This window comes from Quercus robur, chromosome 2 (genome assembly GCF_932294415.1).
Source record: "Quercus robur chromosome 2, dhQueRobu3.1, whole genome shotgun sequence".
Taxonomy (NCBI): Eukaryota; Viridiplantae; Streptophyta; class Magnoliopsida; order Fagales; family Fagaceae; genus Quercus; species Quercus robur.
Genome location: NC_065535.1, coordinates 66,808,423 through 66,859,049, shown reverse-complemented (window position 1 = coordinate 66,859,049; position 50,627 = coordinate 66,808,423). Strand labels below are relative to the sequence as shown.

Sequence of the window (50,627 nt, the reverse complement as noted above, 5' to 3'; positions counted from 1 at the left end):
ACTTATGGGCTCATGTGTCCCTTTTGTCTTTCTCTTGGGCATCCTTGGCCCACTTGCTTTCTTTGGGTTTCCTTGGCCCTTTTACTAACTCTGCATTCCCATGAGTTTTTACTAACTTCATTGGGCTTCTCTGACCCAATTACCTTATTCTCATCCTTGGGGTTCATGGGCCTGCCATTAACCCCTTACTTTCTTTGTTTGCATTACTTTGGGCCTGCGGCAACCCTTTCTCACTTTTCTACATCATATACTGTCCATAGGTAAGCTATTTCTCTCTTTCCGGGCTTCTTTAAGCCCACTTGCCTCTTCAAGGCCCATTTGTTTATTTCATGGGTCTATGATCCATTATTCCTGCCGCTTGAGCCTAATGATTTTGCCATTTGCTTGCCAATTCTTTACTGCCCTTGTCATTGGGTTTTTCTTCTTTCTACTTGGATTCTTACAAATGACCCTCAACACCATGAAACCGCTAGCTTAGGGGTTCGAGCCCCCGCAATAACCAATTACCTAGCAAAAAAAAAAAATGCCCATGGTAGGCGGAGCTACTTCGGATGAGTCATGGCAAGCAGACATGATAATAATAATAATAAAATAAAGTACTTTTACCTTTAGACGAAGTGAATAAATAATCCCCAATTAGAATGATAATCACAATGATAAGAAAAGCCTTGTAAAGAAAATGGTGGAAATAAACAGATAACACATGAGTTAACAAAAGAAAGAAAAAGATTAATCTGTTATGCTAAGTTATGTCACAGGACCAAGACCAAGGAGGGAAACCGTTTTCCTCAATGCGAATAATCTCTGTTAAGGTACTTTTTTTTACACCTAACTTTATTTGAGTACCACCTATTTATATCACTATAAGTTATTAGGTTTTCCCAATATTTTTTGGTTCTATTATTATGTTAATCACAAATATTTCATATCTCATTATCTAAATTGGGTCATGATATAAACTATCACAAAAAGCCCAAAAAACTCCTATTTTATCCAATTTTATTATCATTATTTAGCTAAGCCCAAAACCGACCTTATGAACCCAATACACACATCTTATTCTATTTAAAGCCCAAAAATACTTATCCTTGGCAATATTTGAAGAGCCCATGATTCAAATCCATGGCAAAACAATTTTATCAATGGAATTCAAGTCCATGATCAAAACCCATGGTTTGAACCCATGGCGATTTATTTATCCAAAACTCAATTCTCATTGGTAACATTAAAACCCAATTCTCATTGGCAATATCAAAACCCAATTCCCATTGGCAACATCAAAACTCAATTCTCATCGGCAATAACAAAAGCCCAACTTACATTGGTACTATTAAAAGCCCAAGCTAACTACTTGGCACTATTTATCGAAAACCCAAGGTTATCAATACCTGGCAAAATACTATATCATAATTATTTCACTTAAAAGTCCAATAATGAACAATACTTTAGATCTTTAAACCTATTACCATAATATTACAAGTTCATGGAATTTATGAATTATCTACTCTCAAAACCCATGGCGATCATCTTATAAAAGTCCATGGAAAGATATGATTATTATTTATTTATTTCATATTATAAACTTAGGTTCACTATCCATCTTACATCACAACATTCATAATATTTATTACCAAAACTCATGGTAATTATTCATGTCCATTATGATTATCTATAGAGAAACTCATGAAAACATCACATTATTCCATTATAGTGATTGTTACCATATTTATTTAAAACCCATGATAAATATTATTCTCAAGAAAAATATTGGAGGCCATTATTTAAAAAAGCCCCAAGGAAAATATCATTTACAAAGTAATCCATTGTAAAAATTATGAGAAGTTATTTAAAACCCATGAGGAGTAAAAAACTCATGGCAAAACATGTCTTTAATGCCCATTTTGTAGGCCCAAGAATCTCGTGGAGAAGAGAGCAAGCCCAAGCAAAGAAGGGGTCATATAGCCCAACTAAAGGTGCTGAAATGAAGTAAAGATCCAATCCAAAAAGGTCTCAGCAAGAGGCTTGAAAGTTGGCAACCGGCTCTTGTTCATCCCTAACCAAAGAAACAACTAGAGCCCCCTACAAGAGGACCAAGCCTTTGAGGATGAACTAGGGGCTGTACCATCAATTTTTTGCCACCCTCTACCTGACGTGAACAGTGCCCAAGGGCTGTCATATCAGCTGAAGTTAAAAGGATGAAGGGACTCCATCATCTTTCTCAAGACTACACCTCCAGCGGAAGGGGAGCTGAAACCAAATTATCCAAACTTCAACAAATTAATGCTATAAATGTTAAAAAAAGTTCAAAACATGATTCATGTGCCAAGCCCATGAATCCTAAAGGGAAAAAAATTAGGAACATGTGGTTTGAAAGGCATAAAGGGATCTCCAGCGAAACCCTCTAAAGTGGGCTTAAACTTTAACACCTGGCTTGGGGTGTTGAATCCTACTTCCTAAGGTCCAAATCTCAGTTGCAGCACTAGGATTCTTCCTTAATACTTGCCTTAATCCCATTGGCTGAACACAATCTTAGCAATCTTAACATTTAATGCAAGATTACTCCAAAAACTACCTTGCCCAAAGAAACAAAACAACCCTAAAAGCAAATCTCCCATTTTTAGGCCAAATCCAGGTTATTAATTCAGCTGACCTGCTCCCCTGAATCAAACCTATGTTTTTTTTTTTGGATGCTTGTTAATTAATGTTTTTCTAAACTCCATTATAAAAACATAAGCACCTTAGCCCACAACGGGACAGCCACCCCCCTTTGAGACTTTGGGGTTCGTTTGCCAGTTTTTCTGGTGGTTTAGCTCTCCTTAAGCTCACCACTTCTCATTTTTAACTTACACTTATCTAATGCCAGATATTCTTCTCCCCCCTTTACACAATCACAGCTCAAAAATGTCCTCCAACTAGTCACAAACAGCCCATTACTCACAAAAAGCTTCAATCTCAATATTAATCCTATCTCACTCACTCGAAACAGCTCACATTCACCTCATTCATGTCTTATGCACACATACTTACCAAAATCTTAGTTTAAAAATTGCTGCACTGAGTTGGGGATCTTTCTCTCCCTTCATTCCATCCTATTTTTTCTCTTTTATTTGTAACTATGGAGCCTTTAATCCTTGTTTATTATTATTATGATGAAGGCCATAATGTTTTGGAAACTATGAAAGTTCTCCCTCATGTTGACTTAATAATAATAAGGAAAAAATATGATTTTTACCATATAAACACACTTATTAACCTGAAATTACCCTAATGCTGGAGATAATACCGTACCACTAGAGAACTGATTTGAATTATCGGACTAGGACCATTAATGTACTAATTAAGTATTGTAATGTGTTTTTCATTGGGCTTCTATTGTTGTTTTGTCATGTGCAGCCTTTGTTTCTTGCTTGGGTAGATTTCGTCATCACACCGAAAGCCTTTGGATGTCATCTCAAGAGCTCATAGTCGAGTTTCGGCTTGGCTTCCCAACATCTTAGATAGAGGCATCAATTTCTCCCTCGACAATCTCCTAGAGAAAATCCTGCCGTGGAAATTAATCACTTTGAGGAAAGCAGACCTGAATGACTTGTGCCCAAAAGAATCCTTTACTTTTTGTAGAGAGCAAGACTTTAAAGGGAGAGAGAGGATCAACCTATTGGTGCATGTTTGCCATTCTACCTCTCTGTTTTCTTTCCTTATTTCTAATTTTCCTTTTCTCTTTCTTTTTCTCTTATTTTCTCAGTGTTGTGATTTTCTCCTAGAGGTTACTATTATCGTGATTCTTTTTCTCTTTTCCCTTACTGTGCAAGGCAAGTGTCCTTTATATAATGCTTGCCATGACTAACTTTTACTATTTTAGCCTTTAACTACTTTTGTCTGGTCTGAGTGTCCTTGCCAACCACCATTGGTTTGTCAACCGCTCAGCCAGCACTACTTACTTGTGCTGGTCGTGCAACTCCCCATCACCAGACAAAGAAGACTATTTTGTTCTTTTATTTGTCGTTGCACTTTTACCTGCTACGTCGTGGGTGCTCTTTCTCTCTCCATCCCTTATGGCATGCACCTAGTGGTTCCAACTCATCCTTACTTCTTTTGGGCAATATGTCATCCCAGCAGGACATTTCCTCCAAAAAAGCCTGAGCAAGAACCTTAGAATAGGTTTTCCCCTCTCCCCACCGCCAGATCATACCCTCTCTTATCTTTGACCCATGACCCACCACCTCCTGTATTGGCTGGGTACAGGCTAGTGAAGTTTAGGCTTTGCACGTGCTTAACTTCTACGTGTGTCCAAAACTTACCCGCTGCGTTTGTCGTGGTCTGGAGGTTCCTCTGCACATTCTGCCGTCCATCCTTGACTTCTTATAGCATGAGTTGTTTCTGATTTCCCTTTCTTTATGGTTTGCTCCCCTTAAGGGCTGGGCTTTGTTTGATTGTGGGTTTTTCCTAACTCTGTGTTCCCATGAGTTTTTACTAACTCCTTTGGGCTTCCCTGGCCCAATTATCTTATCCTTCATCCTTGGGGCTCATGGGCTTACCATCAACCTCTTACTTTCTTTGCTTGCATTCCTTCAAGCTTGCTGTGGCCCATTCTCACTTTTCGACATCACATACTGCTCATGGGTTTGCTACTTCTCTCTCTTCGAGCTCTTTTAGGCCCATTTGTTTATTTCACGGGCTTGTGATTCATTATTCCTGTGGTTTGGGCTTAATAGTTTTTCTATATACTTACTAACTCTTTTCTTCCCATGTTGCTGGGCTTCTTCTTTCTACTGGGCTTCCCAAAATGAGCATCAACAATTTCTATAACTTTTGAAATGTAAAAAAACGTTTTTTTTTTCCCTTCAATTAAAACTCCTTTTTTTTCCTTTTTTATTTTTATTTTTATGACCTCTGAATCATAATAGACATAAATAAAGTATTTTTATTTCTATCTTTTAAAATGAAATTCAAGATATGATAGAAACAATAGTTTTTTAATTATATCAACAATAAATTTTCATCTACGGAAAATATAACAAAATTAAACAAGTTCATATGAAAATTTCATTCCTCGACTCTACCCTACCCATTGCTATCCATCTCTATTTTTTTATATCAATTGATACCCAAAGATTATCTAAGAAACAATAAATAAAAATGGCAAAGCTATAAGAGAAATGTAAAAGTTATATTTTTCTCAACTATTTTATTTATTTATTTTTGCCAACCCCTCCTTTGTTTTTTACTTTTCTTTTGACTAAATAATGTTTTATATTCTTTAATGTACAGAGGAGCATATTTCATTTGAATGTAATTATTCAGTATTTCAATAGTGCTTTTCATTTGAATAGTGTGTCTTACCATAAACTTAATTAGTTGGTCACAGAGCACTAAATAATGACTCTTCATTTTTTTTTTTTTTTTTTGGAGAAGGAATTACTCTTCATTTGATATAGAGAACCTACATAAAAATAAATAAAATAAAATTGCCCACCTTAATAATGCAGGGTGGTCATACTTAAGTGAGGTATTAAAATGTTTGAATAATGAATGTATGTCACTAACACACTACATTGAAAGTGTTAGTATGGAATGTGGTTACCTCATGTACGATTGTAAATGAATCAAGTTGTTCATAAGCAGCTCAGATTTGACTCATCAATAAAAAAAAGTCATTCATGTTTGTTTGTTTATGAACGAGTCAATCTTAAACCTTAATTTTAGACTTGTTTAATAAATTACCTAAGGCCAAATATATATATATATATATTAACAAGTTTGTGAACAATAAAGCTCAATGAAAAACAAGTCAAGCTCGGACTAGTTTATGGACATAGTAATAAGCTTGATTTGAGATTGAAGAATAAACTTTATCCCTCCAAACCTTAATTAATTTGGAGTCGGGATTACATGTCTAAACTAAATGGACTTGATAACGTCTTTGTATTGAATTTTGAGCTCAAGCTCAACTTGACTAATAAATCAAGTAGAGCCAAACCGAGCTTAAGCTTTTGGACTATATGATAGGCTCAAGCTCAAGCTCAAGTTCAAACATAATTTATAAGCTTAGATCGAGCTCAAACCAAACTTAGGACACTTTTCATATGTCGTCAAGGATTGGGATGAGGGATAACCCCCCATCCACCATGGGCCGGGGAAAAATACGTCTGTTTTTGGTGAATATTTCCTCACACTCACAATGGATGAGACCCACCAATTGTGAGTGAGAACAAATATACACTTAAATCAGAGTATACTTTCTCCATGGGTGGAGAGCGATGGGCTAAAATAAAACAATTATAAAGGAATATAAAATTTTGGGTTGTAAAAAAAAAACTAACAGCGCTGATGGGTTTTTTTAGTGTGTTCCACTCAGCTGAGTCAGCTATGAGATAATGCCCAAACAGTCTCGTCTCAAATCCAAAACATTCCAAAATTATGTACACGTCAGCCCACAATCTCACCAATTGCCACCTGTCGCTCGATCTTTACCGAGGTTTAAAAAAACACACACACACCAACAGGAAACAGCCTAACTTTAAATTGCTACAGTGACAACCAAATACCTCACAGACCATTTGTCACCGTATTTTTCACAGCAACAAAGCCACCCATTGGACTGTGACCGCGTAATATCACAGTCGTGATTGATCTGGTCTTGTATTTCATCCTCTCCCATTCTTTAGCTTTGTACAGACTACAGAGAACCCATTTTGGAGGCTTCGAGGGAAGGAAGAGCTAAGAAAAAATGCCGGGACTGGAAGGACCCTCGGATTACTCGAAAGAACCACCTCGTCATCCATGTCTTCAAATCAACGCTAAGGTAACCTTTTTAGTATCATTGTAATAATAATTGTAATTGGTTAATCGTTAATCAAGTTTTTTTTTTCCTATAAAGTTTGGTTCTTTCTATTGGGAATTGTATAAATCTTCAAAACTTACCTACATGGTCACAATTTTATGTATGTATACGTGAAAAAGTTATGGTCTGTGATTGAAAATGGATATAAACGCTTTTGCCTCATCCGGGTTCTTATTGTGATCGAATGTAACTTAATATGGATATCTAAGTTTCATTTTTTTTTTTGGTATCTGGTATAATTTTCCATGGTCCTATTGAGATGGTGAATTGTAATTTTGGGAATTGGTGGAACTGGGTTATCAATTTTCATGTTGGGCTCTAGCTTTCAAAAGTGGTCATTTTGCTGCAAAAGGTCTCTTTTGGGCTTGAGTTGTGTGTGCCAAAAATCTCTAATGAGATATCTTGTTTTATTGCATATTTGCATTTGGGAGTACATTTTGAGATTGGGGTCAAGGGATTTTTTATCATGTAACTTGGGTTGGTGCAGGAGAAATTAGGATTTCATTTTTGGGGGAGACAAAAGTATGAAGAAGAAAAATCACCAATTAAGAATGATAACTAATAAAAAAAGATTCAAGAATAAATTATATATGAAAAATGAAACTAGCCTATATTCGATGGCGGGATTATTATTTTGTTGGCACCAATGGCTTGGGAATCATACTTGAATACTTGGAATTTAATTCCAGGCTGCTTGATGTGGATTACTTGGTTGGAACGAAATTGTTGTTCCTTTGAGGACACTGGGAAGACGTTGGAAGAGTTAAAGGTTTTATGCTAGCGTAGTCTTTTTGAGTGGTCTCGTTGTTGAGGTTTTACTGATTGTTCCTCTCTCTCTGAGTTTATGTTTTCTCTTAGATTAGTTTCCTAATTTCCCTCTCTCTTTTTATTTTATTTTTTTGTAATTTGTTTTATCCTTTTCTTGTTGTTCATCATCATGAACAACTTGTATTTTTCCTTACTATTTTCTTTAATAATATATTTTTGATTACCTATCAAAAAAAAAAAAATGAATAATAGAAACTATACTTTGTCTTTTAACACATTTCAACTTGATCATCTATAAAAATATAACACAAATTTCTTTTAAAAAATCCTATAAGTCATCTGTGATTGATTCTATAATCTATACTAAATTTCACAACAATTTCTCTGGATTTTAAAGCCTGAGACTACCCTAAATTCTCTTATATAAACAAATTTATGATTTCATATCTTTCCTGGAAACTAATTCCAAACCAAACAATTTTTTTAGAAAAAAAAAAAAAAAAAAATCAGCTTTGAGAACAAAAAAATGATAATGAATTGATAACCATGACAATGAGAGAAAAATATAATTTTGAAAAAATGAAAATCCCAAACAATTTGAACAAAAATAACGCTTTCAATTTGACTGTATCAAAACTACTTAATAATATGTTTTATTCACCAGAACTACCAAAAAAAGGGGGATGATACATGCATAGTTAGCCCTCCACTTTCTTTATTTATTATTTTTATAATTCGATATTATATTTTTATAATTGAAATTAGTGAAATAACTAAGAAAAAATAAAGACAAGGAAATGAAAAGATATATTTTTCAACCCCAAAGTTTAAGCATTTTGCAGTAAAGAAAACAGAACCATTAATAAAATCATTCCATTTTTTTTTTCCGGAATCAATTCCAAAGACAAAGCGTGGAGGGATGGGAACACCTCAAGGTACTGGTGGTCCATGGACGAGTTTACAACACTTCTTGAGCTTGACAACTTCAATATAGTAGCACCACTTGAGTTTAAGGAATTCATTAACTAAGGACTAACTTATTAATTCTTGAAAAGGCGGGGGGGGGGAGTCGGTGCAACTCTGGAAGTCTAAACTTTTAATTTTAAATATGTACTATAATTTTTTTTAGTTACTATACAAAACTTTATCTATACACAGGGTAAAGAAATTTCAAGGGCCAGGGGGGCCACAGCCCCCCTTGGTCTAAATGTGGTTCTGTAATTAGGTACAAGCTGATTTATATATGTATAATGCAACTGCTACAGATGCTTACTGTCATAAGAAGATTAAGGGGAAAAACAAAATGAATGAAAAATATATAGTATGTTATTCAACTGAAGATATGGCTGATAGAGTGAATCAAGGCAAGTTATTCTTTTGGAAAATTGTTCATTGAACCAAAAGCAATTTCTAAATTGAGTACCATTTGCAATACTGTACTTTATGTATATGCTAATGTTTCTTTCCCCTGCTTTCAAATCCAATAGACTAAAAAATTTTATATTTATATATATATCAAAAAAAGAGTAAATATTATTTTCCTAACATCTCTGATACAGGAACCCTTCAATGCTGAGCCACCACGTTCACTCTTGGTTTCCTCTTATGTGACTCCCGTGGATTTGTTCTACAAGAGAAATCATGGTCCAATCCCAATAGTTGATGACTTGGAAAGGTTTCATTTGCTCTTTTAGTTCCTTCTCTCCAAACTATAAGATATTCAAAGTGTTTGATGTCAAGCAATTATAACTGATCATGAACCTGTGTGGCAGAACAGATATTGTTTTTCTATATCTGGGTTGATAAAGAATCCCAAGAAGCTGTTTATGAAGGATATTTGGTGAGTGCTGGGATAGGGGATCACATTTTCTGCATTCTGTACTAGAATGCCTATTATACATTTGGAACATAAAGCTAGGTTAATCTCTATTGTTATGTTGGTACAATTTGTTTGATTTCTTCTACAGAAATTGGCAATACTAGTATATTTGTTCACATGCAATACAACTGTACTTGACCAAGGAATTTACACTCTTGTTATCTGTTACAGGATGCTTCCAAAGTATAATGTTACTGCCACTTTACAGGTATTTCTGTTGTACATATGTTGTTGCCTTTGTTTTGTTTGGAGCCAAATGGAGCCTCTTGCATCAAGTTGTAGCACAGAGAAACTTGGCTATGTTCTTGGCTATGCTATGAACTAATTATTTGGCTTATATCATAGTGTGCAGGTAACAGAAGGACTGCTATGAGCAAAACCAGAAAAGTGAAGGGAGTGGGCTGGGATGTTTCTGCTTTAGGAAATGGTTTGTTTTCTCCGTTGTAGATTTACCATTTGTTTTGATATAGGTGTTAATCTGAAAGATATTCAACCAGGACAATAATTTGGAGTTAAGAATCTTTGCAGCGATGTTTTGGCATACTAGAGGATATGTTGACGCTGATGATGGATTAAATTTGATCCCATAGTGTTTTTTTTTTTTTTTTTTTTTTTTTTTTTTTTTTTGATGCTTTACTGATTTGTTGAAAATGTGGTTTCTTGTAGGCTACATTTATTACTTGAAAATTCACACAACTAAGTTTTCAATTTAGCTAATTGTTGTGATACAAATAACTGTAGAAACCCTACCTTTAAAATAAAAATAACAACAACCCTGTAGAAACCCATTTGGAAATATACTTTATAATCAATTGAAATTTAACATACTTAGTAGAAGGGAATCACATTTTGATTCAAGATTTGCCTTTTGGCTTTAAAGAGAATTAATTGAAGTCGTGTTATTCCTTCAATTAATTTCTTCTTGTTTTCTGATATGTAAAATTTTAGTCTGGACAGAGGGAAGACTCGAGTTGTATATAAGTTTCAGTCTAGCTAAAATCATATATTTTCTGAAGGATTTTTAGTAGTTATCATTCATATCTCTGAAGTATCTAAATCATATTGAGATATACAACAGCTACAGTCAAACATGTTTTACCTAATTAATTATAATTTCTTGTCATTCTTTGAGTTCTTTTCAGCTGTCTGGGGTGGAGCCAAGTTGGCTGATGTTCTTGAACTCGTTGGAATACCTTATTTGACAAGTACCACTCAATCAGGTGGAAAACATGTTGAATTTGTAAGCGTTGATAAATGTAAGGTAACAAACTCGGCCTTTCAAAATATTATTTTAAAACTTCTTCTGTTGTTTTCTGGCCCTTTCAGTATGATGAAATTTTTTTTGCATGTTAAGTTTTATGGAGGGACTTTACTGATGTAATGCTTTCTGAATAATTAAAACTTTAGGAAGAGAATGGTGGCCCCTACAAGGCATCTATTCCACTTAGTCAGGCCACAAATCCTGATGCAGATGTTTTACTTGCTTATGAGATGAATGGAGAGGTAAGTGAATTTTCCTTGAGGTCCTAAGAATGTAACTATTGTGCTTAGCTATTAATAAACTATGCCATCATTCTATACTTCACTTTGTATTGAACTAATTGTCTTCCTGGTTTCTTTTTACTCTTTCTTTATCTCTTAGTTTTGGTTTTAATAAATTTCTACTTTATGCTTCTTATGCTAATCCCAGCCAGAAAATTCTGTTTTTAGAGCTCAACACTAATTGCCAAGTGTTTTTGTTAGTTACTCCTACAGTCAAGTATAACTATTATAATTCCCTATGATAATTGCAATTTAACTGACAAGATGTATTTCAAAAGATTTTCCTGTGCATCTTGTAAAAGCATGTGTTGCATGTGGGTCTATCTCATGTTGCCAATGAGCTATAGCTCAGTTGGCACCCTCTCCTCCCATAATAATGGGATGGAGGGTGAGGTCATGGGTTCAAGACTCACCGGGTGCATTTGTAACTAACCAATAAAAAAATGTGGATCTATCTCATGTTTTTGAGGTATTCTTCATAGGCTTGTTTTTGTGTTACCTTTTTTTTTAATATATTATCTATTGTTCTCTTGTTGATTTACTTTCTTGTTATCATTCCAAAGACTCTTAACAGGGATCATGGGTATCCATTGCGTGTTGTTGTCCCTGGTATTATTGGTGCCCGTTCTGTTAAGTGGATTGATTCTATTAATATAATTGCAGAAGAATGCCAGGTTGGACATGCACTATTAATTTTGAATTTTTTTTAATGGTTCGTTTGCTACATTGTTTATGTAGTTGAATTTACACATGTTGCAGGGTTTCTTTATGCAAAAAGACTATAAAATGTTTCCCCCTTCAGTGGATTGGGATAACATTAATTGGGCAAGCAGGAGACCACAAATGGATTTCCCTGTTCAGGTAATTTCAATATGCTACTTCTTTTTGTTGTAATACCTAATGCTTCTGATTTTAAATATTAGGTTTTTCTAATTAGAGAAGCATTACTTTGATTTCTTAAATGCAAGTAGGATCTCAGATAAGCTGTTTTAATTGAATATTGGTTCATTCATACAGTTAATGTCAAGGTCGGTTACATGTAATTTACATCTTATTAACTTTTGATATATCATATAGAAGAAGGTTTCTTCTATGGTACCTCTAGTTTTTTTAGTAGTATTATACCCACCTTGGAGTTACTTCTCAATGTGAGGCAATTTACCAGCAAATGTGACGAAGTTAGTCATGTGGAACTTGTTACTTAGGGCTGTCCAACAACCCAGCGGATCTGATCCGACCAGCTGACCTGGTCTGTACTGGAGTTGCAGTAGTTGAAGTTGAGATATGGTTGCAGGAGTTGGAAGTCCAGATCTGACCGTGGAGTTTGAGATCTGGGCAAGGTAGTGCGACTATAGAGTCATCTCCTTCATCACCTTCAAACCATTGTTTTTTAAATTATGATCTCAAACTGAGGCCTGCCAAATCCGGTGACCCGCTTGCTCGACAACTTGTCACTGACCAGTTGGCATCGATTGGTCTCCTGCCCCAACCTGCTGTTATTGGATCGAGTGGCAGGTTCTAGGTAAACCCAAACCCGCCTAGCCCAGACAGCCCTATTTACTGTCTGTCTAAAGTGATAACCACTGAAAAAAAAAAAAAAGGAAGGAAGTTACCATGCAATTTTGCGGAATTTACCATTGGATTTGACATAAATACTATGTTGTCTAACCTTATTACTATTTGTCCAAAGTGACAAAAAAAAAAATCCTAGGTCACCTAGTGATATGGTGCAGTACCATCAGACTTGACATAGACATTGTCTTATGTGAGTTTGTCACAGTTTGTCGCAGAAAAAAGAAGAAGAAAAGAAGTTAGAATATCATAGAGTTACTATTCAATGTGACATGACTTACTGTCATGTGTTTTTGGAAGTTAATATCCTTAAAAAATCATAGTGGGTACCATAAAATTTCTCATAGAAAAAGCTTCTTTTTTGCTAAATTAAACTTCAGATATTATCTCTCATTTTTCCCCTTCCCTCTGTGTTTGTGCAATGATATCTACTAACATAAATGTGCTGATTGACAGAGTGTAATATGCTCTTTAGAAGATGTGAATGCAATTAAACCTGGAAAGGTTAGTTCTATTTGTAATTACATGTTTTACTCTACTTGTGTATGAAGTTATTTTTTACCATCTATCATGACATGCAGAAACATCTGATGAGTAGCATTACTAAGCTCAACTAGTTCTCCTGTGGCATGAATATTAAGGGTTCTGCTCAACTTTGTCATTAAGCATAGGATATCTAGTTAATTGTGTGGTTCATTAGCTTTTGAAATATCTACAAAAATAGAATGATCCAAATATCTGTGAGATGTTATTATCAATTGATGATAATGATGTATGATTTTTTTCAACTGTGTATGGCTGTACAACCCATCTTTACCTATCCAAACTTTTCTAGCATCAAAATTTATATTTGTATTGGAACATTTCTTGGTATATGGTCCGTAGGTGCTAAGGAGTTCTTTTCTATAATATGCTGGTGTGGCATTGTATTTATTTTTGATTTTTACTTACAAGTTACAATCACAACCAAGTCCTGGTCCCAAAACTTTGAGGTCAACTATGATTCCTCAACAACTAATCAGATCAGCCACATGTATTCTTTTCCACCTTTCTATTCAATTGGAAGTCATACTTTTGTGACTTAGATGACATGTCCTTTTTGAATTTTACTTAACCCACAACAAGTTCTGAATCTCTGTTGTAATTCCTGATTTTATGTCTAGCTGTTAAAGTTCTTATATTTTCTCTTTGTTCCCATTGGGGTGGCAAATGGGCGGGTTGGGTCATAAATGGGTTGGGTGTGTAATTACCTATTTCTTTATTTATGACCCGTTTATATATAAATAAATTATTCATTATTAACCCAACCCATTTAATTAGTAACCCACCCATTTAACCCAATGGGTGGAAGAAAAATTACAGAGACACACTGAGAATTTGGACAAAGAAAGCACCTTGCCTCTCTTCCCAAACCCTTTTCTCAACACTTCCCCTTTTTGATTCTGAAACTAATTTTCTCAGATCTCAAATTTTCCCAGAAAATCTTCGCAGGAGCCGTTTGCTAGGTGAGAAAATATGCTTCAATTGCGTCGGTCCTTGTTTGGTATCGCATTTACTGTTAATTATGTTATTTTTAAGCTAGCTCTGTTTGGATTTCAAAATCTTTCAAGCTTTATTAGACCCGTGTTAGTTTTAGTTTAGAAAGATACTTGAATTGGAGCTACGATAAGTGATTAGTTTTGAATTGGAGCTGATTCCGTCTTCGCTCACCTCGTTCACACTCCTGAAGACCTACCTCGGTGTAGTCTCTCTCACTCTCTCTGTTTTATCTATCTATGTATATGTATGTTGGTAGATACATGTTAGCCTCTATTTGGTGCGGAGAAAACTGAGAGAAAAAGAAAATCTGATTCTGCAAAATCTGATTTCTCTGCGATTTGTATTCTTTTTTTTTTTTTTTTTGGTGATTGAAATTGTTCATTGTTGGTGTAAAGGATGTTGATCACGAACACAAAAGACGGTGAGATCTCTAAAAATTTATTGAGTTTATTTCGCTGCTCTGGATTTTTCTCAGCATCCAAACAGAGCGTCAACGATATTATTATGTGATGTGAAAAATAATAATAATAATAATTATTTGACTGTCTAGTTTTAATTGGTTGATATTATTATTGTTGTTTATTGGTATTGATAATAGTAATAATTATAATAATTTTACGCACTTTCTTAGTAACCAAACAGGGAGAGATTCAGACTTTTTTTGTTGTTGGTGAAAGTAATTTTGTAATCTTTAGTTTAGCTTTTCTAGAAATTTGGAATTTTTGTTGTTTATTTAAATTTTAGATGGGTTTATTGGGTATTAGTGGGTTTATCTATTAAAACCCATATAATTAAATAACCTAATGGGTTGGGTTAAGACTTATCCAAATAAGGTGGATAATAGGTGGGTCCATGGATATGGATAAAAATTGTCACCTCTAGTTCCCAAGTTGGATGGTGGAGTTAGACAACCTTACAAACAAGTCTATTAGTCAAATAGCTTAGATCCTCCTGAAACATTTAATTTGCAGGTAAAAATTAGTGGATATGCGGTATCAGGAGGTGGCCGTGGCATTGAGAGAGTAGATGTGTCTATTGATGGTGGCAAAACCTGGATGGAAGCCTCCAGATACCAGAAAACTGGCGTCCCATACATCGCGGATGGTATAAAGAGTGACAAGTGGGCATGGGTGCTTTTTGAGGTCACCGTTGATGTCATGCAAAGCACTGAGATTGTTGCAAAAGCAGTATGTTTTTTCTTGTGATTATCATACTACTAATTGTGATTGTATCTTCACATCCTAGGAAGCTTATAGTCACCAATTAATATCTGAAGGGGACAGTTGCATATAGAAATGACATTAATATGTGTCAGCAAGTACATGACCCAATAAATATGATCTTATCCCCAATGAACCAGTGTGACATATTTATTGCTGTCAATGTCATTGTTGTCACTACTACCTGACTTGTGAAGTGCAAATCATTTCGTTGGGTGAAATCAACTAATAAATTATTATGGATAAAGAGATATGCACATGAAGTTTTTGTAACATAAAATATTGCTTTTGTTCTAGATGTCTTGGATATGTAACCACTTAAACGTGACTATTAATATATAACTTTTGGCATTTTAGATCTAAGTCCGGCCCATGTGTTTGAACTTTTGAACTTTCCCTCGTCTTGTTTACCTACCGTGTTTCCACATGGTTTGACTCACCATAGTTCACAGAAAATTGCATTCCATATTAGCTGCTGCAATTCTATGCTTGTATATTTCTTTTGGTTTGCACTTGACTATGTTTCTCCCTTTCATTGATTGGCAGGTGGATATAGCATCAAATGTCCAACCTGAAAAGGTTGAAGACATTTGGAACTTGAGAGGGATATTGAACACCTCATGGCATCGAGTTCAAGTTCGAGTTGGTCACTCAAATATGTAGACCAATGTCGAAACAGTATCAAATAAGTAGTTGAATGGCTCAACACCCTTTTCCTTATTTAACTCCTAGTTAAATTGACCCCCTTTGTTTTCCTTAATCTCATTTACAAAAACAATAATTTCAGCATGTTGGATACCATTTAGTGGGATTTTTTTTTTTTATAAATATTCTGTGGTGTGCAAGTGGCAGTTCAAAACTCTCATCAACCTTGTGTCTTATTTGCCAACAGTTATGACCTTTGCAGGCCCAAAGTTTGGCTTATTCCATGACCCCAGACAGTACGAAGATTTTTACTTGATGGATGTTAAAAGCTATCCTATCAGGGCTTATATGCATGGTCTCTAATCAGCCATGCTTTTATCAGGCAACTATGATCTTTGCAGGCCCAACGATAGGCTCTATTGTATGACCTTGGTTGCACCAGGTGTTTATTTTTTCCTTTAAGATTTTCCACATGTTATAATTCAATCCAATCAATGGTCAATTGAAGCCATTTTGGTCTGGTCATATCCAGCTGCCATTGTAGTACATCTCTCTCATTTCAAGTGAGGGTGGGCTCTATGTACAGGGATCCAGCTCATTCTTGTGTGAGAACCTGAGAGGAGGAGGATATAGTATATGTATACTCATGGATTGTTTCACACCATCTCAACCGTTAAATATTTGTCTTTAATGGTTAAGATTGGTTGAACTCCAAATAAGAAACTTAAAAAGGAAAGGAACGAGCTATGAAGACAAAAATATGTGGGATCCGCTAATAATGTGAGTCTTACTAGTTACAATCCAAAATAGCTGCTTGGTTCAATAGAAATTAAAGCTAAATGACAAAAATAAAAAAATTGAAGGGTATAAACTATAGTGTTTCTATTTCCTCTTTCCAATATTTTCCATGGTATAGAGTATAATATTAATATGAAAACTTCACTTGAGTGTGAGCCAGTGGAATCGTTTCCTAAAAAACAAAAGGTATATCATTATTTCTAATCCTTTTAACTAATCAATTATTTTTAACCATTCTTTTCTCCACCAAGCACCAATCCTTTCTTGAGTTTCCAAAAGCATCTGTAGATGAATTATTCTGGTGTCACTTTCCTAGGGTACTTTCAAACACCAATGCTTGTCTGCATGTGCCATGTTATGGCACATGCTAAGAAATGACCCACTTAATAAAACACCACCAAAAATTTTGCACTGTGGCTGAATAGTAATGTGGGTGACCTATTTTGGACCCTAGATTTGCACCCCTTTTCCACTAAACAAAAGGTTCATTATGAACCGTATATATATATATTGCTTTCTTCTGCTGCAGAGTATGAAAATGTTTTCCCAATTATAAAATTGCAACTACTTCGGAAAATTCTTAATTGTAGCCCCTCTCATCAAATCAGTTGTTAATTCATATATTCCAATCATTCACACTTAATTTCGGACCTATATTTTGAAGAAAAAAAAAGTTGACATAATTATAAGCCACAACTAGTGGTCCACACACCATACCCGTATGGGCCATTACATGTTTTTTTTTGCTTTTCTTTAATATTTCGGTGAATTTGGTCACATTTTGTTTAGGGACTAGGGCTCTCTCTCTCTCTCTCTCTCTCTCTCTCTCTCTCTCTCTCTCTATATATATATATATATATATGTGGTTGTGAGTTCCACTCAACTGGTAAAGTTTCTGATGATTGTATAAGAGATCTGGGGTTCAATCCCCGCCTACACCAAAACTAATTGGTGTCTTGGTCTGATAATAAAGAGTTATCATCAGGAGTGGACGTCATAGGTTGAAACTCTCTAAATATATATATATATATATATATATATATATATGTAGTTGGCTACAAGAAACATAAGAAAATTGACACAGCGGTGGAGATTATGATTGGGAGTTGGTCAGGCCTGTTTGATAGGTGTGTTTAAATAACAGTTTTTAATTTTTTTTAAAATACGTATAAATGAAAAAATATGTGTAATATTGTTTAAAATCTAAAAACATATGTTTGAATACATGTAATAAACAATCCCTCAAATTTTTAGGAACTCCTGTCATTCTAAAGGGGAAGTAGATCTGATTGAAAAGAGTGCATTTAATTTTAAGACCCTACTCTATTGTCCTTTGTAGGCTCAGGATAATAGGGTAGTTATTAGTCAAGCATTTCGGAACTTTGCCTATATAATCTATGAACCCCAGCCGTCGATTTGTTTTACTATTGCTCAATTTGTTCATATTAAGTTGTTATTATACATTTGTAGGAAAATTTGATAGGTCAAGGAAAAGAAATAGAGCGGTAGCGTCACCTAGACTATGGAGGCATTTCCATCACATGGCTTATTGGGTGCATTATATTAAAAGATAAAAGACATGATGGGCTGTTTGGAGGAGAAAGATTGCTGATCCCCACTCAGATATTTTTCTATTTTCAAGTATTATTGAGTCAGATTGGATTCCAGAAGAAGATAATGCCATTGTGTCAAGTTTATGGCTATCAGAAAAAGTTATATTCATCGTATCATCGATTATACATATGTGGATGGAGTGTGTCAAACATTGTCCACCAATTTTTGAGTAAGACAGTTTTAAAAAGGAAATATTGGATGAAGGAAAATGATGTTTTTAACATCTTTTTATATCTCTCATAAAAGTAATATCAAAATTTTCTTAAAATAGTACAAATGCTTTAAGAGCTCCATTAACTAGACTTATTTGGTTTCTAAGCTTTCTGAGTTTTAGCATTTTTCAAATAGTTATTGTAACTAAAGATGTGATGTTAGTGATAGGTCCATATTAGAACTAGTAAGAATTTGCCACATCAACAATTTGTAAAAATGTTGTAAAATAGTTTGTGTATGTAGCATTACTCATCTCCAAGAGTAATGTTACAAATACAAACAATTTTATAACATTTTTATAAACTGCTGATGTGACTTTAGCATTTTCCAAATAGTTATTGTAACTAAAAATGTGATGTTAGTGATAGGCCTATATTAGAACTAGTAAAAATTTGTTACATCAACAGTTTGTAAAAATGTTGTAAAATAGTTTGTGTATGTAACATTACTCTTATCTCCAAATAATAATAAATAAATAAATAATCCTAAATTTATCTCCTAAGATTATATTTGATATGAAGGATGAAAATGGAAGGAAATAAGGCGGATTGAATGAAGTTAACCTCGTCATGTTATTTAATAGGAAGAAAGAAAAAGAGAGAAAAAAAAAAAGGTCTAAGTATAAAAATAAAAAACTTTGTTCAACTTATCTAAACTTAAAGATCATTTTATTTTATTGCCTTAATAGTTAACACTTAACACTCCATCCCTTTCTCTCCTCAACTTTTTTTTTTTGGGGTCCGAGATACAATAAAAATAGACCAATTAACATTCATGGCAATAGATTGTCTTAAAGTATACATTGAAAGCTCTTGGAGGATTGATTTAGGCAGGCCAAAAGGGTTTTTCCTCCCACCTTTCTCTTCTCACTTTTTCCCTCTTTATCATGTAATTGTTAAACCTTAAAAGTTTGTATTTATTAATTTGTATTCAAAACTGTACATTGGATGCTTTATATAGACAATACAATATAAGACATACACGTATTTATATACTAAACCTAAATAATTAGGTCTTTTGTTTTTTGCTGAATAGATAATTAGGTCTTAGGCTTTAGAATCTTGGACCTAGAAAATTATTGTGTACTCCCGGAGTACCATAAATGCATACTCTCTCCTCTCACATGAATGGTGGGCCCCACCAAGTAAATTCATGGTAGAACCCACCATTCATGTGAGAGGGAGGACTACGCATTTATGTTACTCCGAGAGTACTTAATAATTTTCCTTTGGACCTACCATATGTAATTAGTCTTTGTTCATAAGTGTACATGGAGCGCCATTATATGGGCATTATGAATTAAGTAAAAATACAAAAGTATTACTAATACAAGGTATTGATTTAGGCAGGCCAAAATGGTTTTGCCTCCCACCTCTCTCTTCTCACTTTTTCCCTCTTTATCATGTAATTGTTAAACCCTAAAAGTTTGTATATATTAATTTGTATTCAGAATTATACATTGGATGTTTTATATAGACAATACAATATAAAGCAAATATGTATTTATATACTAAACTTAGATAATTAGGTCTTGGGCCTTAGACTCTGGGACCTACCATATGTATTATTAGTCTTTGTTCATATGTGTACATGGACTGCCTTTATATGGGCATTATGCATTAAGTAAAGATACAAAAGTTTTACTAATACAAGGTATTAATTAAGAGTTTTGTAACTCTATTAACAATTTCAGGTATTTTTAATAGAAACATTTAGGCTCCGCTTGAGAGTTTATAGTATTCTTCCTTTCTCTTGTTTGAGGGTTTTAATGGAAGGAATGGAAAGTTCATTCCCTTGTTTGGAAGTTTAAGTGAGAGGAAATAGAATAGGTAGGAGGGAACACTCATTCCTCTCTATTCCCTTAAAACCTCAAATTTTTATTCCCTTCGAAATTGGGAGGAATGGGAGGGAATGGAATTAGATTTAATGATTTTTTTACTAAAACTCCCAAAATACCCCTATGTATTCAACCCTTTATTTTAAAATAAGGGTCTAATAGTAATATTGTCATAAAATGATTCAATTCCATTCTCTCCATGTTGCTTCTAAATAAGATTACTTACATTCTATTCATTTTCATTTCTTTCTATTCCTTTATTTTCCAAGGTAGTACAATACTTCTCAATGTGTATTACAAAGGTAGTACAATGTACCAACACATTAAACCTAGACAATTAAGTCTTGGGCTTTGAACTCGTGGATCTACTTTTATTATATCATAATAACATTTCAAATAAATGGATTATATTTTATATCTTTCCTTCCCTCAAAACAAACATGGTATTATCTTTGCCATACCTCCCAACGATGTGCCGTTGCCGAAAGAATTATCACTCTATGCGTCGTACTAAAATCTCTCCTACGGTAGTCAAAGCCCTTGGCACAAGGGTAAGGTTATTTGTATGACAAGCGCTCAAATTAAGAATTTAATTAATTTTTTTTTTATATATAGAAACAGAATTTAAAAAGATAAATAAGCATCTTTTGGAGAATATGAATTGTTTAAACCGAATACTTCAGCATTTTCTAAAACTAACCGTTGAAGGCAAAACAAATAGAAAAATGGGCTCTCATATATAAGCATCGACTAGTATCAACTGCACATATCATTGTAGGTATTATTCTTATTTCTTTAAGCACAACTGCTCACAGTCACGTTTAATTATGAATACACATTAAAATACAAAAGCTTGATTAGAAAAAATAATTAATTAAATTAATCAAAAAGAATATGTTATTAGCAAAAGTGACTGTTTGTTTGTACTTTCCTCTGGTAAAAAGCGCTTTTTGAAACCCAAAAGATAATATTTGCGTTTGGTAAGGTTTTAAACACAGCTTTTTCTAAAAAACTGTGTTTTGAAATGTGAAGGCCAATGCGCGTTTTCTACGTTTTGGCACGATAGCTTTGAGCTGCAATTGCAAAATCCACAAACGCATTTTCTCAAAACAAAAATATTACCATTGGTGGGTTTCTCTTTTTCCTAAATTGCCCATGGTTTTTTCTGCTCCTCTATGCTGCTATGCTGCGGCTTCTCCTCCTCCTCTTCTTCTTCTTCTTCTTCTTCTTCTTCTTCTTCTTTTACAGTGTTACTTCTTCTTCTTCTCTTCTCTATTTTTTTATTTATTTACGTCTTACATCTCTAATCTCAAAAAAAACATTTCAAATTTGGTAGAGTTTTTGATAAATGGAAAATATGGAGTAGAGAGAGAGAGAGAGAGAAACTTGTGTATGTGTGTGTGGGGCTTTGTTTGGGAGGAACGTAAAAGAAAAGGAAAATAAGAAGATGAGGAAGAAGTGAACTAGTGGATGAGAAAAAAGTGAAAGAAAAAAAAAGGGAGTTTTTGGGTTTGGGTAAAGCAACGTGGAAGAAAATATAGGGAGTAAGAACACAGATTATTCCACAACTTCTTTTTCATAACTGTGATGTTATAGAGTATGTGGTGGGGAAAAAATTGTAGGTGCATGTATAATCCTAGAACAACTCATTTAAAAAATAAGTGTTAATAAAATTTTATTTTACAAATATTAATTTTAAATTAGTATTGTGAAAATATTGTGACATTTTATTATATTTCTAAACTTTTTAAACTAGTACTATTTTTCTTTAGAAAAAAATAGTAATATTGACAGAATATTTTTATAACAATTTCATAATAAAGTTTACATAGTAAGTTGTTTTTAGTTCTCATCTAGACCTACTAGTGACATTTTTTTTCCCTACCATTAACAACTTATCATATAGACTTTATTGTGAAATTTTTGTGAAAATATTGTGTCCATAACTTGCATTAAGAGAGGTAATTAAAACAAAGAATTCTATTTATATATACATTGTCATTTTTGGTAATTTATTTCTCAAACTGCTACTTTTATAAGTGCTAACCAAATACTCAGCTTTTTCAAAAAATACTTTTTAACAGCTTTTACAAAAAACCCAATTTCATACAGCACTTTTTAAAACCCTCACTTTTTTAAAAAACACAATATCAAAAAGCTGAACCTAACTCACTCAAAGACTCACTTGCAACTTTGCAAGGTCCAAAAAGCATAAATAGGCTTCCCTTATAGACCTCATTGCAGTTATTTCCATGCTAAGATGGGAGTCTTCATGTCTCTTGCTACACTGAAGCCCCTAACGTTTATGTTGTTTCCTATTCTTCTCTATTTATTGTTTCACGTAATTTTATGTGAACTCCGGCGGGTTCGAAAGCTTTCCAGCCATGGACCGCCAACCTACCCTGTCATTGGATGCTTGATTTCCTTCTACAGGAATCGTGTGCGTCTGTTGGATTGGTATACTGAGCTCCTCACGGAGTCAGCAACCAACACAATCGTGGTGAACCGTTTTGGTGCACCACGGACCATAGTCACCGCAAATCCAGAAAACGTAGAGTACATGCTCAAGACAAACTTTAACAACTTCCCCAAAGGCAAGCCCTTCACTGAAATCCTTGGGGATTTTCTTGGCTGTGGTATATTCAACGTAGATGGAGAGCTTTGGCACACTCAGCGCAAGCTGGCCAGCCACGAGTTCCGCGCCAAGTCCCTCAGAGAATTTCTGATGAATGCATTGAAGGAAGAAGTGGAAAACCAATTGTTTCCAGTACTAGAGTCACTGGCTACCTCCAATGGAGTTGTTGACTTGCAGGAGTTGCTAAGACGACTTGCATTCAATATGATTTGTAAGGTCTCATTGGGGATTGATCGGTGTAGCCTAGATCCTTCGCAACCCATTTCGCCACTTGCAAAAGCTTTTGACATGGCATCAGGGGTATGTGCAAGGCGTGGAGCTGCACCTCTTTTCATTGTTTGGAAGGCTAAAAGATGGCTTGGAGTAGGATCCGAACGGAAGCTAAAGGATGCTGTTGAAAAAGTTCATGCCTATATCACTGGTATAATTCACAATAGGAAGAAGAAGATTAATCAAGGTGAGGTTTGCAGTGAAGATCTCCTATCTCGGTTAATTTCAGCCGGTCATGAAGATGAGGTTATAAGAGACATGATGATAAGCTTCATCATGGCAGGGAGGGACACAACTTCGGCAGCAATGACATGGCTCTTTTGGTTGCTCTCTTCCCATCCCAATATAGAGCAAGAGGTGGTTAAAGAGACAGAATTTGTGGAAGGGGAAATGTTGAATTATGAATCACTAAGGGAAATGAGATTGTTGAAGGCTTGTCTTTGTGAGTCCATGAGGCTCTACCCACCCGTGGCTTGGGACTCCAAGCATGCTATAGTCGATGACTTGTTGCCGGATGGCACTTTTGTGAGGGCAGGAGATAGGTTGACTTACTTTCCTTACGGGATGGGGAGAATGGAAGCATTGTGGGGGAAGGACCGGCTTGAGTTCAAACCGGATCGATGGTTTCTTGAACCGGACAAGGAGGGAGGAGCACTGAAGAATGTGTGCCCCTACAAGTTTCCAATCTTTCACGCCGGTCCAAGGGTGTGTCTCGGTAAGGAGATGGCTTTCATTCAAATGAAGTATGTTGTGGCTTCCATTCTGAAGCGGTTCGAACTTAGACCAATTGGTCCAGACCGGCCAGTTTTTGTACCACTCCTTACAGCTCACATGGCTGGCGGGCTAAAGGTTTTAGTTCGCAAGAGAGGGGCTGAGGTAAAGTTATAAATTTCAGTATATTATTCATACCAAAATAAATAAGTATATTAGTCAAGGTCAATGCTTCTGACGTACGATCTGTTGGGCTGTAACATGCCAATGTCTTGGTTTTGTAATATAAACACAAGGGAGATGATTATATACAACAAATTATACATTAATCTTTGTATAGACCTTCACCAGCCACGCATATTATAGTCAATCATCATAATCAATCATGGGTATCCAATATAATCCAGAATTACGTGCCATTGAATTAGAGAACATGTGCTTGTGAAGACAGGACCGGTGTTTAATTTATTCAAGATGTGGTCAGAATATTGCACATGCGTGTTTGGAACGATTGCTTCACATGTTCATTCAGGTTTCTTTTATAATTAGGAAGAAAGGGGTGGGCTGGGGGAGAGTAGGCATAATATAATAGTATTAGGAGTAGGCCAAACATTGTCTTTCTTGATAAAGTAAATTGACTTGAAAAACTTTAGCTAAACTAATTTTCCAACGGTTGGTCGTGCGTAAAATTTCTACCGTCATGCGTTCAAGTAAATTTCCATGTGAATTGCTCACATCTTAGTATACAAGTCAATGAATATTGATTAACATCACCAACTACTGCTTAGAACCTATTGATTTCTTTTCCCCTTGCATTAATCAAACTTATTCCTAGAGTGATAGGCTTCCAAATTGCTTGTTCCATTCATCATATGTGCCTAGTTCATTCAAGGAAACTGAGGGCCTCACCTCTTGCAATGCATTTTCAAAGTCCTGTATGAAATGAGCAAAACAATCTCAAACAAGCTGAGGAGACATACTAAACGTTTTCTTGATATGCACGGTGCTTTCTCTTACCTGAAGAGTTACAGGCCGCATATCCTCCTTTTCTAGCTTTGTAATTTCTATGCCTTGTCTAAGAGCCTCTCTGAGTGGACCCATAGAAGCATCCTTCACTAGGTTTTTCATGTCTGATCCTGAATACCCTGTAAAAGAAAATTATCAAGCAAGGAAATTTACATACAAAATCCAAATAGAACTTCAAAGTTACAGTAGTACTGCAGAGATGCTAATGAACTTAGCCTGTACAGCATGTACACTAGATACCTTTAGTCAAATTGCAAATGGTCTCAATTTCCTCCTTTGACAGCTTGAATAGTCCGTCCTTGTCTAAGAGATTACGTATAATCCAAGCTCTTGCTTCTACATTGTCAAAATCAGCTGGTTAGCCATAAAATTATAGCATTGAAATTGTCAGTTAATTAACAGAATATTGTAAATTGCACCAGAGGAGGGCAGGGGTATATAAAGTCTCTTGGTAAGTCGCCTCCGTGCTGCTTCATCAAGTTCTTGGGGTCGATTTGTTGCTCCTGGAAAATGTAACCATTTGTAAAAGTTATAGTACAATTGCCACAAAAGAGATTTGAGTAGTAGACTGTTGAGAGTAGTTCATCCAAATTTAAAACACTTTTAAGAGTGGCATTGGATTTGAAGAGAAAGAAACAAAACTGATATCACATGGAACATAAACAGATATACTTAATTCCCACCAAATCGGAAATGGTACCAATTAAGCCCCAAAACATGGTATGATGGGGCTGGCTTATTAGCTTCTATAGTTTGCTTAGCTTAGTAATGACGATAGCAAAACGAAAATAAGTAGCAAGCTAATAAAATGTTGAATTGCTCAGAAAAATAAACTAAAACAAAACATTGAATTAAAGTTGAAGTTTCCAGAAACATAGTGTCTCTCAAACATAAACTACAGATTTTAAGAACCCTTCATTTAAACAATTTACCTATGAGTAGGATTTGCTCACTGCCACTGTCAAAACCTTCCATTTCAATGAGGAACTGTGTTTTTAGTCGTCTACTTGATTCATGTTCGCCTTCTGACTTACGCTGCAACCACACCAAATTTGCCAATGAAATGTAATTACAAGAAAGGAATAGCAACTAATGCAATCATAAACTTGTACTGGTCATTCAGGAAACCACAAAGTATAATCCTCAATTTTTTTTTTCTTTCTTTTCTATAAAAAAATACGTAAGTAAATAAATAAATAAATTGATAAGTAACGATATTTTATTGAAAAAAGGAACTTACTTACAAAAGAGTAACAAAGCAGTCCTAAAGAGACACAATAAGTGATAGCAATAATCTACAATGGAATATATCTCACTGTGATCCAAATCACAACACTAATCCAACAAAGTTCTTAGGAAAGATGATTCAGCTGAATAATGAAAGGCATCTACATTCTCAAAAGTATACCGGTTCCTTTCCTTCCACAAAGGCCATAAAAGACATAAACGAGCTAAGTTCTATCCAGAAAATAGTTCTACTACACTCTTGGGCATTACCCATTGTACTCCAAAAACTGAAAAGGTAAAAGTCCACATTTCATGAGCAATATCATAATGCAACAACAGATGATCAACATTCTCACCGCTACTTTTACCTGCAACATTGATTTATTAAACTAATCCCTCACTTAATAAGATGGTCGCCAATTGGAATCTTTCCCCAAGCTGCTGTCCACACAAAGAAGGATACCCTTTTTGTTGCCTTAGCATACCAAATACTTTTCCAAGGGAACTACATTTCCCTTGTGCCCCTTAAAGCCTCTAAATATGAGCTAACATCAAATTCGCCATCACTAGTCAATGTCCATCTCATTCTGTCAGAACCCTTGCTGCTTGGAAAATTGGAGTATAAAATATCAAACAAAGAGTCAACCAACCCCAATTCTAAGTCAGTAACATCTAGAATAATCCTCAAGTATATACTGGCAAATTGCATTTGATGAAACTCCATGCATATGATCCAGAGTTCTAAGCTTCAGCAAGAAAAAACTGACCAAAGTTATTCACTTACTTGGTAGAATTTTAATGACATTCAGGCTTGTGCAAGGGAATTGATACAGCATTTATGGGGTTGGCTTCTAGCAAATCATGATTGCCTTAAGGGCTAGAACATACCTTACCTGAGAAAGAAGTGAATCAATTTCATCAACAAAAATCACAGCTGGCTGACGACAACAGGCAACCCCAAAAAGAGCCCTCACTAGCTTTTCACCCTCGCCAATCTACAGTCACCAGTCAAGTTGTTGATATCAAAAAAATACCCTCTACAAAGGATAATGAGTTAAGAATAACACTAAAAGAAAGGATTTCAACATTGATTTTGTTCATAATTTAGAAACAATGAAGAACACAAAATAGTACTTTTTTATTTTCTATAATAAAGGAACATAAGATTACCATTAAAATCTAATCATAATTACAGTTATGTATCTCAAGTTATTCTCATAAAGCTTCATGTCATGACATTCCCAAACAAAAATCAGAGAATTTCTCTGAACCATGACCATGTGAAAGTCAAGAAAAATAACACATACCCACTTGCTTGTTAATGAGCTGGCAGATATGTAGAAAAAGGTTGCTTTCGCCTCTCCAGCTATGGCTTTCCCAATCATTGTTTTTCCAGTTCCCTAAAACATGACAGCTACCCAGATAATAAACCAGTAAGGCAGAAACATTTAGAAGGCACCTATTTAAGAGGATTCATCACTTACAGGTGGACCAAAAAGAAGAAGACCTTTTCCAGGAGAACGACAACCTTTAAATATGTCAGGACGTAAGAGAGGCCATATGACCATCTCAGTCACACATTTTTTAGCATGATCCAAACCAGCTACAACATTGTCAGGAAATGAGACTAAATCAGAACCAGTACACAAATGCAAATTAACACAGAAATGAGATATCAAATGAGGTCTGAAACACCTAAACTTACCAATATCATCCCATCGAACATTGGGATCCCTGTCCATGATCTCATTACTAATATGTTCAATAAGACGAGGTTCCAGATTCCTTAATTTTTCAGGAAGCTCACCATCAGGACCACATAGCATATCTAAACTGAAGAGTGAAGACAAAACGTATGACATATTAGCAATTTAGTAGATAAATGTATACCTCACACAATTCATCACAATTACTTTAATCTGAAACCCGCCCACACAGAGAGAGAGACTGCACCAAACAACTTTAAAAAAATTGGATATCACCTACTTCAGTACTTCCAATATGAAAAAAAAAAAAAAAAAAAAAAAAAAAAAAAAAAACAGTTTTTTATTTTTATTTTTTGAAAGATCGGAACACCAACAAGAAGCCGTTACATATGGATCAATCTGACAGAGAATGGTGTCTGAAAACCACCATATAGGACTGCAGAGTTGGAATATGAAGCCACCGGTTTGTTCTGACTCATTCTAGTGAAAACACTACAGAGATGGATCAAACATTTGTTCAAGACCACTCTCTAAGAACTTATTATAAAACCTAAACATTGGAAATATACAAGGATAAACTTTAGACTATTTATTATATCATGGTTACACCACTCACCATCTCTTTGTTGAGTCATCTAATGCATCATCGCACTTTCCACCAATTCGTGAAGTCACATTCCCAACATTGCCCCCATTGGATTTGATAGGGGGAATAAAACCACCGCGGACACCACGGCGTGAAACACCATATGATTTCACACCATAACCCCTATTGGCACAATTGTTATCACTTTGTGGGGAGACAGAAGCACTTGGTGATCCTGCCAAACCCCGTCTTTGCCTTGCATCCATTTCCTGTGAAAATGAAGAAGACATTGTCAAACACAAGGAAAACAATAGAGAAAAAGTTTTAATTTCCAATAAAATCAGATAATATACAAAGATTAACAAAAAGATATTTCCAAAGGCAAAATCATCTAGAAACTACATAAAACTCAAATCTGAACAGAAGTTTGCTCTCGTCTCTTTAAACAAATTTCCCTATACACATGGAAAGTGGGTGAATAATAAATATGTTTCTGCTTCAGGCTATAAACTCAAACTTACTACATCTACCAGCAACACCAAGGAAGCATGCCCCACTTGTGTACAAATTGAGAGAAACACATATTGAAATGTTTTAGATGTATGCATAATCAAACAAGAAGTCCTCTCTCAAGGTTTGATTTAGTAACAATAGACTATATCGAGAATCTAATGTCTAAAGAAAAATGAATACCAATTTTGCTCGAGCAGTAACAAACCCATTGCCAGAAGCATCAGCATTAGCTTCTTCATTGCTAGACGGTGACTTTGCATTATCTATCCTGGGGCTACTGATTTCCATGTGTGCCCGTTTTGCCCCTGCAGCACTTCCATAAGCTCTGTCTTCGTCTTCAACTTTTGGAAAAGATGAGACACCATGACCTTTTACTTGGTTGTTATGTGAGCAAGGTTTTTCCACAATAATGCAGTCATCAGAGTTGTTGCTTTTGGAACTCCAAAACCCCTTGTTTAAGCCATTACTAGCCCTTGTCATGTTGGAAGTCAATTTTGCTTGTGTCATAACTTTTGAAGCCTGGTTACTCAACCTGTCATGCTTCTCTATTTGACCTCCCTAAGAGAAATGGCACAACGAAAAGTTTAGACCATAATTTTGCATTATTAAATGCTAGTCTATATCCAAATATACACACAAATGGGCAAGGAACATAATACCAATTCATTCTCCGCTTTAATATTGGACTGCTGAAGAAGAGCTCGAAAGTACTTGGATTGTTTAATCCTCCCTATGTCAATCTCTCCTCTTGTTCCAAAAACACAACCTGGAGCTTTCTTTGCTTGCTCAAATGCTCGGCTGAATGAATACAACAGACAAATCATCACAACAGTGACAAGCAGAACAGTAGCCAACATGACTTTCAAAACTATTTGGTGTCGGTGCATTAAGCAGGGCTTCTATATTAAAACTCCAAAGGTTCCTTTTTATCATTTCAAAGTTCAGTTTCCACACACTTGAAAATCTATGTCCTGGATATAAATATAGTTCCATCTATAAGCATTAAATTCAAAGCTTGCTAGAGCTAAGAGCTTCCAATAGTCACACACTTTTTGAATCCAAATTCGCATAGCATTCATTCTTGCATCATTTCTAGGGTTTCAGCCTACATTCGACCAGTAAACTAGATTTCAACCGAAGAAAAAAAAAAAAAAAAAAGCCTACCAAACTCGTTTCGTATTTCATTAGCTCCATGATTTCAATCAAGCTCTACTCACATTTTTTTACCAAGAAAAATCACATTTGATAAACTCAATGAGTTCAATTACTTAAGTTCAACTTCAATTTGTTTCAAACTCAGTCCTATCGTCATTTCTAGGTTTCCAGCTTACGATTATGGAATAAATCAGAATTAAATCTCACCAAATAAAACCAAGGAAACAAAAAAGAACAGAGACTCCACAAGGTTAACTTCAGCATAATTGAAGCTCTAATCACAAATTTTTTTTCAAACAAATCCAAGTCTCATAAGCTCAGTGAGAGTTCAATTATAAGCTTAATTAAACACCTGATAATGAGGAACAGTAAATTCAAGCTTTAACGGAGTTCAATTTCAAAAAAAAAAAAAAATCAATAATCAAAACAATAAAGAATTGAGGAAGAGAAATCGGTACCGATCGGAGTCAGGAGCGAGTGAGTGGCGAGCGGCGTTGATCTTGGCGGCGACTTCGCGGCGAATGGGGTAGATGAAGGCCTGGTCGACTTCGGATTGAGACTGGGAGTCGAGGAAGCCGAGGAGGCGGAGACCGAGGATCAGAGCCGCCGAGAAGTCGCGGCGGTCGAGGGCGAGCTCGGCGCCGAAGAGGAGCGGGTGGAGGCGCTTGAGGTTCTGGTCCACTTGCTTTCTCCAGCATATCTCTTTAGCTTGTTGCTGCAGTTCTTCTTCTTCTATCTTCGCTCTCGAAGAAGAGGAAGAAGATGGTGACGGTTGTGAAATTTGCTTTGGCTCTTCGTTTCCCGCCATTTTTATTTTTGTGCTGCGACTCTGCGCTTCTCTCTTTTTGAAATATAAGCTTGACCTGGCCTGAGAGAATGAGAGAGGGAGTTTTGTACTCGCCTTGTTTATATATATTTTTTAATTTTTTTGGTTCATTGCTTAAACAAAAAAAATTAGACAAAAAAATATAATTGTACTATTAAAAAAAAAATGCAAAGTTTAAAAGTGTTTTATGAGGCAATTTAGTTGAATAAATTACAAATCTTTGCAATTTAAAAGTGTTTTTTAATCTAATAATGTGGGCATCAGAAACAAATATATAAGAAGGCAGTGATTTAGTAGATGATTTACATGATTAATTTATAAGAACTAAGGGTAAAAATTCCACAATGGGGGATCTAAACAACTTATTACAAAACGACCAGTAACAAAATTGTTGTTTATTGATATAGAAGCTACTTTCCCAAAGTACAAAAGGTTGGATTAAAAGCTAAAAACTCTAAGTCCTATTCTGCTTCTCTCTCTATTTCTTCTTTAGGTCTTCTCTTTCTACTTTTTTGAACCCTTTTTTCTGTTGCACCTCCCTTCCTTTTATAGGCACCTGTAAGGACAGAACTTGGATTGGACCCAATATAAGATTGGATTTAGCCCAATAAGTCCAAACAATGAATTTGTAGAGCGTGGATGAAAGAACTAGTTCTATTCAATAAGGAAAACAATAACAGTTATTGGTTTAAGAGCATCAAACACAATTAAGATAAGAAAAACTGTCCTCGGCACGGCCTAAAGAGCTATGTTATAATGTCTTATTGATAAACAAGGATACAAGAGTTCAAAGGATTATTACAAAGATTTCTTAGTCTTCCCCCCCCCCCCCCCGTCTTTCTTTAAGCCACCTTTCCATGCTATATACTATGATCCTGGTATCATCTCTACCATACACGTGTAGGTTAGATTCTAGGAACCCCTTCTTGTCCCATCCAACACCTCCCAAAACCTTCAACTAGTAGCTGTAAGGCTGCTTAACCACCGTTCAGGTATCACTTTCACATTAATGCAGCTAGAGAGTTAGTTGGGAGGCATTTAATGTGGAGGTAGCAGTTTTTAAAGATATTTGTTGCTTCCCTGTACTCATCACTTATCCAATGTTCGACTTCTAGTTGTGATGCAACCTTGAAGAATGTCTAGGATGATAAGACATTCTTACTGACCTCGAATCTCCGTTTCCGAGATGACTTTTCTCCTCGGACATATTTAGGACTATCATACATAATCCTTATTTCTTCTTCTCATACTATTTCCATAATAACATTATTTGACCATCCTTGGATTAGTTAGTATCCACGGATTGGGCCATAGGCCCAATTCCTACAGTTTTAATAGTACCTCCTGGCTAACTGGCCCCCACAGCACCTTTCCCTTCCTTGTCTCCTCATTTGGCTTGCTTTTAGTTGGATTCAGGGGATGTTTGTCCCATCAACCCTCTGCTCTGCTATTCTTTCATTATGAACAGGACTTTTGGGAGTGTTTTTACCATTTAGGCTTGTCTATAAGCATTTAATGTGGAAGAGGTTAGGTAAAGAACATCTCATTAATGCAGAGGTAACTGGCTTTGTGGTTCTTTATCTCTTCGTGACGTTTCCCGATGCGAGTTTGATGACAGTGGCATCTCTAGCCAGAGGGGAGCTGGTTACTTGTGGTTCCCTATGTATCCTATATGGAAAGAGACTTGCTTATTTCCTCAGTAGGGGACCCTAGCAATAGTAGCTATCTCAGGTCTCCACGAGACTTATTTTTTGGAGTTGTCTTTTATCTCTTGAGTTTCTTTACTCATATCCACCTTTTTGGGCCGGACCCATTTATTAAGATTCGATTTGTTGGGCCCTTAGTTCTCGACTCAAGCTCAAGTTCATCCCCCCCACAAATAGTATCACAGAATTTTATACTTTAAAATTTTAATCTTGAGTGTTGGCAATAAAATATATTCAAGAAATTGAAAAGAATATGATCCCCAACATTTATATTGAGTCAAATAACGTAATCATGGTCTGTAAAATGACTAAAATCCAAACATTTATAATAAAAATTATGATTGATTATTAAAATAATGAAATTTATATAAAATTTTATTCCAACTAGTATTTTAATCTTTTTAAGAATCAGAGTTTAACTTAGAATTAATTAGAGTTTTAATGTACTTTTATCAGTTTATGTCACCTTAAATTATGTGATTGTTTAGTTTTGGATTTAGTGTAGCATTGTGCGGGCGCTTCCGGCACTTATGTTTTAGATAGATTTAAAATTTTGCAAGTGATTATGGTAAATTCTACTTGTACTTTCACTATCATTTGGAATATATAGCATGAATGTGATTAGAAAATTTTCCAAAAATGACATATACTTAAATAATGTACCACATGACAAAAAAATGTTACACAATGTATAACACTTATAATTTTAATTAATTTATATTTAGAGAAAACTAAATGCAATTAGATTTTGTCTTTTGTTGAGCTGGTTTAGTCCCAATGTTTGTTTTTGTACTTTTGCTAACCTTCAAAAAAAAAAAAAAAAAAAAAAAGGGAAAAATACTCATACACACCCTAAATTTTCAAGTATTAGTCAAAATACCTCTTGAACTTTTTTATTAGCTAATTTACTCCATAAACTTTACATACCAGCCAAATCAATGCTTCAGTTAGTTTACCGTTAAAAATCTATTGGAATGCTCATGTGTCTCACGTGAGATTTAAAAAACAAACTCAGTCCCAATTTGAAACCCAAGACACAGAGGAACCAAAGGCACCTCAGCACAGCACTCCATCATCTCACCGCCCGTGTCTCGACGATGCCTTGGTGGTGCTAGTTCATCCAATCTGAATAGCAGAGACTCACAAAAACGTCAATACTAGAACACCTTCTTACAGAAACTAAAGAACCACAATCCCACTTTAACTCTAGCAAGGTGCAATGGCACTCACGTGATTGAGTTCTTGAAGTACTTGGACCAGTCTAATACAATGAAATGCACAAATTAATTCACGAATACTTTCCATAAGGAATATTAAATGCATTGACAACAAAGAGTGCCTATATTTCGATCACCTGAACCCACCTGCCCCATGTGCTTGCCCGCTTAAACTAGCATGGGGTAGCCTTGACGCACTCATCAGATGGCTCAAAGCAGCGTACGAGGAGAATGGTGGATTAGCCAAAATCAAACGATTTATTTAAGAGAAGTTAGAGAAGGCCAAGCAAAAGCTAGAGGGATTCCTCATGAGAAGAAGAAACAAAAACGCCCAACTGCTGTAATGGCCACAACTATCGTGGTGACTCAAGGAGGCGATGCTGGGAGACTACGGTGGCTCTATTTCTACCATGTCTCTCTCTTTCCTCTCTTCAGGCCAGATCTAGCTTTCTATTTCTATTAACAGTTTACAAGCTGAGGTACTGATTTGGCTAGTACTGTATGTGTATGTAAGGTTTATGGAGTAATTTTATTTTTGGCAAGGGTTTATGGAGTAAATTGGTCAATAAAAAGTTTTAGAGGTGTTGGCCAGTACTTAAAAGTTTAGGGGGTGTAGGAACATTTTTTTCAAAAATTTATATGAGAATACCATGTATACAAATTGCTTATCTTGAAATGTTTCATTTTGGTAAGAAAAACAACATAGTTCTCTTGACCTATTCATAAATGTAGTTTTTATGTCTTAATATAAACTTTTTTATAGTGATACAATGAATTTTGTTAATGTTTTTTATACTTTAAAAAAATTTGTAAAAAAATCCATTGAAAAGGAAGAACTAGATTTTGAAAATGGTATCCTCATTCATCAATAGATTTTTCATTGAAATATGCATTTGACCTAATTATGAATTTTGGATTTTTTTTTTTTTTAATGTTTATTTGTTCCAAATGGATTGAAATTAGATGAACACTTGGAATAAAAATTAAAATCAATCTTCTGAAACAAATCAAAATATTATTAGAATATTAGTATAAATAAATTTAGAGAAGTGCTACGTTCACAACATTTTTATAATAAATCATAGGTGGTTAGTTGTTATTGGTTCAAATTTGAACCTACCACAAAGATTGCTTTTTTACCCCAACAATAACAACTAATAACAACTTACCATCTATGATTTTTTATGAAAATGTTTTGGACATAGCATTTCTCATAAATTTAAGGCAAAAATGCAAAACTGACACTTTAACTTTCACATTTTTTCATTTCAATTTTCTAACTTTCAGTTTTGTCAATTCAGTCCTCTAACTTTTAGTTTTTGTCAATGCAGGATTCCGTTAGAACTCAGTTAGGGGTTGCTGTTAATTGAGCCAAAACGACGTCATTTTGGCTTTTTTTTTAAAAAAATAAATTTCGGAATTAAAAAAAAATCTGGAAAAAAAAAAAAAAAAAAAATGGAAGAAGAAGAAGAAGAAGAAGAAGAAACCGATTCAGAACTCCATCACCGAACTCCAGTGACAATGCATAATATTAGAAAAAAAAGAAAAAAAAGAAAAAAGAAAAAAAGACAGATCAAGATTTCTTTTAAACAAAAGCACTTATACCAAAAGAAAGCCTTAAACGTTTTTAATTTTCCAACCCACAATATAAATCCTTAAATACTCCAACAGAAACCCATCTAAAAGAAGACGTAGAAAACCAAAAACAATATTCAACAGAAGATTGAAAGACAATGATAAATTACAAATACAAATGTTATTTTTCAAAATCTACAATCATAAAGAAATGAATGTACAAAGCGTACTATTCATTTGAATCTTGCTCCAAAGCTCTCTTGCACAGATAAGCCCTTCTCTCTTGCATGGAGGACAGTGGTGGGCGATGGTTTGGGTTTTTGACGTTGCTCTCTCTATCTTGCAAAGATCGGTGGATATGGCCACCGTTGCATGATATCGTTCATTTGGGTTTGCCAACATTTGACTGAGTTCCTTCTCCTCCCACCATAAATTCATATGGGTTTGCCTTAGTTTCTTGATTTTAATGTTTTTTGCATTTTGGTTTTGATTTATTTCTGGGTTTTGTGCTAGATTTTTCTTTGATATGTTTTGATTTCAGGGGAAGTTTTTTTTTTTTTTTTTTTAATTCCAAATTTTTTTTAAAAAAAAACATGCAAAACAACATCGTTTTAGGAGTCCTAACGGCAGCCACTAACTGAGTTATAATAGAGTCCTACATTGATAAAAATTGAAAGTTAAAGGACTGAATTGACAAAATTGAAAGTTAGAGGATTGAAATAAAAAAAAAAAAAGTGAAAATTAGAGAATCAGTTTTGCGTTTTTTCCTAAATTTAACAATGAGCGCTTGTCTTGAATAAAGAGCAAGTGGACAAGGACCAGAAGGTTATAATCTCTAATTGCTATTCAATTATATTCAGAGTAAATGAAGAAGAGGGCATTTGGTCTAGTGGTATGATTCTCGCTTTGGGTGCGAGAGGTCCCGAGTTCGATTCTCGGAATGCCCCTTCTTACTCAACTATAAGCCTTTTACTCCCTAGGCCCAAGAATACCACATTGCTTCCGAAGCGGCGTCAACAAGTAAAGGTTCCATAGTTGATTATTTTTTTGCTAATAGGTTCTATAGTTGATTGTCGAAAGAAATACTTGGACTCACATAAATAAATAAAAACTCTCGTTGATAGTCAAACAGAACAGATCTACGCGTTGGTATTTGCTAATGCCTAACTCATAATTTTTCTTTTCTTGCGAGACTCATAATTGATTCTACATTCATCAGTGAAAATGTCCAAAAAGTCTGAAGCAGCAAAGAATACATCATCTGTATTTTTTATATTTGTTCATTAAGCCTAATCAGAAGCATAACAAGTACAGGCACTATTAGTGCAAAAAACAAGCTACAAATAGTCTATTTTTACAAGCAAGCTGCTTCCTCCACAACCAACAATAGAGCAAATCATATATGTGATACTTCTGTTATGGATGTCAGAATGATCTTCAACTATTGAGCAAAACAAACGCCGAAAGACATGGCCCATCAAACAGCTAAGCAATCTCTTCACATACTTCCAGGAGCGTCACTTCCTGCAACTGGCTTGCGATTCAAATATCGGATAACAGCATCTTCAACCCTGTAGGAATTTACCAAATAAGTCAAGAATGAGTGCACTATTATCAAGGATTCACAAATATACTTTTGATAAGGAATTACTGATGTTAAGGAGCACTTGCTCACATATATGATTATGTAATCAATTGTACAGTTATTGGAAAGCTAAAATAACATTGAATAATCTTGAACCGTAAAATGAACATGGCATCTGAAAAAATGTCATATGTCATTCCTCATGTCAGTGATGCAAATATCCTATAACAAGTGAATACTCAGTGACAATTTTCTTAGAGGATGACCCCAAAAATATTGCATGCATCCAACAAAAGCATATTCAATTTGGATGAACTTACCACGGTTGGTTGAAGAAATCTGACCGGCGCTCTATTTCAGCACTACGACTTGCTTCTCCAGCGACAAGTTTCAAGTCCTTGCTTTGAGATTCAATCAATGCATTGATGAATTCCACTGGTGATTGACTAAACCCAAGGAAGAATGATCGCCTCCGGCGGTGCTCATGGATCTTTTTTATAGCACTGCATATTGCTTCATCACAGGTATCAATTTCTTTGTTCTTCTCTGCATTAGCCAATAGAGCAGACAATTCCCTCTGAATTGGAAAAGGCACATCAACCAACACATCATAACAGGCAGTTCCGGCAGGACTATTTCCTGAAAGCTTGATCTTATGCTCCAAATGTATAGGCTGAGGTGGGAATAAATGCTGCGATATCTTCTGTGAAACCATGGTGAATTTCATCCTTTCTTCCCCAAAAACTCTTTGAAGAGGTGGATCACAATTAAAGAAAGAGGGGTCATTCGGGTTCTGCAGTTTTCTAGCTTTTACATAATGCCAGATTGCACCAATTATTCTCGGGCGGGTATCAACCTCAATACCAAGAACTTCCATCAACGCTGGTGAAAGCTTGAACTTTTCAGGCACATAGTTCATCTCCAAGCGTATGTTCACATTAAACTCTTTATCCCCTTTCCTCTTCACCTCAAAGCCCTCATGGGGTGCAGGGGTTCGAGCATTCTCCCACATAATGACATGGTTGTCAGGATATAGTCTCTGGTCCAAGGAAATGGTCACTCTCTTGAAGAAAGATGAGAATTTAGGGTACAAAGGGTTTGATTTTTGGACCACTCCAGGCTGATCAGGATCTACCCCATCTTCCAAGATTCTACCAACTATCTTAAGTGTCCAAGTAGGGGCCTCAGCATTTGGCTTCTTTGGAATGGTGCGAATCTGGTTAGTAAAAGTGTTGAAAACATATATTCGAAGAGTTTTCTGCACGCAGGGTGGGCTTTTAAGGGCCTCTTGGATGTCTACTTTCTTTCTTGCTAGAGCAGCATCAACACGAGCCTCAAATTCAAGAAGCTGGGTATATAGAGCAGACTCAGGTAGAATCGCTGCCACTTTATCTTGTAACTGTTTCTCGGGAAGCTTCTGCTTCTTTCTCCGATTGGCAGAAAACTGCTCCATTGGTCTCAAGGGGGAAACCATATGTGTAGGGGAAACACCAAGAGGTCGGATCGGGGGTTTTTGGGGCATCCGCTTAATACTTGAATTACCGGGCATTGACATGGAGGGCGAAGATCCACCCAAATTACCAATGCCAGCTGAATGGTTCTGGCTGAGTGACAGCCCCTGAGCTTGTAAATGAGCTTGGAATTGGGCATGTGTCGCTTGTGCTTGAGCTTGAGCGTGAGCCAAGGCTTTCGACTGTGCCTGTGCAATGGCATGCGCTTGGGACAGCTGATACTGATTTTGAAAGGCGGCCTCAATTTGTGCTTGAGCTTGTGATTGTGTAAACGAAGGGTTTGTGGGCATACCAGCATTGCCAAAGGGCGATGAAGAGGCCCCAAGGCTCTTAGGTGGGTTATTATTGTTCGCAGACATAGCTATCTAATCGATTCAAGTCCACCCAGAAAATTCTAAACCCAGAAAAATCCTAACTTTTCCTATTCACAGCCTCATACTACTTAGACCAAACATAAACCCTAACTACAAATGTAAGCTCAAAGCTAATTTCAACAAACACCCACAAAACCCTAGCAACACAAGAAGGATCAAAAGATTCAAAACTCGTTAAAATTCAAACTTTTAAGAGCTAACTTCAAGTATTACACCAAAAGGGCAGGCACCAAAAACCTTAAGAACCCCTAATTTTGCAAGAGAAATAGTAGATGTGCGGACCAGAGTGGCTTTATGAAAACCCTAATTCGAGTTACGCATAGCAAGTGTTTGTGAAAAATACTCGAAATTAAAGAGTGGGGTGTGCAAAAATATGAAATTTGAAAAAATACCCAGATTGCGAAAGTGCAAGATATGCTGGTTTGGGGAATCGACAATGGGAAATGAAATTGAAAAGCGAGAAATCTTGAACTTAAAAGGAATTGTGTATGAGAGAGAAAGAGCAAGGAAATATGGTAAAGAAAATCTTACAGAGTGTGAACAATGGAAGCTTGCTCGCTGTTTTTTGCTTCTCACCACCTGAGACCGAAGAGGGGGCAAGGAGACTTGCTTTTGTGTGCCTTTATTTCCTTCTTTCACACTTGCTTCCCTACTCCCCTGGGAGAAACTGAGGAAGTTCGTGGAAAATGCTTATTTCTATTCTATGTTAAAATAAATAAGTAAATAATAATAATTAATTACCTTTTAATTTGGGGTATGTTTGATTTAGACCTTAAAATTTATATATATGTATATATATATATATATACACACACACGAGCATTATGCCGTGTGATATACTACTTAATCAAAATTTGTATGTAAATAAATTTTTTATTAATTTACTTTAAATTAGATAATAGAATAGATAATAAAAATAATTAAATATTTTAATTTTAAGTTATATAATAAATTCATATTGTGTAAAACTAAATTATTATTAAATACATATATATATATATATATATATATAAGTAATAACTTATTAAAGGAGTGCAATAAATATGTTTGCTTTCAGAATACATAAAATGATTTATTCTTTTTTTTGTATATTATTTTTTGTCAATATCTTGAAACAAAATTTGTATGCTTTTCTCCAAACATACGTGAATTTAAATTTGTCATTTATTTTTTTTGTAAAAATTTGTCATTATTTAATATATATATATATATATATATATATTAGTCTTTATTGGTTACTTTATTCTAATTTTTTTTGTTTTGACCTAAATTAGATTTTTTTTTAATTAAGTTTACGTTAATGTTAATACATATTAGCTAGCATTTGATACTTTATCCACACACACACACACACACACAAAATAAATAAAAACAACAACAACAACAACAACAACAATTAACATTTAAATTAGGCTAAAAGTAAAAATTTTTACTTTATAAACAAATTTATACAATACTTATTGTTACTTTATCTAAATAAGTCCAAAAGAACAAATAGAATAAGAGTCTTACTTAAACTTAAACTTGTTATGTTAATACATATTAGCTATCATTTGATACTTTATCCACACACAAAAAAACAACAATTAACATTTAAAATTGGCTAAAAGTAAAATTATTACTTTATAAAAAAATTGATACAATACTTATTGTTACTTTATCCAAATAAGTCGATAAGAACAAATAGAATAAGAGTCTTACTTAAACTTAACCTTGTTTGTTAAATAGATTAGATGAAGAATTTGGATTGTAATCAAATTAAGATTGAATAAGAATTAGATGGATTAGATAAAGAATTTGGATTGTAATCAAATTAAAATTTTTCTCAACTTAGAAATTATAGGAGAAGAAAAATTATATATATATATATATATATATATATATTTTTAATCTAAAAATCTAAAAAAATTTATGCAATTAAAGATGCATTAAAGCGTGTAGTGTAGTAATTAAAAAAAAAAAAAGTTGTTGTTGTTGTCTTTTTTTTTTTTTTTTTTTTTTTTTAATACACTACACTTAAAAAATAAGGATTAGATGAAGAATTTAGATTGTAATCAAACTAAGATCAAATAAGGATTAGATGGTGTGGGGCCCAATAATTTGTGGCCCTGACCTATTTATTCATTGGGGCCCAAGGCCCGAGCCGAGGAAGGTTATAGCCCAGGATCGGTAATACAAGTACAAAATAGTCTTGTAACACAACCGAGGACGATTCAGTCCTCGGCATGCCCGAGGTCTCACAAGAAGGAAGGGTAAAAACGGTATAGGAACAGTTTGGAAAAAATCTAAAATATCTAGGTCAATAGAGAAGTATACGCTGGAAAGTATATCAACCAAGGAAAGCTGCCTTTACTGCAATTCAACATTCTGCACCTGACAGAGCCACACTCTCCAGCTTTTACAAACACCCCCAACCACTCTGGATATGGGCTGATGGGACAAGTATCAGTCTTGGAAAAGTCGATCCTACACGTGGACGAAGGATAAGAAACGCATGCTAGTATAAAAGGAAAAGTAGGCCATCTAGAGCAGGGGCTGGGAAAAATGGCCAAAAACCAGAACCTCCCAGCCCGCCTCCAAGAGAAAAACTCCTAGGGTGAACACGAGTTAGTTACGTACGAACACCACGAAAAAATCACCGTCTTGTGACCAAGGCCTAACCTTTCAAACCCACGCTCTATAAATGATATTGTTTGGGCCTTTTTACGTGCGAACCCAATATTATTAAGGGTCGTTACAAATTGTGTCCTCACAGATGGATTATATGAAGAATTTGGATTGTAATCAAATTAAAAATTTTATCAACTTAGAATTATAGTTAAAGAAAAATTATATATACTTTTAAAATCTAAAAATCTAAAAAAAAATAAAAAATTTGCAATTTAGTGAAGCCACTTGACGCAACCACGGTGTCTAAGCCCAACTTTTATTATATAGTATATGATATGATATGATATATATATATATACCATTTCATTAAAATTTTATAGTTTCATATTTTCATTTTTTATAGATCGTTTTTTTTTTTTATTATAGAAAAATTACATTTTACCATCTTAAACTATACCATAATTACATTTTGCACCATAAACTATGAACCTTATTATACTTTGCACCCCGGTGTCAAGTTTGTTGTTAACTTGAATAGAAAAATAAATCACAACGTGAAAATACTCAATTGTTTATCTTTTCAAAACCTTAAAATCAAATGATAAATTACATTTTACCATTCTAAACTATACTCCCAATTACATTTTGCATTCTAAACTTTTGATTTATATCCAAGGTAAACTTGACATTGGGGTGCAAAGTGTAATAAGATTTATAATTTAGGGTACAAAACGTGTATTCAAAAGGTTTAGGGTGCAGAGTGTAATTAAGGGTGTAGTTTAAAGTGCTAAAATTTAATTTAATTTATCAATATCATATTTGTTTATTTAAAATTTATAATTTTGAGTAAGTTTCATTTAATTATGAAATAAATATTAGTTAAACTAGTTTAAAATGTGATGTTTAATGGTGTAAACAGAAAACATATGCTAAAAGGTTTAATTGAAACGTTTTTAAAAACCTTGAAGTTTAAATGAAAGATTTTGAAATTTTATATGAAACATACCTAAAAATTTATTATTATTATTATTATTTTGAGAATCAATGCGAGAACTTTTATTACAAAGACATAATACTTTTGTCAAGAATTACATAATTTGTCACATCACTATGGATGTCTTCTATCCAAATTTGTGGTTCGTACAAGAATTTTGCTAACTTGGCAAGCTTGTCAGCAACTCTATTTCCTTTCCACCTAACATGCGAGTAAGACACACTTCTCAAACTTGTGGCTAGCCAACACGAGTCCTCAATGATGTAGCCAAAAGCTGTCATACACGTTGAATCTGATACAAGGTGGTTGTAGATGATCTCGGAGTCTACCTTAAACACCATATCTTGAAGTCCGAGCTTGATGGAGAAAGAGATAGCTTTCTTGCAAGCCAAAGCTTCCACGTCCTCCATTGTGGGTGGTAGCGAAATGTGTTTCGAAAGCGCTGCAATCAACATACCTTCTGAGTCTTGTATCACCATTCCAATGCCTGCTATGTCTGTGTCCTGAAAAATTGCTCCATCATTGTTGGCTTTGTACTGAGTTGGTGGAGGAGGTAACCAATGCGCTGGGTGGTCCACTAGTCTTTGCTGCAATGGGATGTCTTAGGCTGCATGGAATTCTTGTAGGCATTCAATAGCTTCAGAATATATCTTCCCCAAAGGCACAGTGGCTGTTCCCACTCTTTGTGCGTTCCTATTATGCCAAATACACCAGGCGATGTATGCAAATATCTTTGCCAAATGCGGTGCTTTTTGAGCAAAGATTCCTTGACACAAGTCACGGAAACATACCAATTTTTAGCCAAAATTGGTCAACCCCGCTTTAACTTCTACCACACATTTTTCACCTCTATGCAATCCCAGAGAGCATGAATTGTATCCTTTGTTTCGCACCCACAGCAGTCACAAAGAGCATTTGCGGTGATGTTCCTCTTCATTAAGTTCAGTTTTGTTGGAAGGGAATCAATTGCTGCTCGCCAAAGGAAGTGTCTTATTCTATTTGGTAGGTTTAGTGACCAAATATCCAACCAAAACTGCTTGTTGTCCGCTGTGTTTGAAGGGCCCGGTGTTTTTAGTTCTTCTTCTTTTAAGAGGAGTTGGTATGCTGATTTGGTGGAATAACATCCATTCCTCGTTGCTGTCCAAATGAGTTTATCTTCAGCATGCGTAGAACTCAAGGGTAAGCCGAGAATTGCAGCAGCTTCATGGGGCACAAATTCATTCAGTACTTTATCTTCAATCTATCTGCCATTTTCCTCATCAATAAGGGCATACACCCTAGAGTTACTGGGCAAATTATTTTGGGGTGAAACCACCCAACTTGAGTGTAAATCTGGCAGCCATTTATCACCACGAATCAAGACTGACTTCCCATCCCTATTCTCCATCTCGACCCCAACCTCACGACCCTACGAGCTTTGAGAATGCTTTGCCAAGCATAGGAACCCTTCACTTTCACACCCTCATCTAAGATAGAGCAATTGGGAAAGTACTTTGATTTTAAGACCTTATAGAAGAGAGAGTATTTGTTATGGAGCAATTGCCATACTTGTTTCCCCAACATTGCTAAATTGAAGTTTTCAATCTCCTTAAAACCTAGCCCCCCTTGACACTTCAGCTTACACAAGTTCTTCCAAGCCACCCAATGTGTTTTCCAACCTTTCTCTTTATAACTCCACAAAAACTTCCTGATTATAGATTCAATATCTTTACATAAACTCTTTGGGAGTTTGATGTATGCCATGGTGAAAGTGGGCATCGCTTGGAGGACCGCTTTGATGAGTACTTCCTTTCTCCCTTACGATAAGAGACGTTATTTCCATCCTTTCGTTTTGTGCCAAATCCTTTCTCGAATGTAGCTGAAACTTTGTTTTTTTGCTCTACCCATAAAGGAAGGTAATCCAAGGTATTTTTCGTAATTTGTGGTGGCTCCTACCTTAAGCAGATTTTTAATATCTTGTTGCACATGATGATCGGTGTTTGGGCTGAAAAATAGCTGAGATTTTCCTTGGTTAATTTTCTATACCGAAGACTCTTCATATTGGTGCAAAATTTCCAGGATGGTGCTGCATTCTTGTGTGGTTGCCCTACAAAATAGCACACTATCGTCTGCAAAGAACAAATGGGAGACCTTTGGACCTGCATTACAAAGAGAAACTCCTTTTATTGTGCCTACAAGTTCTGCTTGTTGGATAAGTGAGTGTAATCATTCTGCACATAAAAGAAACAAATAATGAGATAGAGGGTCCCCTTAACGGAGGCCTCTATTAGGTGTGAAGTGCCCATGTGGTTCGCCATTAACCAAAACAGAAAAATAGACTGATTGGATACAAGAATTGATAAGGGATACCCACCTATTTGCAAACCCCAACTTCTCCATTAATTTTTCAAGGAAAACCCACTCCACCTTATCATACGCTTTGCTTATATCAAGTTTTAAGGCCATGAGTCATTCTTTTCCTTTTCTCTTATTTTTTAAATGATGTAGTGTTTCAAAGGCTACAAGAATGTTGTCAATAATCAATCTATCTTACATTAATGCACTTTGTGACTCCGAAACCAATTTGGGTAGAATTTTTTTGAGTCGGTTGGCTATGGTTTTGGACATAGTTTTGTACATGATGTTACAAACGCTTATGGGTTTGAAATCAATAGGTTTTTCAGGATTTTTTTGTTTTTGGTATAAGTGAGATGAAAGTGTGGTTGAGGTTTTCTAGCATGGCACCTGAATTGAGAATAGTTAAAGAGGTAGCAATGACATCTTGGCCAACAATATCCCAACAAGATTTGAAAAAAATTGGGGGTAGACCATCGGGTCTTGGTGCTGTTAGTGGTTTCATTTGGTTCAATGCATGTTCTACTTCATATGCTGTAAAATCATGGATTAAATCATCATTCATAGAGGGAGTAATTTTTGGTTCAATACCTTGGAGGATCTGATCAAAGTTTGAAGGAGTGGTTGAAGTGAAAATATTTTTGAAGTAGTCCACAAAGGTATCACCGATTTGCTTGGTTTCTTCCAGCATTGACCCATAATCCAAAATTAGTTTGGATATAAAATTCCTCTTGTTTCGTTGGGTTGCTCGGCCATAAAAGTAGCTTGTATTCAAATCCCCACTCTTCAACCATTCTATTCGTGACCTTTGCTACCATAAGCACTCCTCCTTTACCAAGAGTTCATACACCTCTCCCCTAAGAACCCACACTTGTTTGTGATTTATCCCTGCCATGGACAGCTGCTCGGCTTTTACTAGCTCTTTCTTTTTTTGAGTCAACAATCTGTGTATATTGCCAAAAGACAATCTGCTCCATGTCTTCATTCTTAATCGGCATGCTCCCACCTTACCCATTAACCTGTCCACCGAATCACCTGAATTCCCCCCATTCCACGCACTTCTGATAATGCCCTTACAACTTTCATCTCTCAACCATATAGCCTCGAATCAGAATGGTCTAGATTTGTTATAGAATCTAACATTTTCATCGTCCGAACATACCCACAACGGACAGTGGTCCGATAATGTACCTTGAACATGATGCACTTGCACTGTGGGAAACATTTGTATCCATGATGGTGTTGCCACCCCTCGATCTAAACGAATCTAAGTCACATCTCCATCAAATTGGTTGTTACACCATGTGAAAGGGGATCCCACAAATCCCAAATATCGAAAACCACAAAAGTCCAAGGCTTCTCTGAAATCCCTCATCTGCCTCTCCCTTCTGATTGCTCCACCCTTCTTCTCTTCAACTTTGGTAATTTCATTGAAATCCCTTACACACAACCAAGGTATCTCCATTTTCAGGCAAAAATGTTTTAGTAGCGCCTAAGAATGTTCTCGATTGGCTGTTATTGGGTTTCCGTAGAAGCCCATTAACCGCCGGGCGTTATCCATTCTTGGGTTAACTACTGCGTCAATATATGTTGGTGTGGAGTCTAGTACTTTAAGATCAATCCCGTTCTTCCAATAGAGTGCCAATCCCCCACCTACATTCACCCGTGGTTCAATGTGTACATTTTCTAACTTAAGCTTTGAACAAAGTTTCTTCAAATATTGCTCCTTTGATTTGGTTTCCATGAGGAAGATGATTGAGGGTGACTTTTTTTTCACCAACTCGGTGAGTTCTAAAACTGCATGTGGTTGCCCCAAACCACGACAGTTCCAACTTATGCAATTCATTGCGTTTGGCGGGGCTGATCCACAGCCTCTGCCACTTCAAGAAAATCATCATTGTCACCATGGTAAACTTGTTGACGTTTTGGAAGGAAGAGTTGATTTTCTGCCCTTTGCCTTTGCTTCTCTTTTCTTCCCTACAATATGTTCATAGTGCATAGCTAGAGTGTTGTTTGCCTCTCTTACTTTTCAGGTCCAAGTTGGTAGAACATGGCATTGTGATGCTGAGTTTGATGAAACCCTAGCAGTTTTTTGGGGGTCACATGCTGCACTTAATTGAGCATTGTTTGTGGAACTTATTATTGCACGTGCGTTGGCCTTATTATCGGGTATACTGGATTCTTCAAGATTTTCAAAACCTGCCAACTCAGCATTAATTGAATTTAAAGACTTAATAACCTCCTAGTGATTCTTATCCATCATGCTGTTGGGTGAAACGAATGCACTTGAATGCTTATGATTCATGTTAGTATCGGTTTGGGGAGTTAAAACCGAAATCTTATCATTGGCTCTCTCTCATTAATTCTGTCTGGACCACCTTAATGTCATTAATCCTAGGATTTCTGTTACACCCCTTGTCATGATTGCCCCCTGCTTTGTCAACGGTTCATTCTTTACTGCTTAGACTGCCTTGTTTTGCTGTTTCCCGGAGATTCACCGCGGATTGACCTGAAATTTTCGTTTCCATGGCAGCGTGAGAGGAGGTTGAGGCAGATTTTTTTTCTAGCTTCGTAGTATCTCGGCACTGTCAATCCCAACTATTTTGACCTGACGAAGGCCGATGCTCACAACTCTGGTCCGAATTGTCTGTCCTTAGTCTTCAGAGATCCCTCACTTTCAATCCACAACTCACAGTCCCTATCATCATGAGTGAGGTGCCCGCACCAATAACACAAATTCGGCAATCTTTCATACTTGAAGCCTACCCAAAACTTGCTTCCCACTCTCTAATGAAATTAGCCGTCCACGACACAATGGGAGAGATAAGTCTAGCTTCATCTTGAGTTGCAAAAAATTTCCCCCATCAATTTTGTGAAACTCCTTGAGACGTGCTACTTCTCCAACCACATTACATATTTTCAAAGCTGCTTCCATGGTCATAAATCGGGGTGGGATGCCATGGAGTTGGACCCAAAAACTTGCCTTATCAAACTTCACGTCACTAACTGGTGTTTCTTTATCATACTGCTGCATGACCACCAAATGCTTATCGAAACTCCAAGGTTCACTTGAGAGGATTTTTTCAACCTCTTTCTGATTGTCAAAGGTAAAAAGAATAATATGATCTCCAAGATTCTGAATCTTGAAACCATTGTGCGCCCTCCACAACGGGTTAAAAGTTCTTGCTATTACATCCATGTTGAACGCTCTTTTGGTGAGAAACTTTGCTATGATGGAATAGTTCGAGTTTTGATCGTCATTGGTAAGATTGCAACCTGGTTCCTCCCTCTCTGACAGTGAGAGACGGCTCCAACTCTGGGTGATATTGTCCATGTATTCTAGAAAAATTCCCCTAAACCCCTTTTTCCTGTTTCCCTTAACCCCTGAAAAAAAAAAACCCCACTAGCCGAGGAGTAACCTTGTTACCCCAAGGAACACATTCAACACCTTCTGTAAGAAGGGACAATCAAGTTCGACTGCGCAAAAGATGTTGAAAGTCAACCTTAGTTGCTACAGAGAAACCTCATTCTCAACCTAGAACACACTCTGTGAAAACGTCAACTCTACGAGATCGTATATCACATGAGTTTAGAAAGTAATTCATTCATAAAAATATTAATAATAAAAAGTTACATCAGCGATCCATTTACATGACAATCCCACCTATGTTATTTTATTTGTTTATTGGATAGTACTATATAATCAAAATAATTAAAATAAATATTTATTAATATTTTAAATGACTTTAAACAACATAGAATTTTAATTGATTTAGAATTTAAACATTTCTTGAAACATAGGAAATAGTGTTTTTTTATTTTTTGTTATTGAAACAAGTAACGTTTTACATAGAATAAACTATTAGCAATGGAATTTAATTCAAGATAAACTATTTTAATAATTAATGAAAATGTGGACACTTGTGTAAAGAGAAAATAGCTACTATATATATATATATATATATATATATATATTTTTTTTTTTTTTTTTTTTTGGAGAATGAGAAAATAGCTACTTGACATTTGACACCACAAATTTTAAAACCAAACTTTTATTATATAGTATTTGGTATAATATGATATTGCTATTCTCACAACTCATTTCACAAATTTTTTTCATAAATTGTTGAGGTAGTAACCTGTGAGTGATACACGCTTTCACACTTGAACCATCACTAACATCATTTTCATTTTCAATTATTTTTTAACTTATTTTCAATCATTCATAATTTGCCATATCAATATGATTTGAAAAAAAAAATGTGACAAGTTATGTAATTAAACTTTGTTTATTTATTTATTATTATTATTATTATTATTTTGGTTTCAAGAAGGTTTTTTTTTTTGGTTACAAAAGAAGGAGTAACTTACGTGGAGGAGACCATTAAGTACCTATAAGTCAAAAAGCTTTTCTTTCATTCTTTTTTATGAACTAGTAATCTCTTTAGGCAAAGATACAATTTAATCCTATAAGTTTGTTGAAATGTTATTTTGGTTTACTAAATTAAAATTTGTCATTTTAATCCATTAATTTCGATAGCATTGTTATTTTAGTCCTTCCATCCATTGTGGTTTGCAAAACACCATTAAGTCAAGTTTATTTTATAGTGTGAAACAAAATTGTATTAAGAGGATTAATAGTTTTTCAAACGAAATGCAATTGATAGGAGAACTAAAATGACACTATTGACAAAGCTAACGGACTAAAATAACAAAATGTAAATTAAGTGGATTAAAATGACAATTCACCAAATTTATAGGGTGTATTTGTATTTTTGTCAAAACTTTGAATAAAATAAAATAAAAAATTTGGGAGAAAATAAAATAAAATTTTGATTATACTTGTCGAGTTCAAACAGTATTTGGCAGTGTGCTTTGAATAAGATATCTATTGTAGGGACACGATTTTGATTAACCCGGTCCTAGATGGTCAGGCCTTGGCCTAAAAGGTCCCACACAGTGAATTTTGTAGAGTGTGGACTGAAGAACTTGGTTCCAGTTGGCTTAAACGGTTCGTTGCATGGGCTCAGGAGATATAGAAACAAAAATGAAGAAAGTGGATGTGCAGGGGGGAATTTTATTCATGGGCATGCATTGGTACAATGAACCCTTTCTCCTCTGTTCCTTCTCTCCTTTTTTTTTTCTCCGTCCTCTCTCTTGAGGGACTCTTACATATTATATAGGCCCTCTTTTATCATCTGGGCCTTACACTTGTTGATCATTCAAACCCCTACTTGAGCACTTGTCCCATCAGATACCCTTACCAGTTCTTTGTGAGTTGCAGTGACCAAGGTAGTACTGTTCAAGGGTCTTCTCTTCATTAATGCGGCCAGGAGAGTAGCTGTGGTGCATTTAATGTGGTGGTGACAGCCTTTGCTGGGATATTTTGGGTCTCATTTCTTTTACGTGCTTGGAGTGAGGACTACAGTAGCTGGGATGCATCTTTGACCTGGACTTTGGAACGTCTGAGGAGGAATTACTCCTCGGACGTGTCCTCTTTGCTCTAGTGGGCCTAAGCAAGGATTCTGGGCTGCGACGTCTCCTCGGACGGGCCCAGGGCCCAGCCAACCTATTATTTTGGGCCGGTCCCCACAATAG

General features: G+C 35.4%; 4 protein-coding genes and 1 non-coding gene across 7 annotated transcripts; 3 read left to right on the top strand and 2 right to left on the bottom strand.

The window, feature by feature from the left end:
- Nucleotides 1-6,627: 6,627 nt before the first annotated feature.
- Nucleotides 6,628-16,226, top strand: LOC126714606 (sulfite oxidase). 3 transcript variants are annotated; one of them, XM_050414820.1, is made up of 12 exons: nt 6,637-6,802; nt 9,169-9,284; nt 9,387-9,449; nt 9,660-9,696; nt 9,834-9,915; nt 10,631-10,749; nt 10,896-10,991; nt 11,594-11,704; nt 11,790-11,891; nt 13,059-13,106; nt 15,113-15,328; nt 15,908-16,226. In XM_050414820.1, exons 1-12 carry the CDS (start codon nt 6,728-6,730, stop codon nt 16,022-16,024), a joined length of 1,182 nt encoding a protein of 393 aa, XP_050270777.1. In that variant the 5' UTR covers nt 6,637-6,727; the 3' UTR covers nt 16,025-16,226. The 3 variants fall into 3 exon arrangements, with proteins under 3 accessions (XP_050270780.1, XP_050270777.1, XP_050270779.1); XM_050414823.1 differs by lacking the exon at nt 15,113-15,328 and having other exon boundaries at nt 6,628-6,802; XM_050414822.1 differs by lacking the exon at nt 13,059-13,106.
- A 6,399-nt stretch (nt 16,227-22,625) lies between these two features.
- Nucleotides 22,626-24,413, top strand: LOC126714605 (cytochrome P450 94B3-like). Its single transcript, XM_050414819.1, has one exon. It carries the CDS (start codon nt 22,729-22,731, stop codon nt 24,259-24,261), a length of 1,533 nt encoding a protein of 510 aa, XP_050270776.1. The 5' UTR covers nt 22,626-22,728; the 3' UTR covers nt 24,262-24,413.
- A 325-nt stretch (nt 24,414-24,738) lies between these two features.
- Nucleotides 24,739-31,168, bottom strand: LOC126714604 (ATPase family AAA domain-containing protein FIGL1). Its single transcript, XM_050414818.1, has 13 exons — nt 30,756-31,168; nt 29,802-29,940; nt 29,323-29,700; nt 28,660-28,898; nt 28,043-28,170; nt 27,822-27,940; nt 27,645-27,737; nt 27,231-27,332; nt 26,043-26,145; nt 25,530-25,613; nt 25,351-25,446; nt 25,102-25,229; nt 24,739-25,017 (listed from the first exon to the last, which is right to left on the bottom strand). Exons 1-13 carry the CDS (start codon nt 31,103-31,105, stop codon nt 24,916-24,918), a joined length of 2,061 nt encoding a protein of 686 aa, XP_050270775.1. The 5' UTR covers nt 31,106-31,168; the 3' UTR covers nt 24,739-24,915.
- A 5,328-nt stretch (nt 31,169-36,496) lies between these two features.
- TRNAP-UGG (transfer RNA proline (anticodon UGG)) lies at nt 36,497-36,568 on the top strand. Its single transcript has one exon. It is a non-coding gene; the product is annotated as a tRNA-Pro (tRNA).
- Nucleotides 36,569-36,859: 291 nt separating this feature from the next.
- Nucleotides 36,860-39,779, bottom strand: LOC126714602 (SWI/SNF complex component SNF12 homolog). The gene is made up of 2 exons (XM_050414817.1): nt 37,527-39,779; nt 36,860-37,192 (listed from the first exon to the last, which is right to left on the bottom strand). The coding sequence occupies exons 1-2, from the start codon at nt 39,074-39,076 to the stop codon at nt 37,120-37,122; spliced, it is 1,623 nt and encodes a 540-aa protein (XP_050270774.1). The 5' UTR covers nt 39,077-39,779; the 3' UTR covers nt 36,860-37,119.
- Between the last annotated feature and the right edge of the window lie 10,848 nt (nt 39,780-50,627).

Excerpts from the sequence above, each read along its gene's own strand:
- LOC126714606 (XM_050414820.1), top strand. The coding sequence starts at position 6,728 with ATGCCGGGACTGGAAGGACCCTCGGATTACTCGAAAGAACCACCTCGT. Across the intron at positions 6,803-9,168 it reads GTCTTCAAATCAACGCTAAG|GAACCCTTCAATGCTGAGCC; the intron begins GTAACCTTTTTA and ends TCTCTGATACAG. Across the intron at positions 9,285-9,386 it reads ATAGTTGATGACTTGGAAAG|ATATTGTTTTTCTATATCTG; the intron begins GTTTCATTTGCT and ends GTGGCAGAACAG.
- LOC126714605 (XM_050414819.1), top strand. The coding sequence starts at position 22,729 with ATGGGAGTCTTCATGTCTCTTGCTACACTGAAGCCCCTAACGTTTATG.
- LOC126714604 (XM_050414818.1), bottom strand. The coding sequence starts at position 31,105 with ATGGCGGGAAACGAAGAGCCAAAGCAAATTTCACAACCGTCACCATCT. Across the intron at positions 26,146-27,230 it reads TTGATTCACTTCTTTCTCAG|CGTAAGTCAGAAGGCGAACA; the intron begins GTAAGGTATGTT and ends GTGTGGTTGCAG. Across the intron at positions 25,447-25,529 it reads TATACCCCTGCCCTCCTCTG|AAGCAAGAGCTTGGATTATA; the intron begins GTGCAATTTACA and ends TTGACAATGTAG.
- LOC126714602 (XM_050414817.1), bottom strand. The coding sequence starts at position 39,076 with ATGTCTGCGAACAATAATAACCCACCTAAGAGCCTTGGGGCCTCTTCA. Across the intron at positions 37,193-37,526 it reads GATTTCTTCAACCAACCGTG|GGTTGAAGATGCTGTTATCC; the intron begins GTAAGTTCATCC and ends AAATTCCTACAG.